Source organism: Moschus berezovskii, chromosome 2 (assembly GCF_049115385.1).
Source record: "Moschus berezovskii isolate FMDL1 chromosome 2, NW_MosBer_1.0, whole genome shotgun sequence".
NCBI lineage: Eukaryota > Metazoa > Chordata > Mammalia > Artiodactyla > Moschidae > Moschus > Moschus berezovskii.
The window spans coordinates 17,404,472-17,474,937 of NC_142461.1; the positions used below are offsets into that span (position 1 = coordinate 17,404,472).

Genomic DNA, 70,466 nt, shown 5'->3' on the forward strand with positions numbered 1-70,466 from the left:
AGGCTGGAGCCATGGGTCAGCCCTGGGCATGTCTCTGCCTTGTCCATCCCTAACAAGCAAGCACACTCTGAATCTCTCTGGACCATACGTTCCCCTGCCAGGGCTCCACCATCACTCCCTTGATGAGGGTCGTTAGCAAAATCCTTCAAGAAAGGAGGTGGAAGATGACTTGTGTTTGTGTTAAAGGGAAGAAAATAAGGACACAAGGATGTATACATGCTGGTGCAGAGACTCTGAAAGAAGCTGCAATCAGGGGTCCCCCCCAAGGGAGATGAGTACTGGATTGGGGGGCAGTGGTAGGGCACAGACATTTCACTGTCTGTTTACATATGTATTTGAATCACGTGTATGCATTCAGAATTTAAAATCAAAAGCCACAGCAATAAGACACAGAGATACTCATTAAAAAAAAAGGAAGGCGGCCAGAACAAGAGATGGGTGAGGCTCCCTTTGAGGAGGGTCTGTGTGGTGAGTCACTCTCTGCAGTGTCCCCAAGGCTGACCCCTTCTCAGGGCTCCCATGCCCCATGTCCTGGAATCCTGCCTGTCTCATCCTTACTGCTTTCCCCCAAGACTCCTGGCCTCCTGCTGCTGTACCCAGGGGGCCCTCACCTCGGTTTAGATGGGGCCAGGGACCTGGGGTGGGCTCGCTTGGGGAGGGCCTGTCTTACGCCCTGCCTGGCCTGTTGGGGTTCCATGGCCCGAAGCAGTGAATGAACTTGGTTCTACCCATCACACAAGCAGCAGTATGATGGGATCGGGGACAGTGAGAGCTTAAAGGGCTGTCGTGGTTCTGTCAAGCCCTTCCCTGAATGATGGGGGGGCCTGGGCTAGGGAGGGCCAGCTGATTCACCCACAGTCACACACAAGCTGTTGATTACTTGGAGACCACATACGTGGGGATGAATCACCCAGGCCCATTTTGGAGAGTTACTATTCCTGGAGGTGTCTGAAAGTCACGGCCTGCCAGGCCTGTAAAACGTCGACCTGTGCCTTGGTCTTTAATGGGATTCCTAGCTCCTCCTGGGCAGGAGCGGAATCTGCCAGGCTACTTTCAGCCCAGACTTCCCTGCATCTCTGGAATCTGCAGAGGTTCCCTGCTGGGAGCACCCTGGGGCCCAATGATGAATCTCAGCTCTTGCTGCCCTGGAGAGGCCTCTGCTCCCAGGGCTCTTGAGAGTCGTATCACCCCAGGCTGATCCCAATCCCCGTGGAGGCTGGGCCCAGAGAAGCCAGAGCTGGGGAGCAGCCTGGTGGCCATGCCCTGGCCCTTGAAGACTCGCCGGCAGGGGCTGAGGTGTCCCCCTAGGCTGTCCTTCCCAGCCCCCAAGTCCTAAACATGAAGGCTTCCAACACCACCCTCCTTTCTGTGGGCAGCAGTTTTGAATCCTAAACTCCAGATGGGCTGGAAGCCATGAGGGCCCTTTTTCAGAAGCTTGCTGCCCCTGGTGTGACGCCAGGCTCCGAACCTCTGCTATGGGTGATATGTCCTCTTCCAAACATTCCTCACGCCCCGGCTCAGGCAGTGGCTCTTGACTTATTTCCTTTAGTTGGAAGCTGAGTGAGTATGCAGACCCTGTGAGAGGGCGCCAAGAGCCCAGAGCCTCTTCCTGACCACATCCCCCAACCCTGCCACACTTAGGAAGGAACCCTCCACCCCCACCCCAGGGAGCCCCTCTCCAGACCCGAGAGGAGAAGCCCCTCTGCCAGATGAGACTGATGCAAAGCGGCTTGGTATATGTGGTTCCACCCCTTCATTTCACAGATGAGGAAGTTCAGCCCCAGAGGGGGAAGTGCCTCTCCCCAGAGTAAGGTGGTGACCATGCTGGGAAATGACATCTCACAATCTCGCTCAGCTGTACCGGACTCCCAGGAGGTAACAGCCCCCAGGAGGCTCAGAAAACCCGATGCGCCCGGAGTCCACCCACTGACGTTGGTCTCGGGACCACGGGTGTCTTTCCTTCGGGGCCTGGGCTCCATCGGCACCTGCCCCAACTCGCCTGGCCGTCTTAGACATCAGGGACAGCAGCAGCCCCCCCGGGCAGCCTTCGTGACAGCAGCAGCAGCAGGGGAGGACTGGTCTGTCCCTGATTGCAGGTGACATTTTCTATGAATCCTCAACTTCCTCCCGATTTGACTCAGAGTGGCAGCATGGGCTGGGTGGGGAAACCTCGCTGTAGGCAGCCCAGGAGCCGTCCCCAAGGGAGCTCGACTTGCGTGTCCCCACCTCCCTCCCTTGGGTCGGCTGCCTGCTGCCCCGGCACTGGGGCCGGGAAAGCACCAAGAGGCCAAGATGACAAGCTCTAGGAATCACCCTGCAGCCGCTAAGCAAAGTGCTCACGGCAGGCTAGAGCTGCTCTCGTGAGCCCAGGCCAGTCCCTTGCCAGCTGGGTAATTTCCCTGGCCTCAGTGTACCTCTCAGGGGAATGGGAGCAATAAGAGTTTCTTCCTCACAGGGCTCTTGAGAGCAGTAAGTGATGGAAGCACTTGTCCCACAGCCTCCCACCCCATAAGCATTCAGCAAGCTTTGGCCATTGTTATATCTTATAAGTAGATTATTCTCCAGCCCTCATCAAGTGTCTCTTGGAGAAGCTAGAAGGGAAGATACAGCATTGCTTACGAATGGAAGCGGAGAACAGGAGGTGAGGGAATGTCTGTAGGACTGGCCTGGAATAGGCTGTGTTCCCCCCGGAGTGGTGAGGCAGGGGTGGAGGTGTGCACAGTGCAGCCCTGGGCTCCACGGAAGGCTTGGTGCTCTCAAATCTGGCCAGTCATCCCGGCTCCACAGGGGACGCCTATCACCCTGGAGCTGCTGCAGACCAGGTCATTCACTCGGTCCGTTTTTCACTGAATAAGTCCTTGTTGAGGGTCTGTTTTGCATCATCTTCATGAGGTGTTATAAAGCGCAAAGGAGATATGGTCCTTGTCCTGGGATTGTTGGAGGAAAGCAGGGACTCGCCCCGATGGCAGGTGGCCCCACCTGGCCATAGCAGGGAAATCATATCAGACAATGCTGGTGGTTCAGGGAAGTGGATTGAAGGAAGGGATGGGGTTTTTAGGAGGGGAGGTGAGTCTGAGGGGATCAGACTCTGTTGGGTGGTGCCAGCTGCTGAAAAGAGTGAGAAAGGAGTTTACCAGATGGACAAACCCCTGGATTTACAGGTGTTCTTGCTGGTGATAGGCTTTCCAGGTGACTCAGTGGTAAAGAATCTGCCTGCCAATGAAGGAAATGCAAGTTAGACCCCTGGCTCAGGAAGATCCCCGGAGAAGGGAACCCATTCCAGTATTCTTGCCTGGGAAATCCCATGGACAAAGGAGCCTGGTGGGCTCCAATCCATGGGGTCCCAAAAGAGTCAGACACAATTTAGAGATGAAACAACAACTTGCTGGTGATGCTTGTGGGGGTGGGGTAAAGGAAAGATGGAGAGGCCCAGAATGTGAGTCCAGTGAAGGCCACTCACTACCTGTTTGAGCTTGGGGGAGTGCTTTGGTTTCTGTGAGCCTCACTGTCCTCGTCTGTAAAATGGGCATAATTATAATAGCATCCCAGGAATGAACATACTGAGTTCCCTCTGTAGAGCACTTACTACAGAGCTGGCCATATCTCAAATCCCTGAGTTGGCCCCTGCACTCCCCCACCCACCCCTACTCCACCTTCACAAGCTTAGTGTGCAGCTATAGCAAAATTCTGGACTCCCGGAGATTCTGTCTGTGTGCTCCATTCCCTGTGTCCTGTTCTTTCTTAATCATGATCCCCAGAAGCCCATCTCAGGTGTTAACCGATGCATTTACTCACTTTGTGGTGTTAGTAGTAGATAACCGCATTCAAATAAATGTTTATTTTCTGCCTTCGGGGTTCACCACTGCCTCCCCAGAGAAAACTGGAATTTCAGGCAAGGATGCTCCTCCTGCCATGACACCCCCTAGCTGTACTGATGCCGCTCTGCCACCAGCTGGCCTTCCCACCTCTGAGTTGGCTCACACCTCCGCTCTCTGTGTGGATGAAGGATCTGGTAGCACAAGAGAAGCTTCTTAGCCTGCAAACCACCAAAGGTTGCATTTTCCCCATTGCTGGTGTTTTCTGGAAAAGCCAGGACTTCCCAGGAAGGAAGGGTGGCTTGGTCTGAGCCACACAGCTGGGTTTAGATGCTTTTGCTGTGCAGACGTGGGATCAGGGCTGCCCCAAGAGGGGTGCTGGGTCCTTGAAGGTGCGGGTAGCCCTGGACCCTGACAGCTGCAAGAATCACAGCCCAGGGTGGGGTCGAGTTGGCGGTCAGAGAGCCACCACGGGCTCCTGTCCCTAGGGCTGGGCAGTGCTGTGTGGATGAGAGAAGCCAGACAGAGGCCAGAAAGAGGCCCCACAGCCAGAGAGAAGCAGAAGCAGAGCAGGGGCCTCAGGGCTCCCAGGCTCATCCTCTTTCATGTACAAGATGTTTCCTCTCTTCACCAAACATCAGAAAAACACATATTGCCAGAATATTCTATTTCAGCCTTTTTTTATTTTTAAAAAAGCCTTTCATATATGTGGATTTTCTTGATAACATTCCACATAAACAGATATTCTGCTTTTGCCTGCCTGTCTCTGGGGACAGAGAGCTCATTGCATGGCCAGTTGGTCTGCTCTCTGACTTCCAGTGGAAGATAGGTCTGCTTCCTACAGCATCTGAAACTTCCTGTTATGGCCCCGTGGAGTCATATAGTGGAGCCTGTCTTGAGCCTTGGAGATGCTGATATAACATCTCCAGAATGATGGAGGCATCTCCAGATGACATCTCTAGAATAGATATAAGAATATCTATACTTCTATGGATTATGAGCAACGCTAGTCCTTCCTTTATGTCCTCTTGTGTTGGGGCATCCTAGGCTCTCCACATGACGCCCCTGCAGACCGACAGCCTCCGGGGCCTGGGTGCAGTGCAATGGCCACTTGTCACATGTCCCCCATGTTCCTCTTCTAGAGTGTCTGTGTGTAATCGGGTTCACTTCATTTCTCACTGTCTTTCCTGTCGGCAAGAATACTTAAAAATGATTTTCCTTTCAGTTGTGACTTCACTGGTGTTTTATCTGTAAATATTTGTTCCTTTCCAATATTTCGGCACTGTACTTCCAACTTTATCTCTGACACATTACTTAAGAGACTCCTTAACAAGAATGCATGAAAATGCCTATGGTATGTTATGATTAATACCGTCAGTGCTGCAGCAAATACTTGTGTTTTGTTACTGTCTGCAGAAAAAGGATCTGAAAACCGAAGTGTGAAATTGCTATTGCTTTGGAGTCCTTGGCTGGGCCCAGGAATGGGATGAATTTGGTGAAAGATGCTTGTCCTCTCCATAACAGAGTGTATTCCCTCGATTTATGACTTGGTCCTCACTAATCTGTTAGTTCTACATTATTAATTGAGCTGCTCAGAGCTCTGAACAGCTCTGTCTGCTTGATCAATGATATTCCAAGAGGGGAGCATTAGGATTTCTATCTACAATTATATTTCTTTCTCTACTGTTTTGCATTTCTGCTTGTTCCCATCGTGTACAGAAGTACATGGAACATAAATTTTATATTTTAATTGTTTATTATAGCACTTACTTTGTAGGGTCTCCGTATTAAAAAAAATTACACTATCACATTTCCTTCTTTTCTAGTGGTCTGTGTATCTGATAATCCATAGATGATCTCATCATTTTACTCAGCTTATGCCTTTTTTTGTGGGTGTTTCTTGTCAACACAAGATTTAATTAAAAAAATTTTTTTTAATTTAAATTTTTTAAATTTTTTAATTTTTTAAATCAGATTCCCCCCTTGACAAGAAGTATTGTAGTTAATATAATTATTAGTCAGATTATGATTTGGTTGTAATTGTTACGTTTGTCTAAACCTCCATGGGGTTGCCCCTCTGCTCTCTATATTGATGTACTACAGCTTTTTTCACTTTGTTTCTTAGTGAATTTTCTCTTCCTTTTGTCCCTTTAAAATAGACAAGATAATTTAGCCTAAATAACCACTTTAGAAAATAGTCAAGTTTAACCACTACATTTATTTCTATTAATAGCTCTCTCAACTTTGGGAAAATTGTGTTTAAGACCTTCCCTCCTCTTCACCAACTCTCTGGCCCTTAAATGATCATCTGGCAGTTTGAGTCTCTTTCACATCGTTCTTTTCTCCTTAAAGTGAAGTTGCTCAGTCATGTCCAACTCTGTGAACCTGTGGACTGTGTCCAGGGATTTTCCAGGCAAGGGTCCTGGAGTGGGTTGCCATTTCCTTCTGCAGGGGATCTTCCCGACTCAGGGATCGAACCCGGGTCTCCCACATTGTAGGCAGACGCTTTACCATCTGAGCCACCAGGGAAGTCCTTCCTCCTTATGTTACACACAAGTTTGATGATGTGATGACTGACATGCGGACAGAGGAAACCTTGCTTTTATCATGGATTGGGTTCTTGTGGCTATTCTCTGGTCTCTCAGGTGGCACTGGCTTCTCACCTGTCCAATTCATTGTCATATCATGCTTTGTTCTCAAGTCTCTCTGATGCTACATGTTGACATCTTTGACCTGGCAAGATGTATACCTCATCAGCTGAGCATTTTTCAGTTCAATGCATTCCTTTAAATTCTGTGTAAACCTCCCTTCCGCCCCCGCCGTGCCTCCAACACACACTCAGATGTTGCTCCTTTGAAGGGAAAGTCAAAAGCTGTTGCTGTTTTTATTCTTTTGCCCCAGCATTTAATACATTAAACCATTTAAAATTTTTTTCATTTTATTATTAATTAGAAAAATACACACACACACAAAAGAAAGAGAGAGATAAAGATAAAAGATTTAGAAATCACTCACCATTTAACTGTTTGAATGCAACCAGTGTTTGGCATATGGAAATTTTTTTTCTAGGTTTTTCCCTATGCGTGGGTTTTTTAATCATATTTGAAATCATTCTGAATGTATAGTTCTGTAATTTGTGGGTTCTTTATTTAACGTAGTCAGCATAAACATAATATAGTCAGGCAAAAATTTTCCATTGAGTAGATTTACTGTAGTGAAATTGAGCTCTTGTTGACATTTAAATGAATGCGTGTATTTTTTGCTATCAGAAAAAGATGCTAAAGTGAACATATTTTCGTACACATTTTTCCTTTTTTTTTTGCATAATTTACTTAAGATAAATTTTTAGAATCACTGAATGAAACCGTAAAAAAGGTTTCTAGGGTTTGTAATATAAGTTATCAATTTCCCAAAGTTGGGTTCATATCTGTATGCTCACTAGCATATTGGTGATTATTTTACGGAATCCTTGTCAGCATCTCTAGATAATATAAGCAAAAAATTTATTTCTTTGTAAATCTTATGGGAACCATTTGTGTCTTTTTCTGTTAATCTATTGTGTGTCTTGATATTACTCATCTTTTAACACTCTTCATAGCAAAGGAACATCATTTATCTAACTTATTTGTTGTATTTTCTTTCCTTCAGTATATTCTTAGATGTTAAGCTTTTTAAACAAAAATAAATTTTTTAAATTTTTGTACCATCAAACCTGTCCTATCTGTTTCCTGATTCTTTTGCTTTTTAATTATTCTAAATTGCAAAGAGCTTTTCCTTCCTTCCACTGGCTTTTATGGATTGGCCACTAAGTTTTCATGTAGTTTTTCTATGGTTTGATCTCTTGAAGTTTTTTTCGTTAATGAATTTGGAATTTCTTTTTCTACTTGGTGTGAGATGAGGATTCGAAAGTTAGTTTTTAGCCCCCAAATTCTTCACTGATAGTCTTAACATCATTTATTGACTAAGCTTTCTATTTGAGTTATTTTTTATTTATTGTTCTTATACTTTTCCCATCCCTCGAGGTCACCACAGAGAACCAAGCTGAGCTCCTCTGCTACACAGCAGGTTCCCACTAGCTGTCTATTTTATACATGGTAGTGTGTATATGTGGAGAGGGCAATGGCACCCCACTCCAGTACTCTTGCCTGGAAAATCCCATGGACAGAGGAGCCTGGTAGGCTGCAGTCCATGGGGTCGTGAAGTCAGATACGACTGAGTGACTTCACTTTCACTTTTCACTTTCATGCATTGGAGAAGAAAATGGCAACCCACTCCAGTGTTCTTGTCTGGAGAATCCCAGGGACGGCGGAGCCTGGTAGACTGCCGTCTATGGGGTCGCACAGAGTCGGACACGACTGAAGTGACTTAGCAGCAGCAGCAGCAGTGTGTATATGTCAATCCCAATCTCTCAATTCATCCCACCTTCCCCCTTCCTCCTCTGTGTTCACATGTCCATTCTCTACATCAGTGTCTCTATTCCTGCCCTGGAAATAGGTTCATTTGTACCATTTTTTGTAGATTTCACATGTATGCGTTAAAATGTGACATTTGTTTTTGTCCTTCTGACTCCACTTTGTATGACAGACTCTAGGTCCATCAACATGATGGAGAGGGTGTGGGGAAAAGGGAAACTTCATGCGCTGTTGGTAGGAATGTGAATTGATACAGCCACTGGGGAGAACAGTACGGGGTGCCTTAAAAACTAAAACTAGGGTTACCATATGACCCAGCAATCCCACTACTGGCCATATACCCTAAGACTTAGTCTTTCAGCTGTACCCTATTCTTTGTGACCCCATGGACTGTAGCCTAGCAGGCTCTTCTGTCCTTGGGATTTCCCAGGCAAGAATATGGGTTGCCATTTCCTTCTCCAGAAGATCTTCCTGACCCAGGGGTCGACGCTGCATATCCTGCATTGGCAGGCAGATTCTTCACTGCTGAGACACCAAGGAAGCCCATAGTCTGAGAAAACCATGATTCAAAAGGACACTTGTATTGATTCAGGGGAATACCTCATTTCTTCTTATTGTTTCTGTTAATTGTCTAGCACGTTATTTGGAACTTCTGGGTGTTGGCAAGTGTCCAGTTTCAGTAAGAATGCCTCTTTTTTTAAAAATAAAAACTATTAAATGCAAAGTTGGCCGTTAATGTGAACAGGTTACTCTTTATCAGGTATAAGAAGTATCCTTCTCTTCCTTCATTTAAATGACTTGTGGAAAAACTATCATACAATCCGACGGCTTTTCATTTTTGTCCTAATGATGTAATGCACAGTATTGGCAAATTTCCTAACATTGAAAAAAGGTCTTACATTTCTATGGTGAATATGACTTGGTAAAATGATGAGTTATAATTTTAGTATATTCAGTTCTATTTGGTAATATTTTAACTCAGATATTTGCATCTATATTCATTCATGCATTTGAGCAATTTTCCTCTTTTGTGCTACATTTGTCAAGTTTTGGTGTTTGGGTAAATTAGTTTCATAACAAATTCTTGATTATCATTATCTTGTGTATTTGAAACTATTTATAAAGTATGGGAATTATCTGGTCCTTGGAAGTTAAAATATGCTAGAGCCCCCCACTAGATATATTAAAATCTATTTATTCTTTGATAACATTCTCAGTTTTACTCATGGCTTTTGATCTAATCAATACCACTTGTGTTAATTCTTGTATTAATTGTGGTAAGTTATGTTTTGCCCCTAAATTGTCAACTACTTCACGGTTTTTATGTGGATTAGTAATAAGGTAATTTCTTTTTATTTTTTTCTCTCTCCTCTATTTAGTCTTAGAACACCTTCTCATTTCTAGTTTTGCTTGAATCTTGTTTATCGATCACAATTATTAGAGGTATTTGTATTGTTTAGTTTACTCTTCACCTCCCTCTCTCTGCCAAATAATTAAATTTACAGATTCTGGTTATTTTCCTCTTTGCTAATTCTTTTATTTTCACTTTTATCTTTATAAAAATTTCCCCAATTTCTCTATTATTTTAGTGTTCTTTTTTTCCCTAAATGCCCAAGCTGACTGTTTCAGTCATTTATTTAGTTTCCTTAAAAAAAAAAATTCAAGCTGTCTGGGCTATGTATTTATCTCTGAGAATAGTTCTGGCTGCATCTTGTGAAATTTTTTAAACAATCAATCCAGAAACCTCTTGTCATTCTTGATTATGCCCCATGCATTTTGTTTTGTAATCCTGGCTTTACTTAGTTTTTAAAAAGCCAATTTTGATTTTTATTTCCTAGGCTTCTGTGTATTGTGGTCAGAGTATATAGCCCACAAAATTTCTGCTTTTCTTTTTAGTGGAAAGCTTTGTTTTTGCTAGACAGGTAATTTATCTTAACAACTCTTTCTCGGATACTTGAGAAAAAAACAGACTGATTGTTTATTTAAAATAAAATCTAAGAGCTATTAATTAATATATTCATTACATTATTTATATAATTCTGTGTCCGAATTTACATTTTACCAATTCGATCTGTTCAAATCTAGTTCAGTTCAGTTCAGTTCAGTCACTCAGTCGTGTCCGACTCTCCGCGACCCCATGAATCACAGCACGCCAGGACTCCCTGTCCATCACCAACCCCCGGAGTACACTCAAACTCATGTCCACAGAGTCGGTGATGCCATCCAACCATCTCATTCTCTATCTATTCCATATTAAAATCTGAAACTGCCATATTTTTGCCAACGGCTCTTCAATTTTAACAGTATTACTTTATGTACTTTTATACAACATCATCTAGTGCATAAAATTACTATCTTTGTCTTCATAATTTTTCTTTTATTAATATAAAATAAGCTCTTAATCCTGATGTGTAGTTTTATTCTTAATTCTACAGTGCTAGGTATGAATATTGCCACTCGGACTTTCCTTTTGCTCATATTTGTCCGATAGCTCATCGTGGGGCTTTTACTTTGAATATTTCTGTCATTAAGTAAGTGTGTCCTTTATAAGCAGCAAAGAATTGCATTTTATTTTGTAATTGAACTGAAAACATTGGTTAATTTTTAAAATTTGAAATCTTCAAAGTTTATTTGGAGAATGTAATTTATTTTATTTCTATGCTTGGTTACTTTTTCCCATTCTATTTACTCCTTGACTGTTTTGTCTGATTTGTTTCTCTTAATCAACTTTAGTGATTTTTGAGGGAAAGCATCCTCTTTTTAATAGTCAGTTGTTAGGTCAAGGTTTAAAAAATCTAATGCTTTCTGTAACTATCAAAGTTAAAAAAGGAGACAGAACAATGACTTTTAATTTCCCTTTTATGTAATGTTTTCTTTTCCTGTGTCCCAGTACTCTCTGTCATGCCTGCCATCTGCAACCCAAGAACATCTTCCTTCTTCTTTACTTTATCTGAGGTATTATAGCTTGTCTTTTTTTAAAGACATGGAAGATCTCTTGGGGCTTCCCGGGTGACGCTAGTGGTAAATAACCCGCCTGCCAATGCAGGAGGTGTAAGAGATGCTGCTTTGATCCCTGGGTCAGGAAGATCCCCTGGAGGAGGGCATGGCAACCCACTCCAGTACTCTTACCTGCAGAGTCCCATGGACAGAGGAGCCTGGCAGGCTACGTCCACAGGGTGGCTCTGAGTTGGACATGACTGAAACAACTTAACATGCACACAAGATCTCTTTTACTTTTTTTTCTTCTAAATCTGTAACTATATTCATCATAGCTTTGGTCTCTTTCCAGTTTCCTGCTTTTGATTCTCTGAACTTGCCCATGTTAATGTTTGCATCTTTTGTTGTTGGCATCTCTTGGAGATCTAAAGTTCTGCTTCTTGGAGGCAGTTTTTTTTCCCCCTGGAAGTCATACATACCTAGTTGGCTTTCTATGATCTTCACACCTGAACAGTCATCCAACTGGGCATGAAGTTCTTGTGCTCAAATTTAACCCTTTGAAACTTTTCTTGTGTTATTGTTTTCAGAGAAGTTTCCGGGAAACTTGGTTTATTTATTCACAAATGTTGTAAGGTTTTATATTAATGACATTTAAAGATGTTAAGTACTGGAGGAGGGCATGACAACCCACTCCATATTCTTGCCTGGAGTATCCCCATGGACAGAGGAACCTGGTGGGCAGGTTGGGGTCGCAAAGAGTCAGACACAACTGAGCGACTAAGCACAAAGATGTAAGCAGGACATCTGAGAGTGGCTTTCTTTCCAAAAACTGCATAAAACATGGTTCCTCTAATCCAAGTTCTCATCTTCTCTGTAGTATAATTCAGCCTACCTCTCAGGCACCAGCTGCTTGTGGTTAACGAAGTCCCTCTCAGGCCCTTCAGGTCTGTTCACAGACCCAATTTGCTTGATTCATGACCTTTCCCCATTCATTTTATTTCCTTCCTGGTATGAAGCTGGGACCAGGGTCCTGGTCACTGACAATCCAACTGGGGTCATGCCCACCTCGGGCTGCTTCTAGCCAACGACGGGCTCTGAGGAGGCACTGGTCCTGGGAGATTCCTGCTGGACATGGAACTTGAACAGGTGACTTGTGCTTCCCGTCTCTTTGACAACCTGGCCCATCGTTCTCAGAGCTGCACTATGGTCTGAAGTTCTTCCTACCCAACTCTTCCTTTCCTCTCTCCTTACACAGGTGTCAGACTGCTTTGTGGTCTGAGGGCTCTTCCTGTCCACTCCTACTTTTGTTGTTGTTTAGTCACTAAGTCCTGTCCGACTCTTTTGTGACCCTATGGACTGTAGCCTGCCAGGCTCCTCTGTCCATGGGATTCTCTGGGTAAGAATATTGGAGTGGGTTACCATTTTCTCCTTCAGGGGATCTTCCCGATTCAGGGATCAAACCCACAGTCTCCTGCATTGACAGATGTGTTCTTTTCCAGTGAGCCACCAGGGAAGCCCGTACACTCTTGTCTCTTGCCCTTTATCCTTCACCAGCCTTTCCCTTAGTACATCCGTCAGATGTCTAATACTGTCTCAGCATTTGCTTCTTGGCCCCCCCCCCGGCACCATCTTACAGTGCAATCAGTTGATTCAGTTGATTTCAGCGGATCCCAAAGCTGGCCAGAACAGCCCCAGACAATAGGTCTAGAGTGGGAGGTTGATAGCCCCCACTATAAGTGGATTGCTTTTTATTTGCAGCCCATCTTTGGGGAAAAAAATGACTTTTATGTCTTGCTGCAGCCTGGAGGTTTTTTATCTTATTCCAGTGAAGTTCCTGATCTTTTTAGAAAAAAGATGGTTTCCTTGAACTTTCAGAGGGAATTCAGGGGATTAATTTTTCAGATTCTTTGCTCACCATACCATTAGCTGGAAGTATTTTTTTTCAACCTAATTTCTTTTTGCCAATCCATGGTGTGCTTTTCTAGCTTCAAAAACTAACATTTGAAAAGCTCACATTTGAAGTCATTCAGCAATTCAAATGTGACCTTTAGGATTTCCTTGCTGGAGGACACTGATAGCTGACTTGTATCTCTTCCACACGAATACTTGTACACGAATAATTGGTGCAGTCAATTCATCTTGGAACCACTTTTTTTCCTCTGTTACTTTTTCATCAATTTGTTCAATGCAGCCATGTTTTGGGCTTGAATTTGGGTTTATCCTTAAACATCACTATTTTTTTTTTCTTGGCCACTTTAGTTCTAATCTTTGAATCAGAAGCAATGAGCTGGGTTCACCCATGGAGTCTGCTTGAGCATGACCCAGCCCCAAACGGATGCCCCAAGTTCCTTTTCTGCAGTCTTGTCGAATCTCTTTAGGCACAAGCTTGTATTTGCTCTTATCTTTGTGGTTCTTGGTTTTCTGTTGTTTCTGATTGTGAAGGTGACATCTCTGAGCCAAATGAGTCTTCCTCTTTGGTGTTGCAACACATTAAGTTAGATCCAAATTGGGTTCTTGTCTGTTCTTTTTGTCATTTTTGAAGCTTATCTTGTTGGTTCCAAACTATTCTAGCTATTTTTTGAGATAAGCTTGTTGGATAGTTTGGGATATTCAGTCGGGAGGGGGCAACCTGCCAGCTTACAGTTAATTTATTCAAGGCTTCCTAGGGTTGAGGCAGTTAAGTTACACCTGGGACTTACACTGCACAACATCAGGAGGTGCCATTCACACAGACCACAGGAGTCTGAAGCTTTTAATATCAATCAGTACATTTTCTTATATCTTCCATGACAAACCTATAAGAAAAGTTAGCACATAGAAAAATGTTGAATTTCTGGGAAGGCACCAAATAATGTATATTATATATACATGGATGGGATATATATATATATTTCTGTTTTTGCCAGCAGTTAGAGAGGATTAGGGAATGACATTCTATACAGGGTCTTAAAAATACTCAACTGCTGCCTTCCCAAGGGCTGTGATCTCCATATGTCTGCTGGTATCCAGCAACCATCTGCAGCTATACCTGCAACCTTGATCCTCTTGTTCCTGAAGCCAGCTCTAATTTTCTCTCGGTTCAAAGGCCTTTCTTTGCCTTGGGGAGACCTCAAGCCTTCACTTCACTTCCTGGTGACTCAGTGGTGAAGAAGCTGCCTGCAATGCAGGAGATGGAAGTTCGATCCCTGGGTGGGGAAGATCCCCTGGAGGAGGGTATGGCAACCCACTCCAGTATTCTTGCCTGGAAAATCCCATGAACGGAAGAGCCTGGTGGGCTACAGCCCATGGGGTCACAAAGAGTTGGACATGATTTAGCGACTGAGCACACACGCATGCACAAGCCCTCACTTCACTCCCTTTGGGAGTGTTTTTTCTTTCATGTTTTACCAGTCTCTATATGGTTTTCTTCTTGGAGCAGCTTTAGAGTTTATCCTCCCAACTTTAAATCCCAAAGAAAAAGCCCCAACACCCTTCCTAGAAACCCAAGCAAGAGATTCATTACTTTTCATCCACTCTGGGTCAACTATTACCCCTGGACCTATAAATGAACCAATGACAATGTCCCAGGGAATGTGATGCACCGATTGCCACCAGCCCTACGGATAGAGGTGGGGTCACCTCTGTCCAACCTTCGGGATGAGGGTGAGGCAGAGCATAGGGGCAACATACAAAGAGGAACTGGGTTCTGAAAACAGCATTTGAAGCTGTACTATCTGCAGCTCAGGTCAGCAGTGCCCTAGTTTTATTGTTTCCAGTTCTGTGAAATTCTCTCTTTGATGAAACCAGTTTGGGTCAGGGCTTATGGTCTTGCTGATACTTTCAACAGAAAGACTTCTGATCGGAGCAAAGGGAACAGATAGTCATGTATATTCTGTTTTTGTAAAAGATAGAGACACACACACACGTGTGTGCGTGTGTACAGAAAGAGTCTGGAATTATATATATATAATATATATATAAAAGTCACAGTGATTACATCTGGGCAACAGAATTAGAAGGTGATTTTCCTTCCTGTGTTTTCTAATTTGTTATTCAGAGAGCATAGACTGCTGTGTAATAAAGGGGGTGTGTTGATGAATCTTGACAAAGTCGTTTGACTCCATTAGTTCTAGAGAGTAATAGGGGCTTCATCTCATCTATTGTTGACATTGTAGGAAGGAATATGAGCCAGCAGAACCAGAGCAAGAGCTGCTCCTTCGATGATGTGGAAAAGCTGATGAAAACTGTGCAGTTGGCTGTCCACATCCCTACCTTCCTCCTCGGTCTGCTCCTCAATGTGCTCGCCATCCGCGGCTTTAGCTCCTTCCTGAAGAAGAGGTGGCCTTGCTACACTGCCACCTCCATCTACATGATCAACCTGGCGGTCTTCGACCTCCTGCTGGTGCTCTCCCTCCCGTTCAAGATGGTCCTGTCCCAAGTGACGGGCTCCTTCCTTCCCTTCTGTACTCTGGTGGAGTGCCTCTACTTCGTCAGCATGTATGGGAGCATCTTCACCATCTGCTTCATCAGCGTGGACAGATTCTTGGCCATCCGGTACCCAATCCTGGTCAGCCACCTCCGGTCCCCCAGGAAGATCTTCGGGATCTGCTGTGTCATCTGGGTGCTGGTGTGGGTTGGGAGCACTCCTGTCTACAGCTTCCATGTCAAAATGGAAAATTACACTTGCTTCCATAACATGTCTGACAGCACCTGGAGCGCCAAGGTCTTCTTCCCTTTTGAGGTTTTTGGCTTCCTTCTTCCCATGAGCATCATTGGTTTCTGCTCCTCCAGGAGTATTCACATTCTGGTTGCCCGTCGGGACCACACCCGGGACTGGATCCAGCAGAAGGCCTGCATCTGGACTATTGCAGTCAGCCTGGCTGTCTTCGTGGTCTCCTTTCTCCCCGTCCACCTGGGTTTCTTCTTGCAGTTTCTGGTGAGGAATGGCTTCATAGTGGAGTGCAGAGCCAAGCAGAATATTATCTTGTTCCTGCAGTTGTCCATGTGTTTGTCCAATTTCAACTGCTGCCTGGATGTTTTCTGCTACTACTTTGTCATCAAAGAATTCCGCGCGGACATCATGGTCCACCGGCCTTCCAGGACCCAGCTAGTCCACCAGGACACCATGATCACCATGGCTAAGGGAAGAAAACCATGCATGGAGGAAGGAAACCTCAACCCGAATTCCATAATGGATATCCCTTCCCAGGGCTCTGATGTGGTGGGCTGACAAGTGGCACATTTACCGGTGTGCCCTCCCTGAATGCCATCTTTGCTCACTGTGGCCCCAAAACCTTTTCCCAGAACCCAGACAACTTGGCATAAGCCACTTAGTGTCAGTATCTGGGGAACTCTGAAGAACCCAGGTGAATTCTCGATTTCTCAGTCTCCAAAACAAGAAGACTTTGACTGTGTGGATCACAACAAACTGTGGTCAATTCTAAAAGAGATGGGAATACCAGACCACCTTACTTGCCTCCTGAGAAACCTGTATGCAGGTCAAGAAGCAATCGTTAGAACTGAACATGAAACAACTGGTTCCAAACTGGGAAAGGAGTACATCAAGGTTGTATATTGTCACCCTGCTTGTTTAACTTATATGCAGAGTACATCATGTGAAATGCTGGGCTGGATGAAACTCAAACTGAAATCAAGATTGCTAGAAGAAATATCTACAACCTCAGATATACAGATGATACCACCCTAATGGCAGAAAACAAAAAAGAACTAAAGAGCTTCTTGATGAGGGTGAAAGAGCAGAGTGAAAAACCTGGCCTAAAACTCAACATTTAAAAAACAAAGATCATGGCATCTGATCCCATCACTTCATGGCAAATAGGTGGGGGAAAAGTGGAAACAGTGACAGATTTTATCTTCTTGGCCTCCAAAATCACTGTAGATGGTGACTATAGTCACAAAATTAAAAGACGCTTGTTTGCTCCTTGGAAGGAAAGCTATGACAAACCTAGACAGCATATTCAGAAGCAGAGACATCACTTTGCCAACAAAGATTGGTAGAGTCGAAGCTGTGGTTTTTCCAGTAGTCATGCATGGATGTGAGAGTTGGACCATGAAGTAGGCTGAGTGTTGAAGAATTAATGCTTTTGAATTGTGCTACTGGAGAAGCTCTCGAGAGTCCCTTGGACTGCAAGGAGATCAACCCATTCAGTTCTAAAGGAAATCAACCCTGAATATTCATTGGAAGGACTGATGCTGAAGCTCCAATACTTTGGCCACCTGATGCGAAGAGCCGCCTCGTTGGAAAAGACCCTGATGCTGGGAAAAATTGAGGTCAGGAGAAGAGGGTGACAGAGGATGAGATGGTTGGATGGTATCACTGACTCAATGGACATGAGTTTGAGCAAACTCTGAGGGTTACTGAAGGACAGGGAAGCCTAGTGTGCTGCAGTCCATGGGGTCACAAACTGTCAGACACAACTCAGCAACTGAGCAACAACAAACCCACGCGGCAGAAGAACTGAGAAAGCGACCATCTGAATAAGGCTGTTTTCTAGCTCTTCTCTGTCCTTCTGTTAGGTTAGAAGATTCTGGAAGGGAAGAGAGTTAGGAGAGAGAACCAGGAGGTTTGGGCATGGAGGAAAGATGGAGTGAGAGGGACTGATGAAGCTCCTTTTTAGTTTGGGGATCCCGGGGTGGAGTGGTTGGACTTTCTGGTCTCTTCTGGAGCTCTGTTGACCAATGACCACACAGAGATGCCAGCAGAGGGGGTGATCGGGGAGGGCAAGTGTGCACAGAAAACCCCAAGTTTTCTATGGGCCTTGGAAAGGCCTGAGAGGTCACCCAAACCTTCCTGTCCCCAGGAGAATGCTGCAGAGGGACTGAGGGGGACTGGTGTGGACCAGGCTGTGTGAAGCTGTGGACACTATGTGGAAGCAGCGGGGACAGAGTGAAAAGCTGTTGGTGGCACCTGAGAGCCATGAGGGGACAGGATATACCTGGGAAAGGTAGGAGACAGACCAAGGGCTGGAAGCGGACAACCCATTCCTCGTTGCTATCTGAGCATCCGCTGCGTGGAGTTTGAGCGCTGGCCCAAGGCGGAGGAGAGGCAGTAGAGACAGGCCTGGGAGAGGAAAATTCCCTGACATGACCAGCTTGCTCTGTTGAACAGGCTGGGACGTTGTTGGTTTAGTTTTAGTTTTAGATTTAGTTGGATTTAGTTTCCTTGAGAATGATGGGAAGGAATCTGACTTGATTTGCCAGAGAAAAGCAAGGTGATTGACTTGTCCATCAGAGTCCTGGCTAGGCAGCTGGCCACGGTGGCACTGTTCACAGAGCTGTCTCTGTTCTGTGGCTGGGAAGGAGAAGATGAGAGAGCCAGGGACAGGGATGGAGGACCCATCACAACGAAACAGGGCTCCTGGCCGTTCCTGGCTGGAAACTGTAAACGATTGACTCAGGGTTTGGACTGGGCTCCTCTGATGCTCTAGACAAAGTGCGGCGGTGACAGCTGAAAGCCTGCTGACGATTCAGCTGCTCCGGCGAGTGAAATGATTATCAGGATAAATTATAGGGTGGTTTGCAAGACGGAGTGAGTGGGATGAAAAGTGACGAATGAGACGATGTGCACAGAGGGGAAGTCTTTAGGAGGACAAGCAGCCACCTTCCACCTCCTGCATAAGAGGGGAGGGGATGGGGAGCGTGCAGTGGGAGACAAGGGCGATTAGATAAAACCCTGAGTGGGGAGGAGGCGAGGTTGGGTAATCGCCCAAGTCTTGAAGTGCTGGGGTTCTGCGAGGGGTGGGGTGGGGGTTGGGAGCGGCAGGAAGGATGGAGGGCAAGGTGGCTTCCTGCCTAAGAACCCTCAATTTGACCGAGAGCCGTTGACGAGCAGGAGCCTTGCCTTCTCCTGCCTCCCTTGCGGTCAGTGGTCAGGTCGCACTCCGTGGGGCTGGAGGGAAGGGTGAGGAAGAAAGGGTCGAAATGGAGCAGTGATCATGCCTAGGACCAGAGACTCCGCCCCTCAGACGGGGACTGCACAGGGCGCCAGAGTCAGGGCTCTGTGGACCTCAAGATGAGTACTGCCCAGCTGCCCCAAGCCCTGGACACTGCTCCTCCTGCCCAGGGCTGCACAGTCCCACAGCCATCCTGGACGGAGGCACACCTGTGCCACTCTCAGAAAGCCAGACATGCATCAGCAGGACACTCGGCTGGATGCGGTCAGAGCCTGGGCTGGGTGGAGCTATGAGTCGCCCCTTCCCCAGTTTCTCTCTTTGTGCCAGGAGCTGGGAGCCTGCCTGGTGGAGCTGAGTGGACAGTTCATGCCACCATTGCATTCAGGGCCAGACAGGCTTCTAAAGAGGAAAGAGATGAGGGGACTCTGACAACCCATCATCCCCAGTGATGTCTGTAAGCATACAGTCTTGTCTTGTGGGCAGCAAGACTCTGCCTGAGCCAGGTGACAGAGGGCAGGAGGGAAGTCTAGACTCAGGAACTGTGTAATTAACTGTTAGGTGTAGGTCCTTGGGGGGATGTGATGGTATGGAGTGGATGTGACAACTGTGGACCTGTGGGTGAGCCTTGGGGACCCCATGACTGATTCCAGTACTCTCGGGGGAGGAGATGGATCTGCTCTTTCTCCCCAGGGGGACCCATCCTGGCCTGTGGGGTGGGGCTGGGCACAGGTCCAGTGCTTCAGGCCAGGCTGCTCTGTAGGAGGGTCCACCCTTGGGGCTCAGCCTGGCCCATAATCAGCAGTCAGGCCCAGCTGGCACAGGAGGAGCAGAGGGGCAGGATTAGGGCCAGGGTGCTGATGAATCCACCTGCAGCAAGTAGCAGTGAGTTGGGGACAGCTGTGGAAAAGCCAAAATTGTCACCACTAAAATCAGTGGAGGCTTAGGGACGTGGTCTGGGCATATGTGTCACCTTATTTGTTCTCCTAATCTGAAAAACTCTGAGATACACTTGGTATATGGACATGTGTGAAACTAAGACAATTAACTGGAAACAATAATTTGATTGATTTGATTTTGCAAATAAATAGATTCCTGTGATGCTGAGTAACCTTGTGTTAGGCTACATTTATTGACTCCAGAAAAGAGCTGGCCGCTGATGGCCCTCATCAGGTGACCCAGTAATCTTGGTCAAAGGAATTACAAAGGGGCCAGGTCAAAGAAGCCACCTAGACACTGAGTCTGGGACCACAGAGAACTACACTCTGGCCTCACGAGCATAGCTGGGGCCTGTCCCAAGTGGCCAGGAGCCAGACCTTGCAGGGTCACAGTGCAGCTCCTCACAGTCACTTGGGTATATCTGGTTCTCTCTGGTGGCAACTGGGCCACACTGACCCCACAGGCTGAGGTGCTGAGTCCACCCCACCCTGTTACTGCCATTTTGTCCCACCACCACCATGACGCTGGAGCCACCTCCAAACGCTCTGGTTCCTCTGCACACATTGTGCAGCCCAGCACAGGAGTCCTGCTGACCATGAACAGGCTGAAGACACAGGGCCAGTTCTCCAGGAGCCTTCCACCAATGACCCCTCCCTGCGCTGACTGCCCACTGAGTGAGTCCATCTCGCCCAGGTTAAATCTGATTTTTCCTTCACGGCTCATTCCACGTGAGTCCTTCTGACCTATCCAGCACTCCTGGAGAATGTGAACAGCCAGGTGCTGGCAGTTCTCCTGAGCCTCCCAGAATCCTGAGCCCAGCCCAGCTGTGGCCTGGGTACCAAGGGACGACTGGGGACACCCTTGCTCCTTGACGGCTGTTGTGGACTGAATTATGTTACCCACCCTCCCCACCAAATCAGGTTTATTATTTTCTTGGTCTCCAAAATCACTGTGGATGGTGACCACAGCTGCAAAATTAAAGATGCTGTTCCTTGGACGGAAAGCTATGACAAACCTAGACAGCTTATTCAAAAGCAGAGACATCACTTTACCTACAAAGGTCCATAGAGTCTAAGCTATGGTTTTTCTGTAGTCATATGCAGATGTGAAAGTTGGACCATGAAGAAGGCTGAGTTCAAGAATTGATACTTTTGAATTGTGGTGCTAGAGAAGACTCTTGAGAGTCCCTTGGAGTGCAAGGAGATCAAGCCAGTCAATCCTAAAGGAAATCAACCCTGAATACTCATTGGAAGGACTGATGCTGGAGCTCTAATACTTTGGCCCTGATGCAAAGAACCAACTCATTAGAAAAGACCCTGATGCTAGGAAGGATTGAAGGCAAAAGGAGAAGGTGGCGGCAGAGAATGAGATGGTTAGATAGCATCACTGACTCAATGGACATGAACTTCAGCAAACTCTGGGAGATAGTGAAGGACAGGGAAGTCTGGAGTGCTGCAGTCCTTGGGGTTGCAAAGAGTCTCAAAGAGTTGGATACAACTTAGTGACTCAACAACAGCAACCCCAATCTGTATGTTGAAGCCCTAACCCCCAACATGATGGTATTTGGGGATGGGACCTTTGGGAGATACTTAGGTATAGATAAGGTCCTGAGGGTGGAGCCCTTGTGATGGGATTAGTGCCCTTATGGGAAGAGACACCAGACTGCTTGCTTCCTCCCCCTCCTTTCACTGAGAAAATGCTCTTTGAGGACACAGTGAGAAGATGGCCTTCTGCAGCACAAGGAGAGAGCCTTCAGCAGACATCAACCCTGCTGCCGCCTTGATCTCGGCCTTCCAGCTGCCAGAACTGTTGTTAAAGCCACCAGGACTGTGGTATTCTGCTCTGGCAGCACAAGAAGCCTAAGACAACAGCCATCTTCGGCTGACCCAGAAGCCACCCCACATCTGGACCACGATGTCCCTCCAGGAGTAAGGATGGACCCTCCCTTGGAATATTGGCTTGCAGGGAGCTTTTACATGGAGAATACTAGTCCACAAACTGCAGTCACCACTGTATTCCTGTTGAGTCTCTCTCTCTCCGGAGACCTTGTGAAGCTGAGAGTCGTTGTATGAATGCTGTGTAGCTGCCACAGGATACAAATGCCATTTGCAGTGAGATGACAGCCTTGTTACCACAAATAAACAGAGAGTGCCTGGAGGCTTGAAGCGGTTGAGACCTGGTGGGCGACTGTAGAGACTAACAGAGGTTAAAAGGCATTCTCTTGAAAGATAAGTGAAGAGAAAAGTTGAGAGGTGCAGTTGTGTGGGTGTGAGGAGAGTCTGGTGAGGCGAACAGTCAGGAGGTAGCGGCAGAGGCGTCCCCACAGGAACTGTGTGGGGATGGTGGCCATACCCACACCAGACCCCCCTCCATCAACCCAAGGACGTAGGCTGTGCTGTGGGCTGTGACCTTCCAGGGCCACTATTAGACCCCACTGCTTGGGGGGACAGAGGACTCAAAGGTCTGCAGAAAAGTGCCACAGAAGATCTGGGGAACGGGGGTTGGGAGTAACCCCTGAAACCTCCATCACAGCCACCTCTCGCTTTTTTTCACCTAAAGGCAGCTTCTCCAGTGCTCGCAGGACTCAGAGCCCTGAATGGACATTTGATGGAGAGCGTATGGTAGGCAGGTCAAGGTGGGTGCAGGAGCTTGGAGTGGAAGGACCAACAGCCGTCTTTCTGCCCTAACTCCGGCCTGAGCGTCCCATCCCCCCCCATCACCACAAGCCTTCGAGACGTGTCCTCCACACAAAGGCACTGCAAGAGGGCCTACAGGGCGCTTGATCAGGAGCTAAACGTGCCCCTCAGGGCTTTGAGGTCTTCGAAGCCCTGTCACTTCAAAGGCTGACGTCACTTCCGCTGGGGGGTGGGGCCCTGAGTTCACCCTGAAGCCTCAGACAGCCTTTGTTCTGTGGCCCTCGCTTGAGCAAGTGCAACCTTGCCAGGGAGGCTGTTGCGAGCTGGGGATCCGAGGGGCATCTATGGTCATGCAAGAGGGACCTCAGAGTGCGTCTATGTAACAAACGTCTCTGTGAAGTGTGTTCCTGGCCAGAGAGCCATCTCTGCGGGCGGTGCACTGTGGGTGGTGGTGCACAAACATGTGCGTGCGTGGCCTCTCATTCAAGAAGTGAGGGCCAGTGGAAGCCGCAGAGAAGTTAGGGAAGATGTGCAGTTATCAGCCTTGACCTGGCTAAATGCAGGGGATCCAAGAAGCTGATTGTCATGGCTGGTGGTGCCTGAATGACCCTGACTTGGGAAACATACAAGTGTCCAATGACCCAGGGACCATCGTGTGAGGTCCAGGATCCAGCCACAGCTCTAGGGGTGGATGGTGGGGTTTCCTCATTCCCTGAAGGACAGAGAGGCCTCATGGCTAAGGGTCTGGGATGATCAAGGAAGTTTCCAAAAGATCTGGCACCAGATAGGTGGGCAGACCACCCCCAAGATGTGCCGGATGTTGTTAGCTCTCGGTTCTGGGAGGGGCTACCTCCAACGGCAGATACAAGCCTCTTGGCTGTGCTTTCCTTCCCATTTTTCTGAGTCCTCAGCACAGACTTCAAGTGGTAGCTGGGTTCAGCTCTCATTGATTGGAATCACACACATGCAGCAGAGTGGAGCAGGTGTAAAGGCAAAACCAGGAGGCATATGGGGGTCTCGTCAGCACGTCCGGGGGCAGGAGACCCAGAAGTACTTGGGGAGGGAAAACTGGCAGGAAAATGCACTCTTGCAAACTAATAAAAGATGGGAGCAAGGTGATCATTCTTGGAGTATTAAGAAAATTTGATTTCAAAGGCTGGGACATTGAAGTCCCATGGATAAAATGGGGATGAAAATTGAGGTCATGGAGCTGGAAACTCTTGATATTTCTCTTTTTTTAAAAAAAAATTTTTTTTTTTTTGGATGTGAACCTAAATTTTTAAAGTCTTTATTAAATTTGTGACAATATTGCTTCTGTTTTATGTTTTGGCTTTTTGGCCACGCGGCATGTGGGATCTCAGCTCCTGGGCTAGGGATTGAACCACATCCCCTGCACTGGAAAGTGAAATCTTAACCACTGGACCACCAGGGAAGATTTCCTCCCTGGGATCTAAATGCTGCAAATCCATTTCTAGAAAGAGACTGGTACCTAACCTGTAGGGCTGCCATAACGAAACACCACCAACTGATGGGCTTAAACAACAGAAATTTATTTCTCACAGTTCTTGCAGTCTAAGTTCAAGGTCCCGCAGCGTGTGGTCTCTGGTGAGAGCCTTCAGGCACCTTTTCATTGTGTCCTCACAAGGCGGCTCAGCTGGTAAAGAATCTGCCTGCAATGCAGGAGACCCTGGTTCAATCCCTGGGTTGGAAAGATCCCCTGGAGAAGGGAACAACTACCCTTTCCAGTATTCTGGCCTGGAGAATTCCATGGACTGTGTAGTCCATGGGGTCGCAAAGAGCCAGACATGACTGAGCAACTTTCACTTTCACAAGGCAGGGAGAGACGGCAAGAGAGACAAGCACGTGAGCTTTGGTGTCTCTTCTTATAAAGACACCAATCCTGTCAGATCAGGGTCTCAACTTTACGACTTCATTTTACCTTAATCACCTCCTAAAAGCCCTATTTCCAAATACAATCACATTGAGGGTTAGGGCTTCAACATATAAGTTTTCATTGCGGGGGAGGGACACTTCAGTCCCTTGCATACAGATTTACTCTGTGACCTGGAACAAAAGAATCACTGTGCTTCTTTTGTTTCTTCAATGCATATATAACCTGCTCTGAGCTCAGCAAGCCTTACTGTAGCTCCAGCTACAGTATTATAGTATATTCTGTATTACAGTGCTGTATATTACACTATACAATATATTCCAGCTCCATCATCTGGGGCTCGCTCCCTCTCCCAGGACATGCCCAAGCCCTAGGAATGGGGTCCCTTGATAGCTGCCCGATTTACAGGGGCCTCTGAGTCTAAGGTCCTACTGGTCACAGCCATGGTGTCTGTGTAACAGGCTCTTCAAACAGTTGGGCAAGAAGCTCCTCCCTGCAGCCCCTGAGAACTCAGCGTTAAGTGGTCTTTCTCCTTCCAGCCCGAGGCTCTCTTTGGCTATCCTTACACTCCATGGGGTGGCAGAATCTTGTCCTGGCTGTTCCAAGGAACCAGCCCAGGCCTGCACTCTCCCAGGTTTGGGGGCTGGTGCTCTAATCTTGAGCCCAGCCACACTCTTCTGTACCCCCGAGCCCCTAATCCTGCAGGGCTTTTTTTTTAACCTGACCTTTGGACACAAAACCTGGCTTCCTTTTCAGGTAGAGGGAACAGAAGAGACTTCTCACCAGTGCTCCCTGGTCCTGTGGTCCTGATGGGCAAGTGCCCTTTGCTTCTGTGATGGAACCACTTTCAGCTCCAACTCAGTTCCACTGACCTCATATTTCCTGAGCAGCCACTGTGTGTCCACTCCTGTGTGAGACAAAAAGGACAGAAGTGGGAGTTCAGAGCCCCTCTGAGAGATGCTGAATACTTGGGGATCGGAGAACAGGGCGAGTCCTGAACCCATACCACCTGTAGATCTTGCATGTGGCATGTGGTTTCTAAACTTAAAAAAAAAAATCACAGTGGCCATTTAAATGACAGGCCATGGTGGTCTGACATGTAAAATGATAAAAGAGGAGTGACCATGGAGGGTGGGTCCCCCAAGTGTCTCTACAGAAGCACCCCAATGCAAGCTGGCTTAGCTGTAGGCGCACGGAAGGTGTCCTGAAGCCTGTGGTCTGAGTGGCCAAGACCATGGGGCTCTGGTGGTGCCCACAGATCCCCCCCACTGCCACCCACACCTCCTCCCAGCCCCACTCTGTCCTCTGAAAGACCTGCCTTCCTCCCTGGACTGGAGCCTAAGGGCGTCTTGCAGGTTGGGTTTCCTGAAAAGCTAGCTGCCTCTGAGTTGGAGCTTAGCATGTGGGTGGTTTTTCAAGGAGCCTCCTAAGCAGTGGGGGTGGGTGGGAAAGCCGGGCTGGGATGCAGGCCTGTAGATGCCTCAGCCATGCCCACAGGACCCCTTCAGCCCTGAGGTCTGTCCCGAGCTGTCCCAAGTTGGAATGGGACCCACGTCTGCAGACCCCAACTGACTCAGTCTCAGATGTCAGCCTTGGAATTCATGACCTAGCGTAGGAGGCTCCCTGCACCAAGGGCCTGAGAGCTGCTGGGCAGTAAGTCACTGCAGGGAGGCCCGGGCTGCTCACCTCCACCCAGAAGTGAGCAGGCCTAATGCTAAAGCCACTCAGCTGGATGTCCAGCTGGGTCTGGGAGGCGTGATTGAAGGAACATGTGTGGCTGGCCCCAGGAAGCAAGTGGCTGGGTCTGAGACAGGTGGGAAACCACAGAGGGCAGAGTGAATCACCTTGTTTCAGAAAGGAAAGCAAAATGGGCAGCTGGACAGAGAAAGTCCTCGGGAGCAGAGGTGGCAAGAGACCTCAGTGCCCAGGTGTGGGGTCTTCAGGAGTCCACACGGAGGGTCCCTGCCTTGAAGTGTCTCTGGGGCTCTGTGAGGACACGGAGTATGTCCAGGGCAGATCCTCCGCCCTGTGGGCAGGCCAAGGGGCTGGGCTGAGTGGTGGGCTTGCTCAGCGTGCACCTAATGCCTCTCATTTCCTGATAGCTGGACGGCACAGAGGATGAGCTGAAGAAGCCCCAGTTTCCGTGATGTGAAAGAGTGATGTCCAATCCCAAGGACCAAGTCCAAACATGTCACCTCTTCAGGGCTCCCTCCTCCCTTGATTGGGACACTCTCAATTCATATGTTGAAGTCCGCCTCGGTCCCCCGCTCCCCCGCGTGATGGTATTAGGATGTGGGGCCTATGGAGAAAGCAAGAGAGTTCCAGAAAAACATCTATTTCTGCTTCATTGACTATGCCAAAGCCTTTGACTGTGTGGATCACAATAAACTGTGGAACATTCTGAAAGAGATGGGAATACCAGACCACCTGACCTGCCTCTTGAGAAACCTGTATGCAGGTCAGGAAGCAACAGTTAGAACTGGACATGGAACAACAGACTGGTTCCAAATAGGAAAAGGAATACGTCAAGGGTGTATATTGTCACCCTGCTTATTTAACTTATATGCAGAGTACATCATGAGGAACGCTGGACTGGAAGAAGCACAAGCTGGAATCAAGATTGCCGGGAGAAATATCAATAACCTCAGATATGCAGATGACACCACCCTTATGGCAGAAAGTGAAGAGGAACTCAAAAGCCTCTTGATGAAAGTGAAAGAGGAGAGTGAAAAGGTTGGCTTGAAGCTCAACATTCAGAAAACAAAGATCATGGCATCTAGTCCCATCATTTCATGGGAAATAGATGGGGAAACAGTGGAAACAGTGTCAGACTTAATTTTTTTGGGCTCCAGAATCACTGTGGATGCTGATTGCAGCCAGGAAATGAAAAGACGCTTACTCCTTGGAAGGAAAGTTATGACCAACCTAGATAGCATATTAAAAAGCAGAGACATCTAGTCAAGGCTATGGTTTTTCCCATGGTCATGTATGGATGTGAGAGTTGGACTGTGAAGAAAGCTGATCTCCAAAGAATTGATGCTTTTGAACTGTGGTGCTGGAGAAGACTCTTGAGAGTCCCTTGGACTGCAAGGAGATCCAACCAGTCCATTCTAAAGGAGATCAATCCTGGGTGTTCACTGGAAGGACTGATGCTAAAGCTGAAACTCCAATACTTTGGCCATCTCATGCGACGAGTTGACTCACTGGAAAAGACTCTGATGCTGGGAAGGATTGGGGGCGGGAGGAGAAGGGGATGACAGAGAATGAGATGGCTGGATGGCATCACCGACTCGATGGACATGATTTTGAGTAAACTCCGGGAGTTGGTGATGGACAGGGAGGCCTGGCGTGCTGTGATTCATGGGGTCGCAGAGAGTCGGACATGACTGAGCGACTGAACTGAACTGAACTGAACTAGGGTCATGAGAGTGGCGCCCTCATGAACAGGATTAGTGCCCTTATCAAAGAGATCCCAGGGAGCTCCCTCACTCCTTCAGCTGTAGGAGGACACAGTGAAAAGTTAGCAGTCCAGGACTGGGAACAGGATTTTCACCAGATCCCAGCTATGCTGGCGCCCTGATTCCAGACTTCTAGCCTCAAGAACTGAGAAATACCTTGGTTGTTTAATTTGCCTGATCTATGGCATTATGTTATAGCAGCCTGAAATAAGACAGGACCCAGTTTAGTGATTAGGGAGACAGAAAATGCTGGGATTCCCAGGTGGCACTAGTGGTAAAGAATCTGCCTACCAATGCAGGAGATACAAGAGACCTGGGTTCGATTCCTGGGTTGGAAAGAACCCCATGGAGGAGAAAATGGCAACCCACTCCAGTATTCTTACCTGGAACATCCCATGGACAGAGAAGCCTGGTGGACTACAGTCCATGGGGTCACACAGAGTCAGACATGACTGAGCACACACAACTACTCAAGAAAATTGTTATTTACAAATTCCCCTTCAGAAAACGAACCATTTGGGAAAATTTTGTAGGTGGAAATGGTGGAACGGTTCCAAGAGACAAGGGGACTGTGGCCTGTTGCCTCAGAAAGGGAGGAAGGAGGGAAGGAGACAGGGGTGGGGGGTGTTAGAAAGCAGGGAGGAACCAGAAGGATGGCAGACGGCATGTGTGACCTGGACCACCTCTAGTTCATGGTGGACATCTTGCAGTGCCTGGTGGGAGTGAACATTGTAAAACCGGGGAAGGAAGGTTTGGTGGCTGGTGGCCAGAAGCAGCACGGAAAAGAAAGATGCTGAAGGATGTGAGTCCTGGAGTGTGTGTCTGTCCTGGGGAAAGCTCTGCCCCCTAAGCCCCCTAGATACTGGAGTTCCAGTCTGGTTTATCCAGGCCTGCAAGGGACAGGGGAACCAGGGTGAACCTAGGGAACTGAAGATTGCCTGGTGCCTGTGGGATCAGACCTGGCCACAGTCACCCCAGGTGAGTTGAACGCTCGACCCCCCGAAACCACCTCCCTCCTGTGGACTGAGCTGGCTACGGCCCAGCCCTCAGACCTCGAGGATGAGCTACACTCAATTTGAGCTTCCCCGGACCTTGCAGGCAGTCTGCCTGAGAATGGTGAAAGCTCAAGTACCGGGTTTAAAAGGTCAAGGCTGACTCCTGGCTCCTCCTGTGACTGCTGTGTGCTCATGGCCACGTTATCCCATTCAGCGCACAAGCCTTGGCTTTAAATGGAAATAACTGCTCTAGCTACAAGGCAGCAAGACACAGAAAATGTCTGGCATGTAGTAAGGGCTCCATAAATATTAACTCTTCGGATTGTGGTTAGGTTCTTCTTCTTTTTTAAACAAAAAAAGTGGCCAGTTGTTCTCTGATCTTAATTAATTTTGTGGCACGGATTCCTCCTGCAGTCAGGGGAAGCCCATGGTACTTCCCCAGGATCATAGTTTTAAATGCATGAAGCAAAATGCAGAAGATGTCAAAGGAAAACAAATATACTGAGATACCTTGATCAGAATTTGAGTAGTTATATAACAATACAAGTGCTTCTTTACAGAGAACTTGGATAACATCTAGTGACAGGTTCAGTAACTTATCATGATCTTGAATTAGTGATGAGCTGAGCTGAAATGGTATTAAAAAATATCTACAGCAACCGTGGTGTGATGTGAAAATAATAGCTGTGATTTCTATTGGTGACAAAGTCTCAGGCACTGTCTATACTACTGTGGTGTGATGCCTATAAGCACCAAAGAAGGAAATGCTAGTTCCAGTGAGTCATTAGTGAACATAAGTACATAATGCTTATCCTGCGCCAGTTCATACCTTGCCCTGGGATTCCACTCCTGATCCCCAGGTTAACAACTCCTGGTTTAGGCAGAGACAAGGGGTACCTAGAACATATTTTCTTCCTCTGGAGAAAGATCATTTGTGTGCCCTTTTTATTTTAACTTTAGATTCATTTTTTATTGAAATGACATTAGCTCATATGTAAGTGTCGTGTGTACATCATATTTCTACTTCTGTATACCCTGTGGTGTGCTCACCACAAAAAAGTGTAGTCTTCATTTGTCACCATACATCACCATCCCCTTTACACTATACACACCCCTTCCTCTCTGGGAACCTCTACCCAGTTCTGTGTAGCCTCTTGGTTATACAAATGTGGGCCACCACAGGCGCCAGACTCTTCCTCTTGGACTATGAACTGCCGGGCTTAGCAGAAAACTCACCCCTGCTGGTATTGGTGAGGCTCCCCGGGGCTCTCTGAAAACAAGACACCCACATCTCAGTCCTCATCTCTGAGATGCAAAGTCAGGCACACCTGTCCTGGTGAGCTAGGGTGATCCAAGGAGCAGTGGCAAGGAAGAGTAGAGAAGCCCTCCAAGTAAATCGCCTTGAGTGGAGGGGGATTTTGGCTGATGCGCTGTTCTCATTTCAAAGGAGGAAGGCTGAGGCTAGCATGGACGGAGGCTGATGTTAATTACCATGCCCACTCAGCCGCCCCGCCCCAGGGGCTATGATTTGGGAAGTCATGACTGAGTATGGGGAAGCAAACTAAGAAGAGAAGTAAACTTGAACCTACTCCATGAAGGGCACCCATCCTCTGGGGCAGCAGATGGTCCGTGAGAGCAAGCTTCAACAGTGACACCTTGTGACAGCAAAGAGCAATGGTAGCAGTGGGCTCTTGGGACTCTGGTTCTCCTGGTGTAAGAAAACAAAGCTGACCTCCCCTTGGACGCTTAGATTTTTTAATAATTTTGGGAAACTCTCTTCTTGCCCCAAAGACACACAGGGACCAAAGCCATGAATTGAGGCAATAAAAGAAAAGTGAACATATTTGTAATCTAAGTTGATGAAGCAGGTCATACCAGTTCCATTATCATCATATCGTAATATATGATAATTTACTATTATTACTGTTCCTCCCATGTGTTGCTGTAATAAGTTCCGCTCTCAGAGGATGAACTTACATAACCTTATCATCACCCCATAAAGCATCTCCAATCACACCAGCAGATCCAGCCTTTGGTGCAGTTGAGAATCCTGTTTCCCAATTCCTCCAGCAGCCCCTCCCCAGTAATGCTCCCCACCCCACCACCATCTGCTTTCTTCCTGCTCTTCAGCCTCTGCTATTAGGAATCGTTACTCCTGGTATAGCTGCTTGGCTATGTGGTTCTTTTTTGGGGGGATATTTACAATGAAACCAGACAAAGCTGTAACTCAAAGAAGGAATCAAGAGAGCAAAAGCGTTAGTCGCTCAGTTGTGTCTGACACTTTGCGCCCCTGTGGACTGTAGCCTTCCAAGCTCCTCTGTCCATGGAATTCTTCAGGCAAGACTACTAGAGTGGATTGCCATTCCCTCCTCCAAGGGATCTTCCTAATCCAGGGATGGAACCTTAGTCTCCTGCATTGCAGGCAGATTCTCTACCATCAGTCACCAGGGAAGCCCCAAGAGGGCAAAGGGGAAACACTTTTAGAAACACCCTATGCTTCTGAAATTAAACAAACAGCCTGCACGAGTAAGGTGCTGCAGACTTCCCAGGGCTGTGGAGCATCCAACATCACCACACCTGGGAAGGGGTCCTCAGAGGCGAATGGGGGTTCCTGAGCAGAGAATGGGGCTTGAGTACATGTTAAATTGCTGTACATTATAATCCATCTCTACTAGCCCTGTGCTTCCACAGAGCATCCCATATTCAATGGCCCATGTCAGTCATCCTTTATAGGAGAAGGGAATCAGAGAGGTGTTCCATGTGAGTCAGACACACAGACTTGTAGGACCCAGGGCTAAGATGGAGGATATTGCAGTTTCCTGGAAGGCTCCTAAGACTATTGTAGGGACATTGAAGGGAAGCGTCAATTCTGACTCCATGTTGGATCTGTTACTTTAACCTTTGCTTCCTGTTGCTTTTGTTCACTAAAAGCATACTGCTTATACATAATGGCCTGACTTGGGGAACCCTGCCCCTCTGCCTGAATATTAAACCAAAGTGCCTTTGTTCAGGATACTGTTCACCTGTGGAAGGCTACAGGAAGGAAGGCTTGCCATTCGAGGACACATTTGCAAGACTACTGAGCTTTATACCTCGCTTCCTCACTTCCTCCCATCTCTCTTCTGTAAAAGAACCTGGCATCCAGACCCCAGTAAGATGGTTATTTTAAGACATTAGTCTGCCATCTTCTCGGTCTTCCAGTTTTCTGAATAAAGCCATGTTCTTTGCCTCAACAACTCATCTCTTGGATTTATTGGCCTGTCGTGCGGTTAGCAGAGTGAGCTTGGAGTTGGCGAAAGGGACACAAATGTTCCCACTGAATGAGGGATGAAATCACAGGTCCTTCTGTTTGGAGATTAAAGTAATGGTGACCCCATAAAACTGAGGACTTGGGGCTAGAAACAGGTATGAACAGCACTTTGCCTTGGAACGGAACCATTTCACAGTTGTGGGAACAGTTGTGAACGGAAGTAGGAAAGACGGCAGCTCTCTAATTCCCAGGGGAGGGCTCTTTCTATGACACCTCTTTGGGTCTCTTCTTGGCCCCCCTCCCCTCCCTGAGGTCCTCTCGGGGCTCTTCAGACACCCTGAGCCATCGCGGCGTGACCAGTCTGCCCCCAGGATGAACGCAGCCTGCCTGCCAGCCTCCCCAAGTCAGCACCTTGTAGAGAGCAGATTTCTCTCCTCCTCTGTTCTGCCTCATTTGTCCCTCCATTACTCAGAGCACCAGCCATGGAGCTCTAAATAGAAACAGTCCCGCTTAACTGTCTCTCCCAGTGAGCGCTCTCATCCCCCTCTCTGCCTTGAGGGTCTGGCACAGGCTGGGTGCACAGTGGAGTCGATAAATGCCTGCTGACTGACAGCTTCAGCCAATACCATTGTCCCAGCCTGCACTTCAAGCCAGGAGAAAATGGGAAACTTGACTACATCTGGATCCTGGGCCCCACAGCACCTGCTGGAAGTAACAGAGAGTCAGGGCCCCCTCAGCACATCCCTCATCTCCAACCAAGTACAGGGAGCTTCAGTCCACCTGGTAGGAGTGATGACTATGCTGGGGAGACTGGGGTGTCCCACATCACCAATGAAAAAGAGATCACATTTCTCTTAAGGTTCAAATAAAAACTCATAGGCCTCCAATGTTATAGCAAGAGGTACTTGTGGCTTGCGATAAAATCTCCAGCGACAGTGTCACATAGGGATTCAAAATGTGCAGGATCTGAGTAACTGAGACTTGAGGGGAGGTCACGGGCTTTGAAAGCCCCTGGTGGCTCAACCTGGCCCAAGGGATGCTGAAGACACAGCCACCCAGGAGGCTATGGAAACGCTGAGATGAAAATGTTCCATAAAATGTGAGAGTGGAAAGGAGCATTATTTTCAAATTAATGTACTAGTCACTTTTTATGGAATTAAAATATATCTTTAAAAATGCACACATGAACTACTCTCTGAGATGTTTACACAATGAAGCTTCAGCTAGGTAGCTCCCTCCTGCCCACTGGACAGGATAACCAAAAGTGTCAGCCTGTCAGCACTGTGGATTTCCCAGGACATGCAACAGTTTGTGGGAAAGCTGGCAAAGTCTTGGGCACACCCAGACACTTTGGTCACCTTATGTTCATTAGCCTAGCCTCTTTCTATCTGGGGCACCTGCCTGCTGCATTTTGGCTGATGAACCCACGTGGGTTGCTGCTAAAGCTGCATGTCCAGCAGAAACAGGTACGTGTTGCTGTCTAACAGCAACAGATTCAAACAACTGGTTGTAAAAGCAAGGCCTGAGGATGGTAGCAAGGGGGGTGGAGAGGCAATGGTGCTGGGGATCTTGGATATTAGTGAGTGAAGCAGCTGAGATCTCTTTGGGCCAGAATGATGAAGAAAGTCTCCTGGGGAGCTACAGCCCAGCCAAGTCTTGACTGAATGAGGAGGAAGCCATCACTGTTGGAGAAGAAGCAAGGCAGTGCCTTTATTGATGGACAATTTCTGGGGGAAACTCAGGTAAGTCCCCTGGCTGTTCCTGAGCCAGTTTCTGTAACCAGAGGATGAGGTGTTGATCAGGTAGATGGTCTGATGCCCGTCTCAGAGCGGGCAGTGGGGTGCTGATTTTCCACCAAAAGCATCACTCAGAGAGGAGGAGGAGCTCTGAAAAGGAAATAAACGTGGCTTAGGTTTGAGTTCCTTGGAAAGCAGAGCAGGAAGTAAAGGCTCTGTTGTTGCTGTTGCTGTTCAGTCGCTCAGTCGTGTCCAACTCTTTGCGACCCCACGGACTGCAGTGTGCCAGACTTCCCTGTCCATCACCATCTCCCAGAGAAGGCTCACACTCAGGTCCATTGAACCAGTGATGCCATCCAACCACCCCATCCACTGTGGTCCCCTTCTCCTCCTGCCCTCAATCTTTCCCAGCATCAGGGTCTTTTCTAATGAGTTGGCTCTTCACATCAGGTGGCCAAAGTATTGCAGCTTCAGCTTCAGCATCAGTATTTCCAATGAATATTCAGGGTTGATGTCCTTTAGGATCGACTGGTTGGATCTCCTGGTAGTCCAAGGGACTCTCAAGAGTCTTCTCTAGCACCGCAATCCGAAAGCATCAGTTCATGAACAGTTTGAAAACGTCAAAAGCCTCAGTGCTACCCGTTTATTAGGGAGCAGGAGAGGGAGGGGGACTATGTGTGGGGTGGAGGGGAACCCATTCTGGAGTGAGTTATGGAGCTGACCACAGCTTAGTAACACAGGTCACTGGTTGCTCAGTCTCCCAGGATCAGCCTCCAAAAAGCCGTCCAATTCTCTGCTCGGTCTTGCAGAGAAGGGAGACCAGTTGTCCACAGGCTCCTATCTCTCGTTGGTTCACTTGCAAGGTGTTACTTGCCGGGCTTCCCAGCTGCTCAGGGGTGGGTGCGGGGTCTCACACCCTCATGGTCAGGGAAGCCCCAGGCAGGAAATGTATAGTGTGGACACGAGACTGGAGGCCACTGGGTGGAGCCTGGTCCAAGTCCACGCAGAGATGGTGGCCTCAGCAGCAGCTCAATGACCCAAAGATAAGTGAGAGGATCCAAAGTGACACGGAGAGGTATCGGATCCAGAGGGGCCCGGATAGTGTTCAGTGAGATAAGAGTGACCACTGTCCTTCTCCACACCCTCTGGTCTCTTGCCCCTGCTGACACTGAGACCACGGCCGGCCTTTGTACAGAGAGACAAGCAGGGCTGGAGCAGTCACTGGGTCAAGGATAGGTCAGCTATGTCTAGTGAGAAACAAGGGACAGGCCTTCGTGCCCCACCTGCCGAGGAAAAGGCAGGATGAGCTTCTTTCAGTGGAACCCAGAGAGAGATCCAAAAAGGTTGCTCAGTGGTTATTTCTTATAATTAAGCTTGAAGAGGGCTTCCCTGGTGGCTCAGATGGTAAAGAATCCACCTGTAATGTGGGAGACCTGGGTTCGAGTTGGTAAGATCTCCTGGAGGAGGGCATGGCAACCCACTCCTGTATCCTTGCCTGGAGAATCCCCGTGGAACAGAGGTGCCTGGTGGGCTTCAATCCATGGGATCGCAAAGAGTCGGACACGACTGAGCGACTAAGTACACACACACAAGCTTGAAGAAGTCATAAACTCCAGGAGCCCCATCTTCTTGCATGTAGTGGGGTCTGGGTGGGGCAATGTGGGACTCCAGAGTTTAACAGTGAGGTATGAAATGTTGCTGAAGGACCTGGAGGAACTGCAAGCACGTGGGAAGCTGAACATCTCAGAAGAACCATGGTCCGCCCAGCACCAGCTGTGGGCAAAGGAAGGGGAAGAATCTGGTCTCCAGTCCCCATGGGCAGGACTCTGCTCATCTCACCGTGCCCACGTCAAGCCCCCGCCCTCCTCTCTCTGCAGGCGCCAAAGGTCATGAAACCCCAGGAGCTGTGTCCTATCCCTTGGTCTTGAGGGAGGGTGTGTGTGAGGGTGGTCTTTGGTGGCTGTTTGTGGGGTCTGATCACGTCTTCCTGTGCAGGAATGGTCAAGGCTTCTGTTTGATGGGGACCTGGCCAAGGTCAAAATGGCAAGTGAAACAAGTGATATCACGAAACTGTGAAAACAAATGGTCTTGATGAAAGAGTTTGTCATTTAATGTGAACCCAACACATAGGCTCCCTGCTTTGCATGTTTGGCCCCCGTCTCCACGGTACCCTGGACTTCCCCATCACAGCACTTAGCAAACCATCTGACAACTTCCAGTTTACTCTCTCCCACCAGACCTGGGGCCCTGGGAGGGCAAGGTCTGTTTCTTGTTCACCATCCCACGCCCAGGGCTGGCCACGCTGCAGGCTCTCAGCCGTGCTCTGAATGCCTGTGTTTTGTATCTTGGTCTAGATGGCAGGTCTACCCAGGCTGGGGAGGCTGGCTATGTGGTCTGTGAGCTCCCAGAGGGCAAGGCCACGTCCTGCTCATCTCTGTCCCCATTCCCTGGACAGGACCCAGCACTTCGGGGAGCTCAGAACTCTTTGTTGAGTGAATGACTGACAGCTCCTTGCTCAGCGAGGAGCTCCATCTCAGCCTTTGGCCCAGGTGAGCCGAATGATGTGCAAAAGACCTTCTCTTAACAGATTGGAAAGCCAGGATGACACCCTCTCCATGCAGAGAAAGGAGTGGATGTGGTGGGGTTTCCTCTCCGCCCCTGAGGACAGTGGTGTGCAGCGTTCTTATCTGTGGATGCCCGCTTGCCCCAAGAAGGGGCAGCTGCTTGACTGCCCCACAAAACTGGTAGGAGACGGCCCTCCTGAGTTAGTACAGCAAATTCCCTGGGCTCAGGACTGCCCAAAGGGACTACTAAAGCCTGGGACTTGGTGTGCATCACCGAAGTACTGCTCTTCCCAGGGCTTGTCCCGGTTCTGGGAAATGCGAGTTGTGTCAGCAGCAACAGGCAGGAGCACAACGCCAGCTGGAGGGGATCCAACTGGAATTGCTCCTGGTCTCCGGCACCAACTCTGCTCAGCAAAGCCCGGCCCTGGAGCCCTGGGAGGTGGGGAGACTCCTGAGACAGAGGGCATCTCACCCTTCCAAGCCCACACTGTGAGGCCCCCAGTCAGCACAGCCCAGGCCTGCCCCCACCCCCGACTCTGGCCCACAAATAGGGCGTCTCTGACCATCCAGAGAATCAGGTTTCCCCCTCTCTTTTGAAAGGGGAAGAAAGGCCTTTGGCTTCTCAGATCGGTTAGAGACGCCTCATTTCCCATATCACTCAGTGTTCCATCAGATTGCTGCCAACTGCATCCAACCGCCCAGATCCAGAGAGGCTTGGGGATGCCCCAACCCAGCCAGCTGCACCCCTGCTTCCCTCCTGGAATGACACAGCCTGGGGCCCCGCAGAATGGAAGTCTCAGTTCACTAATGACCTGCTGGGGCTGCCCAGGCAGAGGCTGGGGAAGGGGTGGCAGGGGTGAGGGTTGGGGGGTCTGTCCTCTTCCAAGCCTGGACTCACCACTTCTATCTCTTCTCCAGCTTCACTCTTTCCATCCCCACTAACTTTACCAAGAGAAGACTTTGTGGAGGCCCCGGGAGTTCAGTTATAGTTTTACAACCATCAATTATTCCCAAATAGTAGGAGCCCATGGGGGAAGGGCTTCATGTCAGGATGGGGGAGGGGCTTCATGTCGGGAGGGGCGGGCAAGGTTAGCATCCTTACACAGGAGGGGAGGGATGTGTCCCTATCTGGTGAAACTGATGGAAGAACAACACCGTCCCCCTCCCCAGTGGTGCCTGGAAAAGACCTTCCTGGAGTGAAACCCAGACCCTCAGGGATCTTGTTGCATGCCCAGGAGAAGGGGAGGAAGGCTGGGGGATCGCTGGTGAGGACCCTAGAGGTCAGAGACCAGAGAGTGGAAACGTCAAAGGCAGACACCAAAAGGCCTAATGGTGGGGAAAGTTTTCCACTGTCTTCTGGATGTTGTGTGTGCTCAGAATTGTCTCATGTTCCTCTTGAATTCTTTTGGGCTCCGGTCTGTGCTTATACACTCTTCCAACTGTTGTGAGCTCAATCGAGAGCTTATTTAATCCTATCCGTAACCAAGTGAGATAAAAATTATTATCTCCCGTTTACAGAGGAGAAAACTGAGACTTGGGGAGATTAAATAACTTGCTCCAGCTCGCTGTAGCCAAAGACAGCCTCAAATAACTTCATCCTCTCCTGTACATGGGTGCTGCTTTCTCCACTTAAGAGATGGAACTTATGGGGACTTCCCTGGTGGTCCAATGGCAAAGAATCCACCTCCCAATGAGGGGGACTCGGGTTCGATCCCTGGTCGGGGAACTAAGATTCCACATTGTGCGGGGCAGCTGAGCCTGCATGCCGCAACAACTGAGCCTACCGGCTCTGGAATCCACGAGCCACAGCTAGAGAGAAGCCCACGCGTCTCAACAAAAGGATCACGGATGATGCAGCAAAGACCCCATGTGCCACAGCCAAGACCTGACACACCCAAATAAATAAGTGAGTTTTTTAAAAAAGAGAGAGAGCTTATATTGCTTCTTGAATCTGGGCTGGGCCCAGAACGTCTTGACCAATAGAACGGAGAGGAGATGAAGTTCTGGGACTGCCAAACCCAGGCACTAAGGAGGCTTAGGGGCTGTGACTTCCTCCCTTTTGGAACCCAGGCTCTAAGGTGCGGGGAACCCAGGCCGTCCGGAGGGGCCCACTGGGAACAACATCAAGGCTATTGGCTGACGGGCCCAGCTGAACCCTGAAGTGATGTGAAGCTGTCTTAGAAGCATATCTTCTTTCCCCCATTAAGACAACTCAGCGATGATACATCGGGTAAAGTCCAGCCGTCCCCACTGAGCCCTGCCCAAACTGTGAAATCTTGAGTAAATACCTGCTACCCTCAGCCACGGGTTTTAAGGTGCTTATTATGCAGCAATAGGTCACCAATAACAACTGCACAGCTGGTAAGCGGCAGTAATGGGATTCAAATCCAGATCGGGTAGTCCGAGGTTCACTCTCTGACCACTGTCTCCCAGGGCTGACCTGCCACCCTGACATGCAGGGCATCATCTGACCCATCGCCCTGAGATGAGGCTGTGCAAACTTCCTTTCATGTCCAGGATGCAGGCTGGACACCCTTCGTCTCCAGGAACCCTGGAGTGTCCGAACCTTCCTCTTCTCACAGCTGCTGGAACTCCCAGCCCTGCCCGGAGGATGCAAAGTGCTGGCCTGGGGGTCAGACTCACTGCTCCAGCCTCTTCTTAGCCACTGAACCAGCTGTCTGCCATGCCCACGGGGGCCACTTCTCCCCACATCCCCCTCCGGGTGTAGATGAAGAGTCCGCCAGCTGAAAGGAAAAGAAGTCAGAGGCAAGTGAGGTCGCAGAGGGTTTCCTGTGTCTTCCTGCACCTCATCACTGAGGTCAGCACCCGGGACACTTGCTACACCCTTTGGGGATCTGAGAAAAGAGGAGGATAGTGAGCCCTAGTCAGATTGCTGTTGTTCAGACCCTTAGTTGTGTCCGGCTCTTTGTGACCCCATGGACTGCAGTATGCCAGGCTTTCCTGTCCTTCATTATTTCCCGGAGTTTGCTCAAACTCACATCCATTGAGTCAGTGATGCCATCCAACCATCTCATCCTCTGTCACCCCCTTCTCCACCTGCCCTCAGTCTTTCCCAGCATCAGGCTCTTTTCCAATGAATCAGCTCTTCACATCAGGGGGCTGAAGCATTGCAGTCAAACGCTCCAAAATAAAGGACTTGGAAAGGAGGTGGCCCCAAACCAATCCTGCAGCTCTCACCCCTCCCCCACTCCAAGATACTACCTGGACAGAGCGTCTTGAAGCAGAGAATGAATAGCGTCCTACGTCACTCGGCCTTTGCTAAGTGAGAAGGGCTTCCCTGAGACTGCCAGGGGACTTGCTTTCTGCTGCTGAGATGGGTGATCCTGAGGACCCGGTGAGTGACCAGCACCTGAAGAGTGACCGGCTGTGGCTGGAGCTGCCCACGTGGAGCACAGAGCAAGCAGAGGTGGCTGTGCAGGAAAGCCTGTGCATCGAAAGATACACGAATGTCTCAGAAGCTGTTCTGGGTTAATTGGATCCAGCCAGGGAAAACTGGAACTGGGGGAGCGTTCAACAGCGCTGAGATGCAGCAGGAGGTGGGGATGGGGGGAGGGTGGATCAGAGACTCCCACAGGTGCCAGAAACTCCATTCAGTGGCCTCCCCTGTCCCTTATCTCCTCCCAGGCCTGCACTAGCTGCTCTCCCCCATCACCCGGTAGTCTGATGGGGTGGGGAGGGGGGCAGAAAGGAGGGCTGGAAACATGAGGCAGACAGTGGGGAGTGGCTGGAGGGGCTTCCCTGCCTGGACCAGAGGGGCTTCCCCATGGTACGGGTCTCCACAATGGAGGGGGCAGCTCCAACGTCTGTGAACTTTGGAGTCTCCACTATTGTGCATAACTCCGGGCTATAATTACTGAAATCGGATTTTTGAGGCTAAAATTGACCCAAGGAACTTTTATTATCTTGGATTGACCTGAAAAACAAAGAAACTGACTTTAGATTTCATCCAGAGTTGGGGGAGAACCAACCCCACAGAACGGGTTTGAAAAGGACATGGGAATAGAGGATGAGGTGGTTTTCTGACTCCCCACCTTGCTCAGTAAGACTGTTATACAAACAAGGAAGAATTCTGGTGAATTTAGCCAGCAAGGGATTTATTGATAGGCTACTGGGTGGCTTAGAGAATCACTGGGCTGGAAAGGCAGCTCCAGTGACTGCGTGGTGACAAAAGGGACCCTGGAGAGAATGCCACTACCTCCCTCTGCCCACAGGGCACTGGGGGATGCAGTCTTCACATGTTTCTAGAAATTATAACAGGGGGCAGCCACCATCTCCTCCATCAAAGCCTCGTTGGTGGGGAAGATGCCAAATCCAGGCCCATGATTCAGGTGCTGGGCCCTGGAGGAAGGGGGACTGACAAAACATGTACGAAAAGGGTGAGTCTATTGATCACTCTTAAAACGGAAGTAACAGCTGCATTTACCCCCCAAATTATCAAGATGACCTTTTCTGCCACCAGGCTCAATGAGAATTTGAAACCTAGATTGCTCTATAAGATAGTCGAGAAAAAATAAAGATGCTCTCTTGCATGCCTGAGTTTGCAGCTATGAGATTCCTACTCACCCCAGAGACGATGCAAGAAATGAACCAAATGAATCAGTGAAAGGCCCTGGTTGTTTGAACACAATGGGTCACCTGCTCAGTAAGTGTTGGGTAAGGATGCTGGTTAAATTCATGGTCTTCCTTCTCTCCCCCTCCCCTCCCCCCTCAATTATCTTGCTGCTGCCCAACTGGTGCTGGAACCTTCACCCCTGAAGAGCCAAACGGGGCATGTGAGTGTTTGGTCTTACAGGTGGGAGGCTCACTCTGTTCTGGGCTACTGGAGCCTGTGTGGCAGACTGCAATGCCAGGAGACGCAGCCAGGGGTGGGGGGGGTGGCAGGATCTGACTTCGCTGATGCTCTGGACCCACCCTCCTGGACTGGCATCACCCATCTCTGGAGCCCGCAAGCCCTGGCTGGACTCTAACATCCCTTCCAGCCCCCGACCCTCCCTCAAAGGACTCAGCCCCAGAGGGCCATAGGTGCCATGTCCTCTAGCCCGAGGAGGGCAGACCTCTTGCATTTCTGCTCTGTTGCATTTCTGCCCATCCCCAGCCCCAACCACTCCTCCTCACCATCCTTCCAAGCCCTGATGAATTCCTGGGACGCCTACTCTGGTCACGGTGAGGTCTCTCTCTCTTCTGAGTCCCATGCTGCCAGGTCACATGCAAACCAGTCTTTGTAAAGCTAGAAAAGACTTAGTCTGTTCAGAATGACTTAGTCCAAACTCTCCACTTGATTTACTTTTTGGCTTCACTGCGTAGCACACGGGACTGTTAACCCACTACGGCTGTACAACCACACCGGTAGTCAGTGGCAGAGTCCAGACCCCTGTACCCACAAACCCCAGCCTGCCTTCTCCCTCCGGGGGTGGTGCACACACTGCCTCGGGTGTCTGCTTCACACATGGGTGCTGTGCCTCCCCACAAGGGCACGTCCTATGGGGATGGGCTCTTTCTGCTTCTCAGGTGGGCAGCAGGTGGTGCCCAGAGTCCACCAGGCATCTCCGGGGTGGGCAGAAACCTGTCTAACATTCCTTCCCTAAGCATTTATTGATGCTCTGAGGTCTCTTATAAGTAAGACTCTAGCACCAGTGGGTGGTAACTCCTTCAGGCAGAAGGCTGAGAATGGTTTCCATGGAGACCACCCAGGCTCTGGTTTCCATAACAACGCTTGCAAGAGGTTAGAGCTTCCTACTTATGTCAGCTTAACATTTCCAACCACTCTACTGGCCAACCTGGAACTAACGCAGGGCTTCCCTTCTAGGATGGCGGACAGGTCTCAAGGGCCAGAGGCAAAACAGATGAAACGCTGTGCGGTTAGCAGACAGTGAGGCCTTCCTTCAGCTAGCAGGCCCTCCTCCAACCCAGCTGCAGGGTATACACATGCCGAGTCATGCACACACTTAAAATATAAAAAGGGCACATCTTCGTGATGTGGAAGGATTAAAGTCTTACAGGTCCCAGCCACCTCTGTTCTCCAGAGGTAACTGGTTGTTACAAGGCTTTGAGAATCTGTTCGGGGCTTCCCTGGTAGCCCAGCAGTTAAGAATTCACTCTTTCACCACAATGGGTGCACATTTGATACCTGGTCAGGGAACTAAGATCCAACATGCCACATGGAATGCAAAAAAAAAGGCAAGTCTTTCCAGAAGTAGTATATGCACCTCCACAGAGCTAGTTTTTAGAAAGTTCACAAATGGCATATATATATATATATTTTTTTTTTTTTCCCCTTGCTCTGCCACCTGCTTTATCCTAATTATAGATCTTGGAGAACTTCACACATCAGCACAAATAGATCTACCTGATTCTTTGCAATGATGACAAAATACTGCACTTTTCTTTTCAAAGCTAATTCTTCAATTGGAGATCTTTGGTTTGGTCTTCAGTTTCTTGCTATTACAACAAAAAATATCCTCGTACATATATTTCTGTATACTTGTTTGAGTATACCAATAGGATAAATTCTCTGGGGTGGAATGGCTGGGTCAAACACATTATTTTAAAATTTGAAATTTTAAAATCTGATTCTTGTCAAGCCAACTTACTGCCACTATTGATGTAAGCAGGCTTATACACACTTAGGATGAGTGGGTATTATTAAACTTAAAACAAAACCAGAAAACCAATCTCTCCTAACCATGCTATTAGACCAGCAAAACTTTAACATAAAAGCCTGACAAGGACAGCAGGAAAAAGGAAAATTACAAGTCAGTCTTAATAATAAACATATCTAAAACTCCTAAACAAAATATTTGCAAATAGAATCTGATAGCATAGAAACAAGATAATACATCCTGATTAAATCAGTTATTGGGATTCCTTGGTGGTGCAGTGGTGAAGAATCCGCTGCCAATACAGGCGATGCAAGAGATGCAGGTTCGATCCCTGGGTTGGAAAGACGCCCTAGAGGAGGAAATGGCAACCCACTCCAGTATTCTTGTCTGGGAAATCCCATGGAGAGAGGAGCTTGACAGGCTACACAGTCCATGGAGTCGCAAAAAGTCAGACACAACTAGTGACCAACACTTTCACTTTTGTCCTTTCTAGTGTAAACATTGAAAGAATATTTTTTGAGGTGAATTAAAGAAGTTGCCTTCTAGTTCTAATTTTTATTTTTAATCAAGGATATATGTTGAATTCTTTTATCAAATGTTTTTTCTGCATTTATTCATATAACCACATGTTTTTTCTGCTTTAATTTAATAAGATGAGTAGTATTAATAACTTATTTACATGCATGCTCAAATCATGTCCGACTGTTTGCCACCCCATCACTGTAACCCGACAGGCTCCTCTGCCCATGGAATTCTCCAGGCAACAATACTGGGGTGGGTAGCCATTCCCTTCTCCAGGGGTGGAACCTACACTCAAAGTGAATTCCTTTTAAAATCAAGAACGAAATAAGATTTGTAACTACCTCCATGGTAGTGCAGTTTCTAGTCAGTGAGGTAGGATAAGAAAAAGAAATAATAAAAGTTTTAATTGTTTGAATGGAAGAAACACAATCTACTTATAATCAATACAGTTACTCATACAGAAAACGCAAAAGAATACTTGGGCAGCCTCTTAGAATAAGAAAGATGGCTTGGCAAATTTGCTGGATCAAAAGTCAAAAATATATTACATTTCTGCACACTAGCAACAAATTGATATTGTAATTATTAATTATAGTATCAACTGCATAAGAGATTTAGGAATAACCTAATGAAAGCTGTGCAAGACCTCTACTGGGGAAAGTATGAAATTATATAGGAAAATATTAAAAATCCAAGTAAGTTTTAAAAATACCATGTTCATGGATCAGGACAGTCAGCATCATGACAATTTCAATTCTCCCCAAGAGGAACTATAGATTTAATACAAGTCCAAAAAAACCTCAGCAGAATGTTTCATAGAACTTGATAAATCATTCCTAAAATGCATATGAAAATAAAAGGTCACGGCACTGCTAGAGAAAACCAAGGTGGGAACTTGTACTTGTCAGATGTGCACAACTTATTTTAAGTGTGTTTACAGTTCAAAGAATAAACCAACAGGACGGACTGAAGAGGCTAGAAATAGACCTTATACATGTGAAAGCCAATCAATGCAGACATACACTGTAGCTCAAGGAGGAACAGAAAAAAACCCACCACAAACAGAACAAAAGAATATCCCTACCTCACACCACACCAAGGAATAAATTCCAGGGGATTTTAAAATGTAATATACAAAACTTTAAGAGGAATAGAAGAAAATTTAGGATAATCTCTCTTCATTCTTCAGATAGGAAGGATTTCTAAAACAAGGTGCAATAAACCCTAGCCATAAAGAGAAGGATGGAGAGAACTCCCTGGTGGCCCAGGGGTTAGGACTCTGAGCTTCCCTCACTAGGGGCACAGGTTCAATCCCTGGTCATATAACAAGATCCTGCAAGCAGCATGGTGCAGCCAAAAGGAAAGAGATGGATATATCTGACTACATTAAAATCAATAGGGACTTTTCTGGCAGTCCTGTGATTAAGACTCCACTCTTCCAATGCAGATGGCTTGGATTCATCCCTGGTCAGGGAACTAGGATCCCACATGCCTTGTAGCATGGCCAAAACGTTGATTTCTGCTCACTGAAGAGGCCAAAAAGAAAGTGAACAGACAAGTCACAAATTTGTGTATTTTCCATACATCAGTGATAAAGGATATAAAGATTGTATAAAATATATAAAGAACTTCTACAAGTTGATAAGAAGAAAATGAAGCATCCAATAGAAAAAGGCCAAAGAACACAGACATTTTATAAGAAAGGTCTGATACACATGTGAAACTTGACCCAGTGATCAGAGAAACTTTCCTAGTAATCAGGGAAATTAAAATTAAAACCATAATGAATATCATTTTACTCTCAATCCATTAACAAAAAATCTCAAAGGTTGTTAACATGAAGTGTTGGCAAGAACTTTGGAGCGTCTCTAGTGGCTCAGACAGTAGGTAAAGAATCTTTTGACAATGCAGGAGACCGAGGTTCAATCCCTGGGTTGGGAATATCCCCTGGAGGAGGGCATGGCAACCACTCCAGTATTCTTGCCTGGAGAATCTCATAGGTAGAGAAGCCTGGTGGGCTGCATACAGTCCATGGGGTTGCAGAAGAGTTGGAAATGATTGAGCAACTAAAAACAACAAACAGCAAGAACCTGGAATGAGAAGGATGCCGATGAGGTACAGGTGAGAATGTTACTGTTCATCTCCTTATAAGAAACAATCTGGTAGAATTTTTGTGAGTTGAACATTTGCATACTGCATAACCCAAAGACTGCCTTTCTAGGTATATGTTATAGGGAAACCCCTGCAGAGGTGGATAGAAGCCTTATTAAAGAAATATTCATTAATGTTTTGTTGTAAAACAAACAGACAAAAAAGCATAAAGAAGCCAAGAGTCATTGGCTTTTACATAGGCAATTACATTATACATTCACATAATGGATTGATACACAGCAGTACAAATGAATTAAATGCTATTATGGGTGTCAATATGATGAATCTTAGATATACAAGGCTGAAGGGAGGAAAACAGATCAGAGAACAATACAAGCACATTTTTACTGCTTTTACAATAGTCAGATCTAAGCAAAATTGCATTAAGGGTTTCATAGATATGTGGTTATAAAGATTTATAAGGAAAGCAGAGAAATTCAGGACCAAAGTTAACCTTGATTGGTTAACTAATATAAGGAGATTCGCTAAGAGATGGAAAATTGATATGCTTTTGTGATTGTTCTTGAATCTAAGAATAGATGTGTTAATATTTTTAATATCTCTCACAGGATATAGAGGTGGGGGGTAGAGTAGAGGCTGGGATGATGTGAAAGCCTCAGAATATGAGAGCCAACAATCTGTTGCACCCCTGAGCATGTATGTCTTGCCCCATATCTGGAGGTGGTCTATTTCTCCTCCACTCAAATTGGTGCTAGTTTGGTGACTTGCTTTGATCAATGAAGAGTTGAAGTAATGCTCTGGAACTTTGGATTCCAGGCTTAAACGGACTGGCAGCTTACGCTTCCTCTCATTTGGTGCTCAGTTTCCAAGCTGTAAGGAAGGCCAGGGTATTGACTGGCAGCTGTTCAGAGCCACACCCTGGAGATCAGGGGTCATTTTCGATGGTCCAGCCCAGCTTAGCCTCCAGCTGAATGCAAAGAGAAAGGGAGCAGGTAGCCCACAGGGACTTAGATCAGTCAGCGTGGATCTCAGCCGACCTGCCAAATTCAGTCCTGGGGTGGATTGTTACTCAGCAGCAAAGAAAGCAGTACATACAAAGAATCCAGTGATACTGGCAGGCTTCTGCTTCATGAGTTGACTGTGGGGTCATTGTGTGTCATAACTTGTGTGCTCAGCTGCTCAGTCATGTCTAACTCTGTGATCACATGCAGCCCACCAGGCTCCTCTGTCTTTGCAATTTTCTAGGCAAGAATACAGAACTGGTTGCTATTTCCTACTCCAGGAGATCTTCCCAACCCAGGGATCAAACCCACACCTCTTGAGTCTCCTGCACTCAAGGCAGGTGGACTCCTTATCACTGTGCCATCTAGGAAGCCTGCTTCAAAACTTACATGCTGGCAATTCACATATAGTAATCTGAACATATGAAATGCTTCAGAATAAAAACATTTTTATTAATAAAAAACCCCAGACTTATTGCAGATTTTATCTCCTTAGTTTTGATTTGTAATTTCTATGTAACTGTGATTAAACATCTGTTCCTGTTTGAGCAATGATCCATTTGTATTTCTCTGTGAGTTGCCTGCTCATATTGTTTGCTACTTTATCTATTGGGTTGTTCATTTTTCGTATCAATTTATAAGAACTTAGCATATTAAGGAAAATAGCCCTCTTATGTCCAATGTTTCTATTATCTCCCCCAGTTTGCCACTTATAAAACTTGACTTTGTGGTATTTCCTGTTGCATATCTTAACTTTTCATTAGTCCAAACCTGTATGCAGGTCAGGAAGCAACAGTTAGAACTGGACATGGAACAACAGACTGGTTCCAAATAGGAAAAGGAGTATGTCAAGGCTGTATATTGTCATCCTGCTTATTTAACTTATATGCAGAGTACATCATGAGAAATGCTGGGCTGGATGAAGCACAAGCTGGAATCAAGATTGCTGGGCAAAAAAATCAATAACCTCACATATGCAGATGACACCACCCTTATGGCAGAAAGTGAAGAGGAACTAAAGAGCCTCTTGATGAAAGTGAAAGAGTGAAAAAGTTGGCTTAAAACTCAACATTCAGAAAACTAACATCATGGCATCTGGTCCCATCGCTTCATGGGAAATAGGTGGGGAAACAGTGGAAACATTGGCTGACTTTATTTGGGGGGGCTCCAAAATCACTGCAGATGGTGATTGCAGCCATGAAATTAAAAGACACTTACTCCTTGGAAGGAAAGTTATGACCAACCTAGACAGCGTATTAATAAGCCGAGACATTACTTTGTCAACAAAGGTCCGTCTAGTCAAGGCTATGGTTTTTCCAGTGGTCATGTATGATGAGAGAGTTGGACTATAAAGAGGGCTGAGTGCAGAAGAATTGATGCTTTTGAACTGTGGTGTTGGAGAAGACTCTTGAGAGTCCCTTGGACTGCAAGGAGATCCAACCAGTCCATCCTAAAGGAAATCAGTCCTGGGTGTTCATTGGAAGGACTGATGTTAAAGTTGAAACTCTAGTATTTTGGCCACCTGATGTGAAGAGCTGACTCATATGAAAAGACCCTGATGTTGGGAAAGATTGAAGGGAGGAGGAGAAGGGGACGACAGAGGATGAGATGGTTAGATGGCATCACGAATTCAATGGACACGAGTTTGGGTAGACTCTAGGAGTTGGTGATGGACAGCGAGGCCTGGCATGCTGTGGTTCATGGGGTCACAAAGAGTCGGACATGACTGAGCGACTGAAGTCCAACTTTTAATTCATGGGTATCATGCTTAAAAAGATGGTTCTCCTCTAAGATGATCTTTTAAATCACCTCAAGTACTTTTATGGTTTCACTTCATGCCTAAAAAGTTTGAATTAATTTTGTACAGGGAAGTAGGACCCAGGTTAATTTTTTGTCAAGATGATTAGTCTGTTCCAATAAAAAGAACCCAGAAATCCTCCACTAACCTAAATTTAAGTCAACAACCTAACTCTTGTATCTTAAGTCAACTTCTGGACCCTCCATGGTGCCTCACTAATCTTTTGCTTAGCTACACCAAACTCTTAAATTATGGTTTACATCTGTAAACTGTTCTCTTTTCAGGATTTACCTGTCCACTCACCATGTTGACTTTCCTGGAAAGAACTGAATCTGTCAGTTAAATGTCAGTGTTTTAATCGTGATTGTGTTGCATTTAGACTGGGGACTGTGACAGGACATGACACCTTTGCAAGACTGACTTTGGAATTGAGAACAGTGTGTGTCTGTGTTGCTTTGAATCTTCTACGTCCTTCACAGGATGACAGAGCCTGAGAGCCAAGGTTGTGGGCACCCATTCTGTCCGCAGGGCAGGACCCAGATCACACCCCTGGGCTCCACTTGCCACAGCTCCCATCCCCTCCTTTTCTGCAGAATATGAGCCTGTGACTCACACCAAACCTCAGTTCAGACCCAAGATGGTTACTAATTGCCCAGAAATTGTGGAGGACACGACACTGTTCTTGTGCATAAGGACAAGCAATAATGATGTCATCTTCCGTGTGGAACTGAGCGGGTGGTTTACAGGCACTTAAAAAGCAGCCTGACCTTGGGCAAGCTGCATAATCTCTGGGCTTTTTCATCCTCCCTTGCCTGTAATAGGTGAAGACACCTGGTTCAGGGTGATGTGGGGACTTCAGGGAGAAGGGGACACCTACGTTCCCTGGCTGAACCGCGGAGCAGGGCCAGATGTTAAGGCCCAAAAGCTTCTCCTGCCTGTGCCCTGCATGTCCACCTGCACTCCCCCCAATCCTCAGGGTGGAGGCGCACCCCTCACCCACCACCACCACCCACCCCTCCCAAGCCAAAATCAGAAGTCAGAGATGTTTATTGTTCTACGGACACTTCCGAAAAGAGATCTAATTGAGAAAATATACAAAGCACTTCAAGAGTCTCATCTCCAGAGAGCACCAAAGTCTGACTGGAGGTGTCGGAGCCCTCCTCGTCAGAGCTCAGGGCTGAGAACGTTAGCATATTGAACGATCAGTAAAAACATGCAAAAGGGAGAAGGAAAAGGAAAGTAAACGCTGCTTTCCCCCAAGCAGAGGAGGCCGGAATTCCAGAGAGGAGGCAAGGTTCCCAAGTACCAGCTGGCTCTCCCTCCCCTCCCCGCCATCGTTTCCTACAAGAGCTCTACCCCGGAGAGAGCAGGGAGCCCCCCTCTCTCCGAAGGACCCACAGTGCATCCCTGCTCAGTGCTCAGCTGGCAGGGTCGCCCCTGGACAGAAGACACCCCCACCCTGTTGCTCTGTGGCTGTGGCCGGTGGAGACCCTGCGTGTGCTCCTGGGGGGCCAGCGCCCCCAGCCCTGGCTCCTTCCTTCTTTGGTTCCACCTGGAGATTGATTGTGCTTGACGGACTCATCTGAAACCCCCACTCCAAACTCCAGGCTCCCACAGGTGGGCTGAAGGCACTGACTGGAGTCCTGGGGACAGCCCCGGGACAGCCACCTTCCCTTGTGCTCTGGGGGTGGGGTGGGGGGGGTCCATCCTTGGGCACGTTGTCTCCATCCTCAGTTCAGGTCTGAGAGCTGGAAAGTAGGGGATGCGTGCGGAGCAAGCAAAAGGCCTTTTAGGCCCTTCCCAGCTGTGTAGACGTTCCTGAACCCCACTCCACACCCCTTCCCCCCAACCCCATCCCTTCGCCAGAACCCCCACATGCCCAGTTCCTTTCGTCCTGTCCTTCCCCTTGGGCCACCAGTGCCACTGTGGTCCAGGGCCCCCGGAACCTGACCTCAAGATGCTGATCACAAAAACCATCTTGGGGCGTCCCCTCCCTCCCCGACACCCGAGAGGTCAGCCAAGGGGTAGGCCTTGAGAGGTCACAGTTCTGGTACAAGGAGGCAGGCAGGGCTGGAGAGACACATCACATCTACGGGGAAGGCGTCCAAAGTACAAGCTAAGCAGGGGAAGGAGGGCAAGAGAGGGGCCGGAAGAGAAAACGAAGGAGGGCGGGGGCGGGGCCTGGGGGGCGGGGCGGGGCCTGGAAGGTGGGGGCGCGGCCTGGAGGGCGGGGGCGGGGCCTCACACCACCCCGCAGATGAGCGTCTCCACCACGAAGGTGTTCTCAAAGTGGCGGATGGCGTTGCAGTTCTTGGCCTCTCGTTTGTTGATCCCTGGGAGAGAACAGAGAAAGTCTAGTGAGACCTGTGTCCTGGCCTAGAACTGGCTGGGCCACAAAGGCCACCAGCCTCGCAGCCTGAGCAGGGTCTCAGGACCAGGGGTGGGGAGGCCCAGGAAATGACACCCAGTTTCACCCAGAGGCAGCATAGTAAAATGGCATGAGCGCAGTTGCCGGAGTCAGACCTCACAGCTCTGCCACCTTCCTGCTGTGTCACCTCAGGGCTGTTTGTTGACCTCTCTGTGCCCCCCTTTCCTCATCTTTAAAAGGGGGCGCAAGAATAAAAGATGACAAGGATGATGATGGTGATGATGACTCACACTACCTTCGGAGGACACAAAGAGTGTAAAGCAGTGCCTGGCATGCAAGTGCCCAGTTAACACTAGCTGTCATGACTGCTGCTGCAGTCCCAGCTCTCTGACAGCTGGTCTCCAGCTCCAGGGCCAGGCGCAGCTGGGCCGTGGTCTGGAGCTCAGGGCAGGGGCCAAGGTGGGTGGAGATGGCCACTCACGCCTCCGGGTGGCCCGGCGCCGCAGGCGGTAGGTGTCCTTCCCGCTGCACAGGTGGTAGATGAAGGAGCCCAGGGCTTCCTTGTCGCTGACGTGCTCCGTGACCACCATCTCCTCCTGGATGATGTACGTCTGCGGGAGGTAGGTCCCCCTCTGCAAAGGGAGAGCGGTCCAGCACCAGGTCAGTACCCGGGCCCAACTCTCGGGGTCCCCAACTGCCCACAGACCTCCCCCCACCGATATCCTTCTGCTCACTCATCGAGTCCCCTCAGCACCTGAAATTCCGGTCCAACATGCCCACCCCTTCATCCAGAGACCGCATGGCTCACCCTTCTGACATCCCCAGGCACTTCCTGCACCTGCACTGCCAGTGAATTGTGTGTGTGTGAGTGTGTGTGTGGGCATGTGTATGTGTGTGGGGGGGGCAGGTGTGTGTGTGGAAGTGTGTGTGTGTACGTGTGTGAGTGTGGGCATGTGTGTGTGGGCGTGTGTATGTGTGCATGTGTGTGTGTGTGTGTCTGTGCTCACACACGCACGAGTCTGCCCCTGTACCCTAGGGGAAGTGCTCCTCCGGGGCTCCTCCCTGCACTGCTGACCACAGGGCAACGTGGGGCACGGCCGTGAATGGTAAGGAAGCTGGTCTCGGGGCTCTTAAGTGGGGGAGGCAGAAGTGGGAGGCTGGGGGGCACAAAGGAGAGGCATTGGCTCTGCGTGAGGGAGAAGGGAGCTGGAGCCAGAGGGACTAAGGGTGCTGGGACCAGCTGACAGCAATGCCCAGGCCGCCCCATCCCTGCTGGGCCCAGAAATCTCCCTTGTCTCATGGTGGTGGGGGGACAAGGAAGGGACAAGACGCTGCCGGGGTCCCACTCACCTTCACATTCATGAGGAGCTCCCAGAAGTTGCGGGGGGGCAGCACGATGGTGGTGTTGAGCTCGATGACGTAGCACTTGTCCAGGGAGATGTCATGATAAGCGGTGAGACCCTGAGCAGAAAGGGCCTCGTCAGTGTCTGCAGGTGAGGGCTTGGCCGCGGCGGGCTGTGCGAGGTGTGAACCCACAGTCCCCCCAGTGATGTACCCCGGATCCCTCAACTTCTGGGCGGGGCTTCCTTCTCCCGCTCTCCTTTACTAGGCTGTGTCTGTAGCAGATTCCACTTACTAGATGAAAACACTATCAAATGCTTCAGTTGTGACAAGGATTCTTCTCGGGAGGTTACACAGCTGAGCTCTGAGAATCAGGGTAACGCCCCGATTATGTGTCTCATCAAACCTGGGAGGTCTGGCCACCCCTGTGGACGGCCGGGACCCTCAGCGAGATGCTCCTCCCCACCCCCGAGTGCTGCATCTTGATAAGATGTCAACGTGGAAAGAGCTCATATAAAGGAACACTGGCCTCGCCCATGAGAGCCAGCGTCTGCAGCTGTCAGGTGGCCCAGGAGAAAATCAACCATGACAAGTTCACAGTCAGTGATAACCACAAGAACTACACGATAAAAGTGGGGTCTCTAAACCCCTGATAGACCTAAACCATAGACGTCTGCGCCATGGTTTTTACTGCACAGTTATGTACTCCAAGTTTGTACAAAGGGTGTGGGCATTCTCCTCCTGGTGCCCGCTCGCCACCCCCGCCCTGGGCCCTGGCCGGCCTCACCCGCTGAAAGTCGTGGATGATGTCTGCAGGGTCGCCGCCCCCAAACTGGGGCACGGGCACGTTGATGCGCTCGTAGTTCTCCTCGAGGTAGATCTTCACGTCCTCCTCCAGCTCCATGCGAGTGTGGGCCTGGGAGGACAGGGAGTCCTCGTAGAGGACGCCGCAGTGGAAGAAGTTGTCTCGGGCCAGCTGAGCAAGGTGGGGAGTGGGGCAAGAGAGAGAGAGACAACCTGGTCACACAGTGCCCTCCGCGAGGCCCCTGCTGCCTGCCCAACCACTCCTGGCTCTGAAGGCCTGGGGAAGCAGGGAGGGTGGGGCTGGGATGCCCATTTCACAGATGGAGAAACTGAGAAACATGGGAGTCAGGGAGGATGGTGTGCCAGTTCCTAGGAGGATGATTTCGCTGAGGCTCAGTTTCCTCATATGTAAAACAAAGTGACCCCTTCTGCCCCCCAAGTCCATGAGTCTATGGCGGTGAAAGGGGATGGGCCAGTGGGAAGACAGATACCGGAGAAAGCCTGGGTGGGGGCAGGGTGCCACCCTCAACTGCCTCCAGGGGGTGCCCGCCCACCCTTCCTGCTGCCTCTGCAGGGGGCCCTGGAGATCTTGGAGGGCCAGGAGGAAGGGGGAGGGACTGAGAGGCAACCTTGTTATCAGATGCTGGTGGCAACCCCCCCTCCCGCCCCTCCCCAAGCTGTGTTCAACCGCACACAAGCCCCACCCCCTCCCCGGACCTGGGCCTCCTGAGAAACCTTGACAAATGCGGTGTCCTCCATTTGAAGGGCCCACTTATCATTCCATCAGCAAGGGAAGGGAGATGGCCAGGCACGATCGAGGCCATGGGACTGACTGGTGGCCGTGGGGGAGGTCCCCTCTGGCTCCTCCAGGTCATGATAGGCAGACCTCCCTTTCTGTTTCAGCTGCGCTCTCCCAGGAGGGTGAATTATCACACGTGACTCATACTGTCCCAGGGGTCCCAGAGGCTGCTCTGAGGTTCCCCATGCCCTGAGAACCAGGCATGAGTTGGGGCTGCAATCAGAGGGGAAGTCCAGGACAGCGGCACAGCTACAACAGGAAAAGGCCCCAGAAAGCGAAAACCAGGAACCAGGGGGAAAACAGGTCATGGGGGAGGGGAGGATGCCGAACAAAAGGGGAAGTGGGTGGTTGTGCGGGAGCTGAGGTTTCAAGGGGAAAGACAGCCGGACTGCAAGTTCTTCAGTGAATTCCACCCTAGAGAAACTGGGTGACGAGGAAGTCAAAGCCCAGGGCTTGAGGGTGGGAAGGGGTCACTTGGGTCATAAATGACTGGCAATTCCCAGCCTTTTGGTCACTGAGATTCCCCACGTTGTTATGTTTATGGTCACTAAGCAAACTTTCATCGAATTACCTTCCTTTCTGAGAACTTGGGGGCCCTGCCTCCCTTCCCAGGCCTGGGCAGATGACAAGGCTGCTGTGACCACAGCCAGGTCTCCGGCCCAGCTTTGTGCCCAGATGGCCTGGGCGAGATGACCGGGTGTGATCATGGGCGGGGGCCACCCTTACAGGGGGCGGAGGTGACTCTGTAAGCCACTCTCCACCTTTCATGGGTTGTAGCCCAGATGACCAGGCGCGGAATGGGAATTCCTTGAAGCACAACCTGCAGGGCACAGGGGGCCGGGCTCTGAAGGGCCTGCAGAGTTCTAGTTTCTGCTGCACCCTGAGTTTCTGGTGCTGATGTTCTGGGGTCACCGTGGGAAGGGGCTGCCAGCCTCACAGCCCAGATGCTAATCCCGGCTCCCCCATCACGGATTGTACTCCTGGGAGCGCTGTCAGCTTCAGATGTGTCCAAAGAGACAGGTAAGGCCACTCCTCCAGACCCCATGGCAGTCAGAGCATGGGACCCCAGTCCTGTCTCCTGGACCAAGTCCAGGGAGGAGGAGGAGGATGATCTTCTAGGCTTGCGGGACACTCCTCCCACCTGGGGGTGGGGTGCGCACTTCCTCCTCTGAAGGCCACTGCTTCTCCCCACCTCCCTCTGCCCGCCTCACCTGAGCCAGGAAGAAGTATCTGTAGATGTAGACGGAGGCGAACACCAGGCCCATAAGCAGTACGACCATGCCCATCGACAGGTAGCACACACCACCCACGGAGCTCCCCTTCTTGTAGCGGTGGTAGGGGGGCCGCTCCTCCTGCGGACAGCAGTGCAGGGTCAGCCTCGTGGTGGTCCCACGTCCGCCGGGGCTCCCTCCCGCCCCCCCATTTTCCAAAGTGAGGCTTCACCCTGCTGGTTGGCAGGGAGCCTGGAGGGGCAGAGGCAGGGAAAGGCGATGCTCAGGACACACAGAGCATCATCTGGAAGGAAAGGAAGCATCCCCAGGCCCCGAGCTCTTCCCTCTAAAGAGAAACCGAGCCCCACCGGGAAGCCACATAAAATGACTCACAGGGACTCAGCAAGAGTATTTTGAAGCCCCTATGCCATTAGTCCTCTTCATTATACCAGCTGTGACCACAGTAGAGTCTTTCAAACTGGGGATGGTGTTGGGGGGGAAGCACAGACGTGACCTTGATGACCACACCAGGCCTTGGAACCTGTAGGAACCAGGGTGCTCCGGGCAGGTCGGGACAGGGCTCCAGGAGGCCCCCAGGGTCTGGGCATGTGTGCTTGTCCCCTCCGGCCACCTTGGGCAGAGAGCAGTCTGCTGCACAGCGATGGAATCACCGGGCACTGGTGTGGAGCAGGCTGTCAGGAGCAGAGCCCGCGGGGTGGCGTCTAGAGGCTTCTGGAAGCCAGGGCCCCTCTGCCAGGATGGAAACGTGGCTGTGGCAGCCAGGGCAGGAGGTTCCTGGAAACACCCTCTCTGGGGAGCCAGGCCCCAGCTCGGGACAAGTAGTTACAGGTCTGCCAAGTAAACCATCCTGACCCAGCTCGGGTCCACACCCGGCTGGGCCAGCGGTTGGAGGCGGGTGTGTCACTCGGAAACCCTGCTCTCCCCAGAGCACTAAGAGGCCAGTGACTCGGGGCTCTCACCCAGCTGTGTGGCCTGGGCCATCACTCATCTTTATGCCTGCCACTCCTGCCCTACCCCGGGCCTCATTCACCCTGGAGACCTTGCGAAGGCCCAGGCCTGGCTCTGCCTCCAGGGTCCACCATTCAACCCTGCCTCTATGGTATTTGGATGCAGCTGGGTGAGGGTGGGGGCCAGGACCCCGCCCTACCCCCAACCTCGGGGAGCTGAGGCAGAGTTGGGGGGTGCAGAGGGGAGGCCTGGAGCCCGGAGCCTCTCACTGTCTGCTTAGCCCTCTGTGTGCTTCCACTCTTCACCCTGCAGCCAAGTGGCCAGGACTGTAGACACAGTTCAGGTCGAAGTCGCCCAGGACAGGCCCTTACTCTCAGCGCGTACAGGGGGCTCAGCCTGGAAGGGGTGGGGTGCAGGCCTGCTGTGCTTGGGGCACATGGGAGGGTGGGACCGGGGCCTCAGGGAGCAGAAGGGTGTCCCCTGTGGGGCTGGGTGAAGCCTCCTGCCTGGGGCTCTCCCCTCTCCCCACACCCTTCCTGCAGAAAAGTGAAAGTGAAGTTGCTCAGTTGCGTCCAGCTCTTTGCGACCCCATGGACTGATTCCAGGCAGTACTGGAGTGGGTTGCCATTTCCTCCTCCAGGGGATCTTCCCAACCCAGGGATTGAACCCGGATCTCCCACATTGCAAATGCCTGAAAGATGCGCCCCCGTCTCTAGGCACACATATCACCAGGCCAGTGACAGCACCCTGGGATGGAAACAGAGGATGGAGAGGTACCCCTGTCCATCCCGTCCCCCCTCACAGGCTGGGCTATCCACAGCCTGGGGCCTCTCCCCACCCTGGCCCTGATGCAGGGTCCCTGTGATCTGAAGAAGCACCTGGTGAGACCACCCGCCTGGCTGGCATCTCCCCAGCACCCTGGAGCTCCCTGGCAGCACTGACCAAGGTCACTAGTGCATGTGGTCACTGCCCACAGGACAGCTGCCATCAGTGGGCAAGGGGCTGCAAGGGCTTTGACTCTCCAATGGGCTCCCAGGATCAGCCCAGGGCAGGGTGACCAATGGCCGAGCTTAGCCAGTGACTCACAGGTACAAGCCACCCAAGGGGCTCCACCCATCCTAAGTGGGTCCCCAGGAAAGGTGGGTGACCCAAAAGATAGGCCAGGTGCCACACCCCCTGCACATCCTGCCCTGGGGACCCAACATTTGTATTCAGTGAGATGGGTGCGGCTGCAGAAGCCAGAGGTGCCACCAGCAGGGGCCGTGTGCACGTGTAGGGAGCCTCTGACCCTCCGACTGTCCTCCTGTGAAATGTGAACAAGCTCTTTCTGACAGGGTTTTGTCAGGATTAAAAGAGACACAGGCCCTGAAAGCCCTTCGTAAAGGATCAAGTGTTAGATAAAAATAGCAGGTCTTTATCAGCTAAACCTTTCCTTTTTAGGGCCACCACCGCAGCCAGCTGTCGAGGCTGCACTGTGGCCATGCTTTGCTCCAGAGAAGCAAAAGCAAGTCTGTGGGAGAATTGCTTTAAAAAGAAAAAAAATCAGAAAACAACCCAACAACAAAAAAAGTCAGTGGTTATAAAGCAAGAGCCAAGGGGCCTGTCCATAACTGAAGTTCAGGAACAAGGTGAGGCTACCAGTTTTACAGCCGCCTTTCAGCTCCTGGCTGGGGCAGGTCCCTGGGGGAGGGGCTGGGCAGGGCACGGAGGTGGGGAGAGAGGTCATTAAGAATGGCAAGGGAGGAGGGGCCCCAGAGCAAAGTGAGGCCAGGCTAGTGTGGCCAAGGACAGTCTCCAGCCAGGACCCCTTGATGCCCTACTCCCATGCCCTCATATGTCTCTGTGGGGGTCCCTGTGAAGGCTTGGGATGCCCCCCCACCTTTCCTAGACATGAAGTGAACAGTGGTTTCTGATCCTGCTTCCCACATGGCACAGTGGTAAAGAACCTGCCTGCCAATGCAGGAGACACAAGAGATGCGGGTTTGATCCCTGGGTTGGGAAGATCCCCTGGAGCAGGCAATGGCAACCCACTCCAGCATTCTTGCCTGGAGGATCCCACAGACAGAGGAGCCTGGCGGGCTGCAGTCCATGGGATCGCAAAGAGTTGGACATGGCTGAGCACACACACACATCCTCCCCCTACTAAAGGTCCTGAGTGCACACCCACGGCTCACACCCTGCTCCCCTCCCTACCTGACACCCCTCCATCCTGGCATTCTGGGGGCCAACTCCCCAGGAACATCATGGCTGAGCAGCAGCGATTGGGAACAGCAGACCCAGAGGCCGCTGGTGTCCCAGCTTCCAGACAGGCACCGGGAGGTAAAGTCCTATAGGGGCGGGCTGCCCTCCGAGACCTCTGGGGAGCCTGGGCCGGAACCCGGGGCCTCACCCTTAGGATCCTAACTGTTCAGTGCACCCAGGATGTCGGCCGAGGGGGCTCCTTCCTGAAGTTGCCCCCCCCACCAGCTGCTTCACCTGTCATGCTGGAGCCCCCGGAGAATGCCCACCCTCATACAGAGCAGTTATCCCCCAGCCAGGCATTTGGGGGGCTTCCAGAAAGCAGGAAAAGACAGTTTCCATGGCAGCAGGGCGTCCCGGGCAACAGGCCTCGCTGTGCGCTTGTGTGGAACATGTGGGCCACGTGTCTGGGACCCGGGAGGGGCCCAGGTCTCAGCCGGACTGTCTCATGGAGCCCACAGTGGTGTTCACTAAATGATTTGGCAAAGTCAGGGCCTCAAGAGTCGGGGGAACTCAGCCAACTGAAGCATTAACTCAGAAGCCCCCCCACCACCCCCTGCCCCAGGGCTCATGGAGCGAGCTCCCAGCGACTTTCCCTCAGTAACAGTGTCCAGAATAGCTGCAAACGGATGAAACTCCAGTTGCAGGCTGCTCAGAGGAAGGTGGCAGGGGAGCTAGAAATGCACCCACTGTGGGCCCAGGCCGACGGCTGTGGCCGGGGTCCCCACCTTCCCCTCCCCAGCACCATTTCTTCTTCCTGAGCATCTTTCTTTCCCAGGCTGCAGACCACAGAGACGAGGCCACCAGTGAGAGAGACGCTGTGTGTGTGAGTGAGAGAGAGAGAAGCCTTGCAGGGAGGGTTAAGGGGGCTGGGCCTCCTGGCAGAGCTGTGCTCAGAAGTGCAGACATCAGCGGGGTGAATGCTGAGGACGAGTCGTGAACCCTCCATCAGTGAAACCCAGGGTAGCCCCAGGAAGGGTGTGGGCCAGAGAACACTCCCCACAGCCCTCTGCTCTGCTCATTTGCTCTCCTGTTCTGCTCCTGACAGGCAAGGGGAGACCCCAGAGAACAAAGGCTGGGGAAGACAGACGCAGAGCCAGCACAGCGCTTCTGGGGTACATGGTTCTCCAGGTGCTGGCTGCACTCCCCTGGTCTCACCAGTAACATTTTTTTCTTTCTGGTAAGAGAAACTCGTCTTCCGTGGCAATCTGCTGACAGCCTGGAAACATGCAAGGACCGACAGGCTGAGGGGAACGCGAAGAGGAGAGGGAAAGGAGAGAGAAAGCAGAAAAAAGTCACTGTGGCCCAAGCCCAGATGCCAGAGCCCCTCAGGGAAGGCCCGGGGTCGGGGTGGGCAGGACCGCCCAGCCACGGAGGTCCTCTTAGCCCAGCCCACGGGGCCGGTAGGTGGGGAGGGGGCCCAGGGACTCGAGGATATGGAGCCCTGCTCCATCTTCTGGGCTGGTTTAGGGGACCCTCCCCTTACTCCCCCACCACTCTGGGAGACCCAACTCCCTCCTGCCAAGGACCCGAGGCCAGGAGGTGGAAAGTGAAATCTGATCCCCAGGTATGTCGGCTGGGGGAGGGGGTGACATTAATCAAAGGCCAAAGCCAAGGAGAAAATGACAGCACTGAGAAGATGACTGTATTGACCTCACTTCTCTCCTCTTGGAGGCCCCCAGCCCAATCATTCGAGTCTGTACATGCCCACACCTGGCTCTGTGCATGTACGTGTGTGTGTGTGTGTGTGTGTGTGTGTGTGTGTGTAACACATGGGTGAGCAAAGACAGAGGCAGATGGTGGGGAGAGGGGAACTGGGCTGAGAGGCATAGGGCTGGCCAGAGGGTGCTAAGAGGGGTGCTTCCCGTCCAGCCCACTTTCTGAGCTGGCTTCCGGCCAGCTGCCCATCAGTGCAGGCAACTCATTATCTCAGAGGCAAGCACCACGTGGGGAGGGTGGGCAGCTGGAGGCCCAGATGGGCCCCCACCCCCATCCCTTCCCGGCCCCACCGAGGCGCTTCCTTCCAGCAGCAGGTCTGGGGACAAAATCCTCCTTGTTTCACTTTTCTGCAGAGAAGCAGAGGGAGGCCCACAGCGAGGATGCTACTAACCCTAGCCTGGCCCCAGGGGCCTGCACTCAGGTTGACATTTTACTGTGACAGCTTAGAGGGTGACTTCATGTGGGAGAGGCACTCAGGAATGCCTCTGTTCATCAGTTGGTCCTTCCAAGGCTTTAAGTCTTATTTTTAATTCAGTTCAGTGACCAGGGATGGTTCCAAGGTCACCCCCAGCCGTTAGAGACCTTCTAATAAGCTTTCCTCTGACAGCCCATATGGTTCGCCTGCAATGTGGGACACCTAGGTTCGATCCCTGGGTGAGGAAGATCCCCTGGAGAAGGGAATGACAACCCACTCCAGTATTCTTGCCTGGGAAATCCCATGGACAGAGGAGCCTGGTGGGCTAGAGTCCATGGGGTTGCAGAGTCAGACTGAACGAAGAACACTTGATCTAACAGACTGAGCAACTAACACGTCCACATTCTGACAACTCATCAGCACGGGACCAACCCAAATGCCCTGTTTTGGTGAAGCAGTCCCTGCTCATGCTGTCTTGGGCTAGCGTAAATGCTGGGTGCCTCCTGAACTTCTTGGTGAGGCGGGTGGCTATGCGGGGGGAGGGGGTGGCTATGGCGGGGGGCAGGGGGGCTTGCTCTACATCAGGCACTGGATGTGAGGGCAATGTGCCCACTGGCCGGTTAAGGCCACAAGAGGTTCACAGACGTGAACTCTCTTCCCAAGGCTCCAATTCCATCAGAGGACTGGCAGAGCCAATGTGCAACACCCGAAAGCCTCCCTTGACCCCTCAAGGCTGAGGATCTGCGAGTTTATTAATAAGCAGATCTGATGTAAAGGTGCTGGGATATTAATCCTCCTCCTGGGGCCCAATGGCTCCCCTTTGGCAGTTAAGAGTGAGGGGACCCTGCCCAACTAACAAGGTTTGCCGGGGGTGGGGGAAGCACACTCAGCAGGCTCGAGGCCACTGCAAACAGCCCCCAGGGAAGAAGATGTTGATATTTCCATTTCATGCTGGGTGAGGGAGAAGAGAGGACGCTGGACTTGGGAGCCAGAAGCTGGATGTCAGATACTGCCAAAGCGATGCTGGCATCCGCCATCCCGCCCAACACCATGAGCAGGCTGCCACCAGAGAATGTGTGGCTCCTGCGAAATCCAGTAGACCTTCTGATGGAGTTTGAATTGCATCCTCCCACTGTCTGGCTGGTCTTCCCTCCTGCCTGAATCCTGTAGCTCTGGGCGACGGGGTCCAGTTTTCCAGGCCTCAGCTGGGTACCTGACTCTGGGAGAAGCAGCTGGGAGAAGAAAGGGGTGAGCGTCCTGCACTCTCTGGGGGCAGAGGGGGAGGAAGGAGGTTTAAAGAGCCTCTTGCAAACTTTAAAAGCTGCAGGCCAGGCCTTCAAATAGGAAATGTCCCCTTCCCATCCAAGCATCAGAAGAAGATGGAGCTGCTCTGATCTGGGCTGCAGAGCAAACCCCCCAACCCAGCCCGGGTGGTTACTGATGCCGCAGTTACCGCGCCAGGGCAGGGGAACTCGCCAAGGCTCTTCACGGAATTCGGCACTCAGGGAATCTTTGCTCGGGTGTGTGACACCCACCTCTGACCACCCTCTCCTGTGTCCCCTTCTCCCAGGGCACAGGTCATTCTGCAGCACCCGGCCTGCCATACCCCATTAAGGTTTAGTTGAAGCCATCAATTTGGAGAGGGGCCTTGGCGCTGAGGAAGACATCCCAGTAGCTAGCAACGGGACGGGCGGCGTAGACACCTTTGCCGGGGCCACTCCAGAGCCAGACTGAACCAAGCTCTCTCTCCCCTCCCCGCCCGCCACGCGTCCGGCCCCTCTGGGCCCTCCCCTGGTCGGACTCCTCGCAACTCAGACAGTTTTCCACGGGCGGAAATGCCTCCTCTACCCCAGGCCCGAGGGGAAGGGGAGGAGGGGAGCTGGCGGGGGCGGGGTGCCCCGAGGTCCGCCCCCACAAAGCGCAGCCTCCGGGATGGAGGGCACCGGGGCAGCGCAGGCTGGACGGGGTAGCCCAGAGCTCCAGGGAGCCAGGAGAGGAAGGAAGAGGAGGGCAGGGAGGCCCAGGCGGCCCGGGGTAGGGTGGGATCAGGGCACCCAACCTAGCAACCCCGAATCTCGAATCCCGGACGTGCGGGCAGGCGAGTTGTGGTTTATTTTCATTTCATGTCTCATCACTTTCTGGTCCACTAATTCAAGTGCGGACTAACAGCACATCCCTCGCCATCCCCCCCCGCAGCAGTCTCCCGTTTGGGACGAAATCCACAGTCCCTCCCCCTTCGTTGGCACCAGACCTCCCCCCCCATCTCCTTTATTCCCCAACAATCGCAAACCACCACCCTACTTTGGGGAAAACAATGTCCAACCCTCCTCCCATCCCCCACCTGGGGACTCGACCCGCGGCCCCTCCTCCCTGATTGGAACCAGACGCCTATACCCCCCACCAACATTCCTCGAACTTCTTCGGACCAGCCCCCTCCCCTCTTTGGGGACCAGGCGCCTAGGGCCCCCCACCACTTCTGGAAGAGAACTGGAGCTCTTCCCCACCTGGGACAGCGACCCGACCCTCTCCGATTCTTCAGACTTAACGCTTTCGGCTGCCGCCGAACGCCGGGACCCAAGCCCCGTCCCCACTTCTGGACGGGAAGACCCATCCCGGACTCCCAGCCTCCGCCCCTGCGCTCGAGACGCCGGGGTCCCGATGCCGGAGGCGGCCGGGCGAGCTTCGGTCCCCTGCACCCCGGCCCCCTGAGATCCCCGGCCCTTCTCACCCGAGCCGGCGTCAGCAGGATCTCAGCGGCCGGGGCGGGCGCTGGGGCCGAGGCCGAGGCCGAGGCCGAAGCCTTGTCGGCCTTGTCGCCCTTGATGCCGGCCACCGCCGGCTGGAAGCTTATCTTCACCATGGCTGCGCCGGCCCGAGCGTCCGCCGTGCAGCCTCCGCCCGAGCAAAACCACTCGGTGCAGCCTCTCTCGGTAGCACCGCCGCTCGGCTCTCCGCAGGCACCGGAAGTTTGGATCTCTTTCGGGTCCTTTTCCCTAACCCCACCCCCAGCCCTCTCCGCCCCGCGCCCAACCCCCGAGGGAGGGCCTTGGCGCCAGCCGCGCCTGCGCCCCCTTCCCGCGGTCGGGGCTCGCAGTGACCCCTGCCGGGCGCGCTGCTGCAACCCGGGAACGTCTGAGGCTCCCGCAACCGCTCGCTCGCTCACTCAGTCCGTCCATCCATCCATCCACCCATGCATACATGCATCCATCCATTCGTCCAATCAGGCATGGACTCTGTCCCCCTCCGCCGCCGCCGTATCCCTTCCAGCTGCTTCTCCAAGACCAGCATCCTCAGAATAAAGTCTTTGTTGAAACCGGTTTGCCGGGCAAAGGCATCTTCTAGACAAGTTTCCTCTCCCCTTTACCCCACTTCCTATCCCCTTCTTCGGAAATGCTGGAGACCCGGGTGTACCTGGTCCCACCGCTCCCTCCTCCCACCTCCTCTTCCGACGTGTCCTGGGCCCTGCGAGGAGGCTTCAGGGCCAGGTGCCGAACTGTGTGCCTTCGTCCTGCCTCTTGCACCCATCGACACGTCCCTCATTCTCCACCAGTCTTTTCCCTTCATCCTTCGTCCTGACGGCCCCTGAATGCGGAGGACCAGGCGGGTAGAGAAAAGAAGACAGCCCCTGTTCCTGACTCCCTTGGTTACCTGCAGTAAGGGTCCTGTGGGCCATTTCTCAACCACCCCGGAGGATTCTGGCAAGTGTGATGAAAGATCCGCAGGACAGCCTATTTAGAGGCTCATTCCTCGTCTTGCGATGGCCTTAGGATGCTCACCACGCCCTCCTGCGTGACTCCTCCCGTTCTCCGGTGGCCCCTGCGGAGCAGCCAGGATTGGCCCCAGGGGAAGGTGTCCTGGAATCAACCCCTAAACTAAAATCCCAAATGTGAATTTTTACGTGTTTTACCTCTTTCTCCAAATTGAATCGTTGTGTGCTGTTCTTAAAAGAGATCTGGTTTATTACAATGCAAAGCACTGGTCATTTACAGCTTACCATCATAATTAAGCCCTAGAAGGTCAGTGGACCACTGCTGGAAATGCAGTCGTCTCAGAAAAGTGTCTACCACCACGCTCAGAGTTCTGTCAGCTCCCCAGAGCTTACCCATTTTATAACGGAAAGCTTGTACCTTTTGACCAACCTCTCCGTATTTCTCCCAACCCCAGCCTGTGGTAACCACCATGCTGTCTCCGGTTCCATGAGCTAAACTATTTTAGGTTCCACATATAACTAAGATCACAGGCAGTGCTTGTCTTTCTCTGCCTGGTTTATTTCACTTAGGCATAACATCCTCCAGGGTCATCCATGTTGTCACAAGTGGCAGGATTTTCTTACTTTTTATGGCTGAAGAATATTCCATTTTATAGATACACCACATTTCTTTTTATCCATTCATCCATCCGTGGACATTTTGGTTGTATCCATGCCTTGGCTATTGTGACTAATGCTGCAGTGAACGTGAGAGGGCAGATCTCTTTTCAAGATACTGATTTCACTTCCGTTGGCTGTATACCCAGTAGTGGATTTGCCAGATCACATGGCAGTTCTATTTTTAATTTTTTGAGGCACCGCCATACAGTTTTCCATAATGGCTATACCTGCTAAGTATATTAAGTATATTGAGGAGAGAGTTCTGCTGAAAAAAATCAGTAGAAGGATACAAATCTCTGGGAAATCTAACTAATAAATAAGAGAGAAAATGTCAATACATTTCTATATCTTATAGAAAGAAGATGTAACAATAGATAAGGTGGATATTATGTATTTTATATATAATCATATCTAATAAATGTAAATATCCTGAAGTGATGATTTTATGGAAAAGTATTTTTTGACCAAAATGGAGCCAAGAAGTAGCAGAAAATCCTAATGCCTTATAATCAAGAAAACTACTGGAAAAAGTTCTCAAACAATTATCTCAAAAAATAGTTCTGAGCAGCCAGACCAATTAACTGGATAATAATTCTTTCCAACTAAAGCAACAGTTAATTCCACTGATGCTCTGATTAATTTTAGGCATAGATGATATATTCTGATAGAAAAATCTGACAAAAGAGAAAAACAATTTTAGTTATGAATAGAGATACAACAATTCAACAGTAATTATAAGAAAAGTGAAGTGCCATCAAGTAGACTCCTAACAATGAAGACACAGATTTTGTGTCTGAAAATCTATTTGGGGAGAAATGGCTTTGTAAAATAATGCTTAAGAGTAATAGTTATTCAAACTTGAAAAGCAGAGAAGAGCATAAAGAAAACAAAACAAGTATTATGACAAAACCCATAGTAACGACTGTTAATGTGCTGTTATTTTCTCTAAAATATTTTTTACTCTGTGTGTGTGTGATACAAAAACCGAACCACATATTGTGTCTGTGTTAGTGTTCTCAACCGAGGGTAATTTTGACCCTCAGGGAACACTCAGTAATGTTGGGTGACAGTTTTGGTTGTCACAATGCGGAAGAGGAGGTGGCAGCGTAGGTGATACCAGCCTCTAGTGGGTATAGAGACCAGAGATTCAGCTAAACATGTTTTAATGCCCAAGACAAAGAATTAGTCTGTGTAAAATATCAGTAGTGCCAAGGTTGAGAAACCCTGATTAATATCCTGTCTTTTTTCTTAAGATAATTTCCATATTTTCTCACGTGATAGGCAGAAATCTCCCCCTTCCCTGTCCCTGCAGCCCATGTCCTAGTTTCTGGACCCTGTGAATTTGTTACCTTGAATTGTGAAAGGAACTTTGAAGATGTAATTAAGGTTGCGTGCGTGCTAAGTCACTTCAGTCGCTTCTGATCCTTTGTGACCCCGTGGACTGTAGCCCACCAGTCTCCTCTGTCCATGGGATTCTCCAGGCAAGAATACTGGAGCGGGTTGCCATGCCCTTCTCCAGGGGATCTTCCCGACCCAGTGATGGAACCTGCATCTTTTATGTCTCCTGCATTTGCAGGCAGGTTCTTTATCACGAGGGGCCCCCCTCCCCAATCAAGGTTGCTGCTGCTGCTGCTGCTAAGTCGCTTCAGAAATAGGGAGATGATCATGGATTATCTGTGTGAGCCCAAGCTAATCACACAGGCTCTTAAGAGCAGAGAACTTTCTCTGGCTAGAGTGAGAAGGATGTAGCAGAAGGAGAATGGAGAGAGAGTTGAACTGTGATTGGGTGCAGTGTTGCTGGTTTGAAGATGAGGCGGGTGGGAAGAGAGAGGTTGCTGTCAGGTAAGCAGGTGCCCTTAAATAGAGGAGGGAGCTTCCAGCTGAGAGCAAGAAGATGGAGACCGCCATCCTACATCCTCACAAAGCTGGATTCTTCCCACAACCTGAGTGAGCCTGGAAGGATATCCCTGTGCAAAGCCTCAGATAAGGAGTCCAAGCTGGCTGGTGCCTTGCTTTTGACCTTGTGAGACCAGGTGTGGAGAAAACAGTGGAGCTCATCTCTAATGATGACCTACAGAACTCTGAGCTGAGCAGGCTGTATTGCACCAAAGCAGCCGTATAAAACAAATACGTCTGACTTGATTAAAAACTGTTTCATATTCATGAATTTCTTGGTGTGTACATCTTTTTAAAAAATGTGTCTTTTTACTTAAATTTATTTATTTTTAATTGGAGATAATTGCTTTACAATATTGTGTGGGTTTCTGCCAGGTATCAACATGAATCAGCCATAGGTACGTGTAGGGCCCCTCCCTCTTGAATCTCCCTCCCACCTCATCCCACCCCTCTAGGTTGTCACGGAGCACCGGATTTGAGCTCCCTGCATCATACAACAAATTTCCACTGGCTGTCTAATTCCACAGATGGTAATATATGTGTTTCAGTGCTACTCTCTCAATTCATCCTACCCTCTCTTCCCCTCCCCATGCCCACAAGTCTGTTCTTTACGTCTGTGTCTCCATTGCTGCCCTGCAGACACGTTCATCAGTACTGAACGTATCGGATACGTCCATCAGCTATGTTCAATATCAGTTACTGTATGATATTTGTTTTTCTCGCTTGTAAATCTTCAGGCTGTTTTTCAAACATCGCCATGGTCCTCTCCAGAAATTTTTATTCAGTTTATCCTCAGTCATGCTTGCTTGTGAGAAACGGCTATACCACCTTTGGTGAAGTCATTTACAATGTGTCCTTTAATTTGATAAGAAAAAACATATACCTCAATATTATAATTTTAAAAATTGAATCATAGTTGTTTTGCAATATTGTGTTAACCTTAGGTATATAGCAAAGTAATCAAAGTAATCGTGATTCAGTTATTTTTTTGTAACAATATTCCATTGTAGGTTATTATAAGATAGTTTATTTTATATCTAGTAGTTTGTTAATTCCATACTCCTAATTTGTCCGGCCCCCCACAACTTTGGTAACCATAAGTGTGTTTTCTATGTCTATGAGTCTGTTTCAGTTTTGCATATAGATTCATATGTATTATTTTTTAGATTCCACACCTGTAAGTGATATCATATAACATTTGTCTTTCTCTGCTTGACTTACTTCACTAAACATATTCTTTAGGTCCACTCATGTTGCTGTAAATGCAATATTTCATTCTTTTTAATGGCTGAGTCCTATAATACCCCATTGTATATATACCACATCTTCTTAAGCCAGTCATCTGTTGATGAGCACTTGGGTTGTTTCCATGTCTTGACTATTATAAACGATGTTTCTGTGAACACTGGGATACATGTATCTTTCTGAATTAGAGTTTTTTTTTTCCTGGATATACATTCAGGAATGGGGTTGCTGGATCATGTAGTAGCTCTATTCACTATTATAATATTTTTCAACTTTTTATTCAAGAAATTTCAAGTGCCAGATATTTGCCAATTATGTATTTTTTAAAAAGAACTTCCTCTTAGATTTATCAATTCTGTTTTTTCTGTTTTATAGTTACATTATTTATGCCTTTTAAAAAAGTAATATCCTTCCTTCAGATTTGTTCTGTTTTTCTTTTCCTTTTATTTTTAATTGTGAAGATAAAGCATTTATTCTCATGTTTACTCTGTTTCTGTCTACCAATTGGGGGAAATATTACCCATTTCATAGTTAATAATGATTAAGTAATAATATTAAACTTAATTGGAATGTGAAGTCAACTGGGCTATGAACAAAGCTAGTGAAGGTGATCGAATTCCAGTTGAGCTATTTCAAATCCTGGAAGATGATGCTGTGAAAGTGCTGCACTCAATACGCCAGCAAATTTGGAAAGCTCAGCAGTGGCCACAGGACTGGAAAAGGTCAGTCTTCATTCCAATCCCAAAAAAAGGCAATGCCAAAGAATGCTCAAACTACTGCACAATTGCACTCATCTCACATGCTAGTAAAGTAATGCTCAAAATTCTCCAAGCCAGGCTTCAACAATACGTGAACCGTGAGCTTCCAGATGTTCAAGTTGGATTTCGAAAAGGCAGAGGAACCAGAGATCAAATTGCCAACATCCACTGGATCATCCAAAAGGCAAGAGAGTTCCAGAAAAACATCTATTTCTGCCTTATTGACTACGCCAAAGCCTTTGACTATGTCGATCACAATAAACTGTGGAAAATTCTTCAAGAGATGGGAATACCAGACCACCTGATCTGCCTCTTGAGAAATCTGTATGCAGGTCAGGAAGCAACAGTTAGAAATGGACATGAAACAACAGACTGGTTCCAAATAGGAAAAGGAGTATGTCAAGGCTATAAATTGTCACCCTGATTATTTAATTTATATGCAGAGTACATCATGAGAAATGCTGGGCTGGATGAAGCACAAGCTAGAATCAAGATTGTTGGGAGAAATATCAATAACCTCAGATGTGCAGATGATACCACCCTTATGGCAGAAAGTGAAGAACTAAAGAACCTCTTGATGAAAGTGAAAGAGGAAAGTGAAAAAGTTGGCTTAAAGCTCAACATTCAGAAAACTAAGATGATGGCATCCGGTCCTATCACTTCATGGCAAATAGATGGGGAGACAGTGGAAACAGTGGCAGACTTTATTTTTGGGCGGCTCCAAAATCACTGTAGATGGTGACTGCAGCCATGAAATTAAAAGATGCTTACTCCTTGGAAGGAAAGTTACGACCAACCTAGACAGCATATTAAAAAGCAGAGACATTACTTTGCCAACAAAGGTCCATCTAGTCAAGGCTATGGTTTTTCCAGGAGTCATGTGTGGATGTGAGAGTTGGACTGTGAAGAAAGCTGAGCACCGAAGAATTGATGCTTTTGAACTGTGGTGTTGGAGAAGACTCTTGAGAGTTCCTTGGGCAGCAAGGAGATCCAACCAGTCCATCCTAAAGGAGATCAGTCCTGGGTGTTCACTGGAGAGACTGATGTTGAAGCTGAAACTCCAATACTTTGGACACCTGATGTGAAGAACTGACTCATTGGAAAAGATGCTGGGAAAGATTGAAGGCAGGAGGAGAAAGGGACGACAGAGAATGAGATGGTCGGATAGCATCACCGACTCAATAGATATGAGTTTGGGTAAACTCCGGGAGTTGGTGATGGACAGGGAGGCCTGGCGTGCTGCAGTCCATGGGGTCGCAAAGATTCAGACATGACTGAGCGACTGAACTGAACTGAGATAATAAACAACACAAATAACTGTCTGCTGCTGGTTGTTGGGACTGATTTTCATTTCTTGCTATTATAAACAACGCTGCAATGAACAAAGGGCATCCAGTTCAAACCGCACCAGCTCTGCCACTTCTTCTGCTTCCTCTCTGTAGCCTCCCCAGTTGACGGCAGGGGGACAGCAGGCAGGTTCTATTTAAATCATTTGAAAAATAGTAAGACTATTTTATCTGAATTTTCAGCATATCACTCAGAAAGATTAAAATATCATCGACAGGTATATACATTTGAAATATATTTTGAATCACATTGTTTTTTACCCCATCAAATTATGCAAGACATAACTAGTAAAATCTTTTTTTTATTTAAAGTGGAAATACTTTGTTTTTCTGAGGATGCAGCAAATATTTGCACACTGGGGAAATTTCAGACAGTATATAAGGTCAGCTGTTTTACTTAGCAAGGGCGGCCA

General features: G+C 49.4%; 2 protein-coding genes and 2 long non-coding RNA genes across 8 annotated transcripts; 2 read left to right on the forward strand and 2 right to left on the reverse strand.

Moving 5' to 3' along the window:
• The first annotated feature begins 1,793 nt into the window (after positions 1-1,793).
• On the forward strand, positions 1,794-30,215 carry GPR55 (G protein-coupled receptor 55). 5 transcript variants are annotated; one of them, XM_088844915.1, is made up of 2 exons: positions 1,794-1,875; positions 15,319-20,765. In XM_088844915.1, the coding sequence occupies exon 2, from the start codon at positions 15,327-15,329 to the stop codon at positions 16,371-16,373; it is 1,047 nt and encodes a 348-aa protein (XP_088701041.1). In that variant the 5' UTR covers positions 1,794-1,875; positions 15,319-15,326; the 3' UTR covers positions 16,374-20,765. The 5 variants fall into 5 exon arrangements, 3 of the variants coding, with proteins under 3 accessions (XP_088701041.1, XP_055254047.1, XP_088701044.1); XR_016039418.1 differs by lacking the exon at positions 15,319-20,765 and adding an exon at positions 26,622-30,215 and having other exon boundaries at positions 1,795-1,875; XR_016039417.1 differs by lacking the exon at positions 15,319-20,765 and adding an exon at positions 26,622-30,215 and having other exon boundaries at positions 1,799-2,096.
• Positions 24,165-30,334, reverse strand: LOC148778498 (uncharacterized). Its single transcript, XR_016039419.1, has 3 exons — positions 30,209-30,334; positions 25,303-25,426; positions 24,165-24,298 (listed from the first exon to the last, which is right to left on the reverse strand). It is a non-coding gene; the product is annotated as an uncharacterized LOC148778498 (long non-coding RNA).
• Positions 30,335-49,604: 19,270 nt separating this feature from the next.
• On the reverse strand, positions 49,605-63,415 carry ITM2C (integral membrane protein 2C). Its single transcript, XM_055398190.2, has 6 exons — positions 63,168-63,415; positions 55,099-55,239; positions 53,072-53,260; positions 52,294-52,404; positions 51,425-51,575; positions 49,605-50,908 (listed from the first exon to the last, which is right to left on the reverse strand). The coding sequence occupies exons 1-6, from the start codon at positions 63,297-63,299 to the stop codon at positions 50,817-50,819; spliced, it is 816 nt and encodes a 271-aa protein (XP_055254165.2). The 5' UTR covers positions 63,300-63,415; the 3' UTR covers positions 49,605-50,816.
• On the forward strand, positions 54,769-61,368 carry LOC148778499 (uncharacterized). The gene is made up of 3 exons (XR_016039420.1): positions 54,769-54,907; positions 59,354-59,485; positions 60,820-61,368. It is a non-coding gene; the product is annotated as an uncharacterized LOC148778499 (long non-coding RNA).
• Positions 63,416-70,466: the final 7,051 nt, after the last annotated feature.

Bases quoted from the DNA above. Each gene is read 5' to 3' on its own strand.
- GPR55 (XM_088844915.1), top strand. From the start codon at position 15,327: ATGAGCCAGCAGAACCAGAGCAAGAGCTGCTCCTTCGATGATGTGGAA.
- ITM2C (XM_055398190.2), bottom strand. From the start codon at position 63,299: ATGGTGAAGATAAGCTTCCAGCCGGCGGTGGCCGGCATCAAGGGCGAC. The intron at 55,240-63,167 runs GTGAGAAGGGCC...TGCTGTCCGCAG, and splicing joins TCCTGCTGACGCCGGCTCGG to GAGGAGCGGCCCCCCTACCA. The intron at 50,909-51,424 runs GTGAGTGGCCAT...GTTCTCTCCCAG, and splicing joins GCGCCGGGCCACCCGGAGGC to GGATCAACAAACGAGAGGCC.